At 41.2% G+C, this 55,889-nt stretch overlaps 1 protein-coding gene across 2 annotated transcripts; it reads left to right on the forward strand.

The window, feature by feature from the left end:
- Window positions 1–3,121: 3,121 nt before the first annotated feature.
- Window positions 3,122–30,514, forward strand: LOC117721082 (sterile alpha motif domain-containing protein 9-like). 2 transcript variants are annotated; one of them, XM_076913065.1, is made up of 3 exons: window positions 3,122–3,365; window positions 5,022–5,114; window positions 25,442–30,514. In XM_076913065.1, the coding sequence occupies exon 3, from the start codon at window positions 25,464–25,466 to the stop codon at window positions 30,204–30,206; it is 4,743 nt and encodes a 1,580-aa protein (XP_076769180.1). In that variant the 5' UTR covers window positions 3,122–3,365; window positions 5,022–5,114; window positions 25,442–25,463; the 3' UTR covers window positions 30,207–30,514. The 2 variants fall into 2 exon arrangements, with proteins under 2 accessions (XP_076769180.1, XP_034375667.1); XM_034519776.2 differs by lacking the exon at window positions 3,122–3,365 and having other exon boundaries at window positions 4,943–5,114.
- Window positions 30,515–55,889: the final 25,375 nt, after the last annotated feature.

The following is a 55,889-nucleotide window of genomic DNA, read 5'->3' on the forward strand; positions in this document are numbered from 1 at the left end:
TTGCCCTTCTCCTACTAAGGCATCAAAGGACCAACCATTGCCTGCCTGAATGTTTCTCCTAGCTGTCTCTTTACAATTCTCATGATACTCTGATTTCCAAATAAGATAGTCTCCACCACTAAGAACTGCCCTCACTAACATATTCCAATCACTAGGAGTTAGCCACTCCTCTGCAACAGATTCTAAAATTGCAAGAGTAAAAGGAGCAGTGGCACCATATTGAGATACTGCATTTTTTAATTCTTTAATAATTTGAAAATTAAACCCTGTGTGATGTCTCCAAGCAACCCCTTGAGCGTCTCTGGTCCCTGATACAGGGAAAGCCTTAGCGTCTCCCTCCTCTGGCTGATCTGTAGCTGAACTAAAGCTAGAGGATAGGGACTGCCTTTGGACACCAGGTTGAGAAACATGAAAATCCGGGGGATTTTCACAGTTAGTCTCTTGAGACCTCTTCCCTGTCCTTAATTTCTGTAACTGGTTACTTAATCCCTGATACTCTTTTTCTAACTCTATCAGTTGTTTAAGGGTAGTAATTTTGTCCTGTAACTCCTTTTTAGGATCTACAACCATTGTCTCCATTGGGGGAGCACTTGGAGGTAGAGGCACATAGAAAGAGGGCATTTCAGCGTCATAAAATTTGACTTCCTCTTCCTCTCAGTCAGCACAATCTGGCTCTGACAAATTGTCATCAACCTTTGGCTGTATTTTGGATTCTAACTTACGCCTCTTTTTATTTTGAACCAAAATGACAGCATTCAAGAACAAAAGCAAAAAATTAACACATGTGAGCAGCAAACAAAACAGAAACAGAGAGTTGAATTCAAGCTGACTAATTTTGGATTCAGGTTGACTAATTTCTTGTCCCATTTTCCTTACCTTTCTCAACTCGGCAGATTCGTGATCACCTTCTTCCAGTAACGTCCCTCACTGGGTCTCTCGTTCCCGCTGCCTCTCGTTGAGCGCCAAACTGTCGCGAACCCCCCACGCTTGGGCACCAAACTGTTGCAGCCCGTACTGCCCGTTCCGGTCCGAGGGTCAGGGTCTAGCGAGAGAGAGAGTGGGGATAAAGGGGAAGAGACGCGAAGAATGGAGACAAGACAGAGATTCTGATCAAGTCTCGTTTATTGAAGGGAATTCTGAGCTACTTATAGGCTTTTGCCACGTGCCTTGTAGGCGCGTGGATACCACGTGCCTTGCAGGTGTTGATATGATGTAAGCCTTACAGGCGTCTATAGCGTGGACAGCACGTGCACCGCAATGCCTTGCAGGCGTGGATAGCACGTGTGCCTTACAGGCATGTATGGCGTAGATAGCACGTGGACAGCACGTGAACTGCAATACCTTGCAGGCGTGACTACCACGTGCACCTTGCACCTGGGGCCAGTAAACAGCAACACAAAATATGTGGGATATCAGAGTGTGCTTCAGCTGTTGTAGGCTATTGAAAACCAAATCTTTCGTCAGGGTATATGGTTCCAGATGGCTGCAAAGTTGATCTAGCCGCTTTCTGCTAAAGTCGGCTCCCAACACCAGATCCCCTTTCTACCCACCTTTAACTCCAGAAGATGGCTGCACTACCAGCCTGCTCCCAAGACTATTGAATCCCTGGATAAAAAACACACACATATAGCTTGTGACTCTTGAACTTGCCTTCTAGGCACAACTGCTGAGCACAGATATCTTCTGCTGGAAAAGCATGCCCTCACTTGTTTATTATCTCCATGTCTCTACCTGCCCTAAACTTACTTAGTGGTTAGTCCAACCTAGCCCCTGGCCAAACATCCTTGGCCACCTGCCTGTAGAGGAGGCTGCAGGCTTTAGCTCCTCCAACCCCACCCCAGGCCTTACAGGATTGCTTTGAGCTTCTACCTCTAAAGCAAGGCAGAAAAGCCTCTCTCTCCTTCCCTGCATCTCCTTTTCTACCTGGGACCTGGGAAGTCTCATCTGTACCTTCTGCCTAGCAATTGGCTCCTGGCTTTTTTTATTGACAAATCAAGAACCAATTAGGGAATAGGGGTTTAACATCAGCAACTCCTCTTACACTGGGGGGGGGGGGGAGGAAGATTGAAGCTGCGGAGAACTGGGACATGTGTGCATCTCTAGGATGGGGGAGACTCCCAGGAGTCTGTGTGGTTGACTTTAGCTGAGACTCCTAGCAGGTTTCTGATATGGACCCTCAAGTGGACACTTCCTATAGACTTCTTATAACAAGGCAGGACTCGCGGTGGAGGGATAAGGACACCAACCCACCCACAAAACTTTTGGCTCAAAATTTGTTCTGTCTATAAGAAATGCAGGGAAAAAGATGGAGCAGAAACTAAGGGAATGGCCAACCAATAACTGGCCCAACTTGAGACCCATTCCATGGGGGAGAACCAATCCTTGACACTATTAATGATACTCTGTTATGCTTGCAGACAGGAGTCTAGCATGACTATCCTCTGAGAGGAGAGGCTCCACTCAGCAGCTGACACAAACATGTACAGACACCCACAGCCAAACACTAGATGGAGCTTGGGAAGTCTTATGGAAGACTTGGGGGAAGGATTAGATTAAGGGAGGGGGAGGGGATAGGAACTCTACAGGAAGACCAACAGAGTCAACTAACCTGGACCCCTGGGGGTCTCAGAGCCTGAACCACCAACTACAAAGCATTCATGGACTGGACATACCCCTTACCCCTCCCTATATATAGCACATGTGCAGCTTGGTCTTCATGTGGGTCCCAAACGACTGGTGGGGATTTGGGGGGGTATCCCTAAATCTTGCCTGACAGTGGATCCTATTCCCCTAACTGGGTTGCTTTGTCTGGCTTCAGTGGGAGCTGATGCACCTATCCCTGCAGAGACTTGATGTGCTGGTTGAGGGGATGGGGGTGGAGGGGAGACTCCATCCTCTCAGAGGAAAAGGGGAGGAGAAATGGGGATGGGACTGCGGGGGGTTGGGGGGGAGGACCAGACGATGGACTTGAATGATTGGAATGTAAAGTGAATTAATTAATTAATGAGGGAAAAATCTCAAACTTTAAGTCTTTGGGCTTTACCCAAACAAACCAGAGGGTGGCATAGTTGGTACTAAAGAGCAGCAAAAGAGAAAACAAGCATTTCAGGACTCCTTTTCTGTATCAGAGAATGGAAACCTACCAGCATCAGCCACACCCTGCTGTTTCTCAGCCAATTTGATCTGCTATCAAGGTAGACAAGCAGACTAGTTAAACTTACATGGAGACTAAATGAAGTTGTTTTTCTCTGACATCTCAGGAGGAAGAGAATACAAATATCAGATATTTTCTTCGTCAAAATGGACAGGTTTTTTTTTCTCCTTTTAAAAGTTTTTTTTCATATAGAAGAAGTTTGAAAATTTGGGTAAGTACAAAATGTCTTCTTTCCTATTATTGTGTGGTCCAGAGAGATAGAGAGCCATGGCTGCATCTTAGAGTGGGAGCTGACTCTGGTAATATGTAAGGGTATCATATGTAGTTACTGGTTTGGGCATTATGAAAACCACAGGATTTGATGGGGTCAAGGAAAAAAGCTGAGGCTTGGCATTGTGAGAAGCCACTGATTGAAACCCCAAGATTGAAGAGGCCATGAGGCTATTAGCGCCATGCCCATTCGATAGCATTGCAGTCCCTGTAGAAAGCCCAGGAGGTGGTTGGTGAAAGTGAGCTCTCAGTTGCTGTGGAGATCTCAAGATATTGGTGATTCCAGGACTGTGAGACAATGACAAAGGACAGCAGCAGCTGGTGAAGTGGAGCCAGCCTGAGATCATGAGATGAGCTGTCTGTGGTGACTGGCGAAGCCAGGGGGATGTAACTTGGCCAAAGCCCTTTAATAGTGTGATTCCTTGTGACTTTTTCAGATATTTGTATTGTTATTTTACCCACATCCTTCTTCTTCTATATTTACTTCTATCTTCCTTCCCTGAAGAGACCCCCTTTCCCATTTTCTCTATAGGATCAGTTCTATTTATTCCTACCTTCTTCTCTATCTTCCTCCCTCCTCCTATCAGATCACTTTTATCCTGCCACTACCTCCCTCCTTAAAGAGCACTCCATTCCCAATGGATACCTAAAGCTCACAGAACTGTAGGCAACTGAGGAAGGTGGGAATGGGAGAAGAGGCCTTTCTCAAGGAGGAGCACACCAAACGACTGTCCAGTGCCAAACAGTCAGATCTGCAAACATACATACAGGTAGCACTACATGGGCTGAACAGATCATATTTAGGAATCTTTATGTATACATGTAATAATGATTAGTTTTTAAAAAGAGGCCATAAATTTGAAAGAGAGCAGCAAGAACGTGAATAAGCGGGTATTGGAAGGGGAAGGGAAAATGTAATTAAATTATAAACTCAAAAATTTAAAAAACAAAAGGAGAAAATGAACACAGAGAGACATATCACACACAATCTCCTGGATTATAACCCACAGTGAAAGGCATCTGCTTTGTTTCAGATTCAGTTTGTTTAATAGTCAAGCCCTAAAAGATTATCAATAATTTAATTCAAATTGCTGTCCAAACAAACAAACAAACAAACAAAAAAACTTACATAGTCTTGGAACTTGGTATATGAATTTGGAAAGATATAGTTCAACCCTTAACAGATGCTTAGCTCAGACCTCATCAAAGGATTGAAATTTTTCCTGGAATCTCTGTTTTCTTTGTATTTGTACTCTCTCCAGTGTTTTAGCTCTTGTGATTTAAAAATGTGCCTGGTGAAAAGTTGTTATGCATGGTTCACATTTACTGATAATTTCCTATAATGTATTTATAAATCTATCTATTGTCCACTGCAGCACTGGGGACCAGACACAGAGCCTCATGCATACTAAGCAAGTACTCTACCATTGGGCTATTGTCACCAGCCCTATTAAAAACCCCCTCTTCTAGTTTATGAGCAAAAACAAAACTGAAACTACGTCCTTGTCCTCATTCTGCTCCACAGCCCTCAGAGGCTGAGCATGGAAGGCAGACAATGTGGCAGTTTAACAACCCAGATTTTTTTTTTTTTTTACAGGATCCTGAGAATCATATCTGAAGAAAAATAAGAAAACACAGCTTAAAGTTACTGCTTCCAAGCTTGTGGAATAATAGAGTTTTCAGGAAACTGGTAAGTTTCTGAATTATGACATCTTTTCTCATTATTATGCCCGTGATGAGAAAGCTATTTCTAAAAGTTCTAGTTGCATTTTTCTATCAATCCATACTTTTAAATGAACCATTATGCATAAAATATTAAGTTAGTTAGCAACAGCAGCACATTACACAGGTAGGAGTATATTTAACTGATACTAACATGGAAATGCTTTCCTGGACAGAAATGCTCCAGTAAGTACAATGAGAACTGGTCTGGGTAATGAGTGGGTTCCTCATTGTGCTGAATGGACAGATAAGAAAGATGGGGAAGTAATGCAAAAAGAGTGTGAAATTAAACAACAAGAAGCTGAGGTGGAAGCTGGCGTGGCGTCCTAGTCCTGGGTGTTAATGTCAATTTCTACCCTCTTTTCTATGTAATGTAAGATTTTTTTCCCCCAAGTTTTGTTTGCAAATTCATCAAAAGCAACACCCTCCAGAGCTAGCCGTTTAAATTTTCCCTTTAAATCTATTTCAGACAGCAAGGGGGCTGAGGGAGTGGTGAGGGGTTTGTTGTTGTTGTTTTCTTTTATTGTGTTATGTTGTGTTAGTGTGTTCTTCACAAAACTACCTTACTTGTGTTTAGTTTCAGTTCTTGGGACCATCAGAGTGCATAGCTCTGTGGGGCTGCAGCTAAAACTGGGATGTTTCTGTCCCTTTAAGCAGTTCTCCTTGGGCTTGGAGATCAAGGGTGCTGCTGTCTTGCAGCCCTGAAGTGGAGGGATGCTTGTCCTGTTGCTCAGCACAGGAGAGTTTGAAAGGCCAAGTTTTCTGGAGCTTGGTATCCTGGAGCTGCTTTGAATGTTTAATGTTGGGGACTGTCACTCTACCTCAACGCTTTGGGGCTAAGTGTTCTGGCCAAGAGAGAGAGTGGGGCCTGAGGGGCAAGCGACTCGAAGAATGGAGACAAGACAGGGTGTGTGGTCCGGTCTTAATTCTCGTCCTGTCTCCTTCAGGTCTCTCTCCCATCTCCTCTTATTGAAAGGAAATCTGGGCTATTTATCAACACAAGCAGGAGAACACAGGTGAAAACACTTTACCACATGCATCATACAGCTGAGGTCACTAAACAGCAAAACAAGCTATGTGGGATAAACAGTATATTTATCAGAGTGTGCTTCAGTTGTTATAGGCTTTTGAAAACCAAGTCTTTCATCAGGGTATATGGTTCCAGATGGCTGCAAAGTTGATCTAGCCGCTTTCTACTAAAGTCGGCTCCCAACAGTTTAACATAGTTAATGATAAGACTTTTGTTCACACTTTAAAACAGGAAGCTAAGGGGTTCTAAGGAGCAAAGATTTAATGACTTGATATTCTCAAAAGTTGTTCAAACCTACCATAGCAATTTGATTTACTTCGTTCCAACAGTAAACGTCCAGATGTTCTTAAAATTTGTCAGGTGTCAAGGTTTTTTAAGAGCTTCACTGAACAAATATCATAGATTTGAATTTTGTTCTGGATGGCTAGAGTGTTGGAAGCAGGTTGGGGAATTTTTGACATTTCAGTGTTTCTAAGGGAATTTTTGAAAGAGTTTAGCATATCATATGGAGACAAGGTGTTCCACTTAACAGGATTGAGATTCAGGGGGTCAAGGTGTTTCCTATCTGAGAATCTATCTACCAGTTTGGTGTCTACTGGCAGCCCCTGGTTTTGGATGAGTGAAAACAGCCCAGGTAGTTTCCAAGGTCTTTGGCAGCACTCACTGTCTGAAAGAATGAGGAAATTCCTGATGTGCAGTACTTTCTGGAATACTGAATCTTGTTGGATTTTCTGTTTCCACTTTTGGCTAAATCCAAAGAGGAAATCTGACCCCAGCCTTCTAGATAAGCAGAGGGAGGGTGGCAGGTTAAATATTTAACTGAGTGCTTTCCACTGGCAACTTCCACTGCTTCTGATCCAGCCTGGGTGAGCTTGTGGGAAGGGGCAAGTCTCTGGCAGGGAGGTCAGTTTCTGCTGTGGGCACTGAGGCCCTGAACCAAGGGGCCTCAGCCAGAGCTGCTTTGTAGAAGTAGCCTCTTCTGGGACTGAGTGGCCCAGCAGGAAGTGAGACAATATGTTGTGGAACTGGACGCTTGCAAGGACTGCAGGAAAAAATAAGCTGATTGGTCGTCATCTTGCCTTTTCCTAAACTGTTTTACTGTAACCAGTTGATAGAATCTGCAGCTTGTTCCTAGCCGAATATAATAGATGGAACACTTGTTAGCCTGAAGCCCTGTTCAGGCCCTGCACAAGCTGGGAAACCCAGTCTGCTCTCCTTCCCACAATCGCAACCCCATAAACAAAACTCCCTTACCTGCTTGGTGTGTCCTTCCCCAAGCCTTGAGCAGGCCTGAAAGACCCCTTTTACCACAATAGACCAAGTGATAGGATCTAGGTGGAGTTACCCACCTTGGTTGCATAGGAACTTAGAAAAAACTGCCCGCTGGGCTTGCCTTAAGATAGCTCCCAACTGTGACCAAGGATGGATATCCCCATCCATCTTCAGCTAAAACAAGAAAGGGTTTTGGTGGGGGCTTTCCCTTTAAATTGAGAGCTGAACATTTGATCAGAGAACCTTGTCTTGGCTTCATTTCCTCTCCCCCTCCTTCCATTTCTTCATGTCCAGCTCCCCTTTCAGGTGAACCCAGTTGATCTGTGGCCACAGGCAGCTACAGCGTGGAGAAAATTTCAGGCAAACATGTCATCACTCTCTGTCTTTGAGTTTCCCACAACCCACCCAAGAGTACCATCCAGTGTCTTAGTTCTTGACCATATATGGGCACAGTCCCCACTCCTAGCTCACAAGTCATCACCCCAAGACTTATAAACTCCAGTTAGTTTAGCTTGGATGACTGACTTCCAACTGTGAGGTCACTGAACCCACCTGAGCTGCCTCCTAGATAACCTGCTTTTTAATCTACTTTTAATCTGGTTTAATCTTGCCTATATCTGCATCACTGAGGGAAACAAAAAGCCTATCACCCCTAAAAGGATCCCAGGTAGCTAGCTATTTCCCATCTACCCAAGTAAAATTATTACCCGGTAAGATGAGACACTGAGCGCTGGAGGCCTTTCAAAAGCTGCATGTTTTCATTGCGTGAATGTATTCCAATTGTTCATCATGCTTTGTTAGGAAGCCAGGGTGTGTATGATATGGGATTGAAGATGGTGAACGCAAAACCTCAGTCTTATGTAGAACCTAGAATGAGTGGGGCAAATTAAAGAAGATAAATAAGTAAACACATATAAAACATTTGTTTGTGATAAGTTCTTAATAAAAAAAAAAATAAATCCAGAAAAGGAATGGGAAATGTTGGTAAATGAGGCCGGTAAGGCAGCCAAGCAGTGCCCCATGAGAAGGTAATATTAAAAAAACAAAAAACAGACAAAAAAAAAAAAAAAAAAAAAAAAAAAACCCAAGAACCATGGGTGTGCAAGGGAATTGGAGGGAGAGGAACAGCCCCAAGACAGTTGCAAACAGCTGCACTGTCTGGAACAAGAAGCAACAAGAGGGCCAAGCAACTAGATCTGCTTTAGATGGATGGAAAATCAGAGTAATACTGCAGTGCCAGAGGGTAGCAGCATGCCTCATCATGTAAAGCTTTACCCTGTCAATCAGATGGGGAAAGGGGGCAGAATACTTGCATGATGTCACTGGCATTTGTAAGCCAGTCCCTCTAGGGGTATTTGGAAAAGCCTCTGAAAGGATTAAAAATGACCACAGGGAAACTGAGCTGTTGAGCTTTACCTGAGATTCAGGAGAGACCAGAGCAGTGGTTTGAACAGGCAGGGAGAGGTGGCAAGTGCTGCTGGATGTACATTCACTGAAGATTTACCTCACAGTGCAAGTAGTGTGTAGAAGAGGAGAAAAGCAAGCTTTGCACCATGCTACTGAGTGTTTATTTTATTAATGGTTTAAGCATGGGGAAAGATGCTTAAGGAAAAGGAAAAAATGTATCCCTTTCACTATTCTATAAAGGGTACGCTTAAAAATGCTTGGGGTAGGGCTGGAGAGACGGCTTAGTGGTTAAAAGCACTGACTCCTCCTCCAGAGGTCCTATTCCCAGCAACCACATGATGGCTCACAACCATCTGTAATGGGATCAAATGCCCTCTTCTGCTGTGTCTGAAGAGAGCTATAGTGGAAGGGTCTGCCGACTGGGGATGATCAAGAATCTAAGCATACTAAACGATGTAGAACAGCATAACCAACTACGAACTCGATACTATGTAGAATGACACAAGTTACATTTAAGCAAAGACAGAAACTTGAAAATGTTAGTCACCATTTTCATTGAGTCTTTCCTTTCCAGACAGCACACACCCAGTAAAAATCTGGGGGCGGGGGGGGGGGGGGGCGGGGAAGCATTCTTGTAATATACCCTTCGGGAAATTGAAACTAAGTCTGTGCAACTTCCTGTCTTCTAAAAGTGAAAGCACAAGCAGGGTGTGCCCTGTTGGGGCTCTAGCTCCACCTTAAGGCTGTTGCTGAGGTCTAGCTGCCTTGAAGTCAGCAGCCATGACAACATGCTTCTCTTGCACTGTTGATCCCCAAAGATAACAAAGTAAAAGTTCTTTGGGAACAGATTGCAGAATTGAATACTAATAAGAAAACAGAACCCCAGAATTGCTCAGTCTGCCTAAGTATACAGGGGAAGATTCCCAAGCAGCAGCCAGAATCCCTCTCTCATGTTAACACAGAGGTTTCCTGTGCATTTCCTCTGAAACAGGTGAACAAAAACAGCAGTGCTTTCCCTCATATTGCCCCCTATTATGGAACAGCCTGGCTGGGAAGTACCTACTTTGACCATCAGATATTATTCCTGGTAACAACTTTGTGGCTTTGGTAACAAGGCTTTCTGCTCAGTATCAAAGGCCCAGGGGTTTAAAAAACATTCCTAAAATCCATCCAGGATTTAAAGTTGAAGTCATGAAAAGAGCTAAGGGATTATGTAGAGGTGTTAAGAATACTTCTTTACCCAAACCACTGCCACCTTGAACTAAATAAATATGTAAAGTAGCTTCTGCATTGAGCTACATGGACGTATAAAATGTTTTTTAGACTGAGAGAGAGGGGAAAACCTCAGACAGTATCACAAATGCAATAGCTATAAGGTTAGAATACAGCTCAGTGTAGGGTACATGCCTACCAGATGGCTCTGCTCCCAGTATGAACAAGGGAGAGAAAGGAGGGTGGAGGGAAGGAAGGAGGGAGGAGAGGGGGAGGGTGGGTGAGAGAGGGAAAGAGAGAGAGGACTGTATCCTGCAAAACATTTCATCACTTTTCAACAACCATTGTAGAGCTGGGAGCTGAGGAAGCTGAGATGTTATAAAGGGTTACATCTTTCTTTCTTTCTTAGTGCTTGGGACTGAGTCAGGACCTTGTATCTGCTAGGCAAGGACTCTGTCACAACACTATAGCCAAACTGCTTAAAAAAAAAAAACAAAAACCTAACTTTATAATTTTAGTGAGAGTATCACTACATTACCCAGATCTCCATCCTTAAACAATGAGGAAGCTTCTGTAATAAGGAAGAGATAAAACGATAGCAAGCTTGGGGAGGACAGATGACAGTCACTGTATTTGAGAAGGATGCTTCTATTTCCCTGTAATTCAACCTGTAAAGGACACAATGAAGGGAGACTACCGTTGTGTGAGATAATACAAAAACCGCGGTCTCATCAGTCCCACATCTCACACACACACCCCATATAGGTATGCAGACATATCACATTATAAAGGTATTTTAATACAACAAAAGAACTGCCCTGGCAAGAGATCACATCTAAAGATGGTCTAGGTCTGCATAATCTGACTACAGACATAGCCTTAATATATACCTTTAATCCCTAACGATGAAGGTAGGGTTAGTTTCTAGAAAGAAGCAGCTATGCCTGAAAGTGATGTCCACTTGGGAGGCAGACAGAGTGATAAGTCAGAGAAAGATTTGACAGAATGAGTTAGGTACAGAAGACGCCCAACTCATGAAAACAGCACAGGAAAGAGAAGTCAGGGAGAGTCAATCTGTTGGGAATCAGTTCAGTCGATGAAGTTTGTGCAATGTTGTTGAATTCATTCATGAGTTCTGTTCACTCTCTGTAGTTCATGCAGTACAGGTCAGGAGAGGCAGTTGAAACCAGAGAACAAAAAGGAGTCTGAAGATTAGAATGAATTGCCAATTAGTTTGAGGCTAAGCAGAGCAATTCATTTAGAAGCTGAGAGAAGCCAAATAGAATCAGTTTGGGGAAGAGTTTGTGTGGGGGAAAAAAAAAAAAAAACCTTGCGGGGGGAGGTCCGGTAGCAGGGTCCCACAGAGGTCCAGCAGCGGGGTCCCTGCAGGCTTCCCACAGCGGGCTGGTGGCTACAATCTAAGGTTCCAAAGGCTGGGAATCTGGTGGCAGGCGCAGGAAGGCCCAGGGGACACATGGAGTCTGGTTTCCAAAGCTTCTATTGTTCACTGCATAATGAGTGGGTGTAGATGGTGTGCACTCCCGCCAAAGCCAGGGGAGCCTGACTTTGATAGGAAGGGGGAAAAGGGGAGGGAATAACTTAATTAGCTATGCCCCCGGGTCTTTAGATAACTCATTAATATTTTAATCTCTGGAGGTGGAGACCTGCTAATCATGCCCTCTACCTGTGTGTTACATGACTGATGGTGCAGGTTAAATGGAGTTACCTCCTCTAAGGCCCCGCAAGTTTGAGCTAGAACAGCTGAGTTGAATCACACAGTCGAGAGTTCAGAAAGAGCTAGAAAGGGTGAATTTATTCAGCAGTAAGCTGAGACAACAATCACATCAGGCAAATAAAAGATAGTTTTCTACCATATAAACATATACTACACACAGATACACACACATGCCAAACAAAGGCACCACACACCTATATGCTATACCATATACAAACAACACATGTACACCACACATACCACGTAAACACACACTGTCCTTACCACAAAATGCACACACACACACCACATATATACTCATACAGAGTTGTCACTATGTACACAGTAACCAGTGAACAGGATAGCCTAATGTACTGTCCTTATAGATGTATAGAAATAGCTGTAACTACTGGCCAGTAGAGGACAGGAAGCCCATAGTTGCTTCTTAAAATCTTTGTGATATTGTAAGGAAGCAGTTGGTGGACTGACTTACTGGGGGAAGTCTCTGACCAAGACAACCTAAGACAGACCAGGGCCAGTGTGCCAAGCATGACAGGAGCCTTTCAAACGAGGGTCTGTTTGCCCAGAACTGCAAGGGCTGAGAATCTTGGATAGAAAGGAAAAGGAAAGCTTGTCCTAAAAACATGCTCTTTGGGGAGCCATAATTAGGCAAACCACAGCTGATAAGGAAACTAGGGTTCATGACAAGGCTTCAGGTCCCCCGAAGCGTATAGATTTACCATTTGTTTTTTTAAAAGAATACCTTTCTCTTAGTTACAGTGAATAGTCAACTTAGAAACGACAGTTAGATCTTGTCTCTAGGTAATAAAATGAAGAGGTTTACAAGTATTTTGCAAGATTGCTAAATTATGAATTTCCAAAAATAAAATATAATTTTTTTGATACTTGAAAACTGCAATTTCTTCATTTAACAAATATTGGGCCCTAGGGATTCACCTATGAATGAGAAATAAAAATGGTCATTTTTTTTCTACGGGTTGTATCTTAGGTTCTGACAGGATGACAAAGACAATTAAGTAAAACATTATGTGTAGATCTTAAAAAGGGAAATTGAGGCAGGGAAGACAGGATGAAAGCTCTGGAGGGAGAAGAAGAGAGAGTCTTATTTAACATTAAGTGTTAACAAAGACATGCACAGAGGCCCCAGTGTGTTTAGAAGTGATGTAGGTGTGAGGAGAAGAACAGTGTGAACAGAGGAAATAGCCCGTGGGGCCTATCCTGCAGTAGGCTGAGGCTGATGTGTAGAGAACAGCCAGGCAAGCCCATGGCTGGGACAGTCAGAGCAGAGGCAGGGATATCATATGGGTAGCATACAGACAGAGCCAGTAGAACATTGAGCATTCAGCTTGAATTCAAGTGAAAGGAGAAGGCACTGTAAGCTTTTGAGTCTGGCAATTCAACTTACATTAACCATGTTAATTATCATGCTGTAAACAGAAGAAGGTGGGGAGTTGGGCAAAAACCAGAACATAAAAATAAATGACTGTAAGCTGATTAGAACTCAAAGCAAGGGCATGTGACTCAGAGTGATGGCAGCGGGCAGGAGAGGAATGAAAACAGGATGCACAGGGAAGCTGAGGTTGCAAGCATTAGCTACCATAATAAATGTGAGTTGTGAAAGCAGCCAGAAGTACTGTCATGAGCACTGTGGGCGAGAAACATAGACCAACATCCTTGTGCCTTTCCACAGCATCACAATTTATTGAGTTACAGTAAATTCACAAGGTTCAGAGGCTTTAGTGGCATCAGTTTGCCAGATAATCCTGCCTACCTCAGTAATGTGACCGAGGACAATTCAAGTTCTCAATTACTAACAGTAATAATACACAGCGCTCAGAAAATATATCTCTCAGTATGTATATATGCAGTTTACAGATTGAATACTAGTGATGTAGATTATGGCAGACTTGAGGAAGTTTCAGAACAGAGCTGAGGAAAAACCAAGCAGAATCGACATTGATAAGAATCTGCTTCTTTGGGGAACAGGCTTCGGGTGAAGCATGACTGAGAGCAAAACTGTAGTTAGCTGCAAAGATGAGGGCAGAGCTGGATTGGGTTCCAGTCTCTGCGGCAGTTGTAGCGAGCAAGTGACTGGCACAAGGCAGCTGCATCAACAGTGAGGGACTGAGCAGATCTGAGACCCACGGATAGTTGGGCATTCTCTGCCCATTGGCCCTTATACACTTGTCAGGAATCTGATGATGAGCTGGTGTGGGGCCATTATCATTGCTGTGATCGGTAGGTCTCTGGTCCTCCCAGCTCACACTCCTCTCTTCGTTTCTTAACTCCACCCCTCAATGTCAAAGTGCACTCAAGTTTCTTCTGTGTATGTCTTCACTTTTGATATTTTATGGGAGCCAGACTAGAGTGACACATTTCCCTCATCTAGCATGCCTTCTGTTCCTGGGAAAGCTTTAATATTCCCTTGTGTCCCTACAGTCTCAATTCCTCCCAATAAACTTGTAGGGTGGCACTCTCTCTACTCCCAGGGATAAGCCACTCCTCAGTCTGTGCTGCATAGGTGGTAGTATACAAAATGCATGATTTGCCAATCCACTTGGCCTACAGCCATACTCTTCCCTCAAAATAGAGTTAAAACTGCTTGTAAACTGAAGTGTCTCAGAACAATGCTTAGTCTGAAAAAGACAAAAATGAAAACAAAAAAAACCCCTGTTTTATACAATGTGGAATAACTAAGAACAGGACATAGCCTAATCTCAACAATAATTTTCGTCTATTTTTAGGACTGCCATTAATAAAGTACTCAGACTGGAATCACTTCAACAAAAATGCATCCCCCTTTGGCAATGATATAAAATATAATGGATTAGGCTCTTCCCTAATGACCTCTCATGTTAAGTATTGGCACATAAAGCAACTTTGTCCATGAGTAAGATCATATGCTTAGGTATTGGACACTAGAAATTGTATGCATGGGAAGGCAGAGTTTGGTCTACAAGTCTGTAATAATAATGACAAGGTCAAGCATGTGACCATAGGAGTGGAAGTACGTTGTGGCTGAGATCATTAAACAAGAAGAGGTAGTTAGCAAGGTAAAAGGCCAAGAGATTAGGTGGATTAATTCTCTCTATTAAACTACCAATAATTATAACACAAAGTAGTATCTGTAAACATAAAAGTCCTCTTGAGCTGTCTGTAAAAATATCTTACAGTGTATAAAAACCCATCTGAGCATGGTGGAACACCTAAAGCCCATGGCAGGAAGTACACAGGTTTCAGTCCAGCCACAGCTACATGTAGACTTGCCACAAATTTGAAAATAAAAGAACAAAAATCAGTTATGTAGAAAATTACTGCGTGTACAAGTTTGCATATGTGAGCTTGTCCCTATGTATACACCTGTGTATAGAAGTCAGAAGTCAATATGGGCATCTTCAATAATTTTCCATCCTTACTTTTGAGACAGGGCCTCTCACTGAACCCTTGGCTCACTAAATAAACTAGACTTCCAGGCCAACAAGCTCCAGGAATTATTCTGTCTCCACTCCCCCAGTGCTAGGATTGCAAGAAGGAGCCCAACTATTCATGCAGTTGCTGGGACACTTTATCCCCTAAGCCATTTCTCCAGCCCCACATCAGACTAAAGTTTAATATTAAGAGATTTATGTTTTCAATATCCCATAGGAAAGAGAGGAATTTTAAAAATCACCTTCTTTTCTAAAGTGACTTCAGAAAAATCTTCAAGAATATAATGAATAACTGCTTACACTATCACTTCTGTCTAGAGTTCATAAATAATATGACATGGCAAGGCCACTCTCCTCAGTGAGATGGAATTAGCTATTTCTGTGTTGCTCTGACCAACCAAACAAAAGAGTTCAAAGGAAGAATATGTTGAGGGATATATTAAAAACAGTGGCATGCTATCTGGCTTGTAGTTACTGAGCTGCCATGTTCCCAACTAGCCAAGGCCTGAGGCCACGAGCAGCAGCAGCAGCGGCAGTGGCAGCAGCAGCAGCGGCAGTGGCAGCAGCAGCAGCAGCAGCAGCAGTTGTGTATTCTCAGCCACAGCTCAGCTCAGGGTGCTAGTTACACCAGCCCAGCCACCTACAAGATGCCAGAGTGGGAGACAGCTCTGCCAATCTTCCATGCTGTCTCCACAAGGCATCTCCACAAGATGCCCACATAATTAAAGGTCTATCTCAATAGCTAACCTAGATATATCAACTACCTTTGCTAGAGACACGCACACATCCTCTGCCATGTTCCCCTCTCTCTCATCCACCCCTCTCCCTACCTCCTCCTTCCTCTTCTTACTCCTCCTGCCTTAGCTCCTCCTACAAAAATTGATATTTTTCCTGATAGTTTCAGAGCTTTCTTTGGGTTTGTGTTCTTAGATGGGATCTTGTGGTAGTACGAACCACAGCAGAGGACAGCTGTTCAGATCATGGTAGACCAGAAGGCAGAGATGAAAGCAGGAACTAGGGGCCAGAAGTAAACTTCAAAGGCCTGTTCTTAGTGACTTACTTCTGCCAGATAAGCCCCACACTTACCCTCTAAAGGTTTTACTGCCCTCCCAAGCACTGGAAACACTAGATTCAAACCAGAACATGGGCACATGAGATGTTTGTAGAGAAGTAAGGAATATCAGGGATTGTCCTTCAGTCCCCAAGCTGAAGAAACAGCTACTGGTCTGTATTTCCTTGCCCAGGACAACTACAGAGCAAGCCAATTCCTTGACCCTTGGTTCAAGCAGACCATCTGCTTCCAGAGCACACATACCATATTCCTGAGACCACAAAGCAGGACTGAAGAAGCCTAGGCAGACTGTCACTCAGCTCCTTCAGTTCATCTCCAAGGCATCTTTCTGCTCTTCCCTCCCACCTTTAACTTCACATAAGACAGTCTCCCATATTTCTCCTACTCACAGAGCACCTGTCCTCATATCCCAGCCTAATGCCCCTCTCTGTCTAACACCTACCACAACTTCATTAGTATAACCTTTTATGAATATGCTTGGGTAACTTGTATGAAATTTATCTTTAATCCTTTTAAATGGAGTATAAGGATCATGGAAGAACTTGACAACCGTTTGTGTTACAACTGATTTCCGTGAACATCATGTCTTGTCCATTTTAGACACTAACTTATTCTCGAATGAATAAATGGAGGCTAGCACCTATCTCTGAATACAATAGATGCACTAGTTTTGTGGAACTTCTGAGAATGCCCCAACTGCATTGTAAAGGAACAGAGTTGATCATCTGAAATACATTTATAGGGTTCATTGTCCCTATTGCTCTCACAGTCCCAACTGGCTTGGGACTGCTTGTGATCTTAGATTGAAGCCAAAAGAGAATTTAAGACATGAAGACAAGAAAAAAAGAAATTCAACAAAGTAGAAGCTTCTCAATGGCTGCAGCCTGTGCCAATCAATATACCACCCGTCTCTTTTCCTTCTTGGGCCCATCATGGTCCTGCACTCTCAAGACCCAGTTCTTATTACTTTCCTGTTCAGGCTTTGAGAAGAGCCTCCAGGGGAATTTTTGTAAGAAATGCCAAACATATTTGGGTTGAGTCTATATTTTGTTAGACTTTATAACTAGTAGTTCATACATTGATTTTAAACACACACATTCCTTAAATCTCTTTAAAATGAATCTTGTTAAATCAGCATAGAAATTAATGAGTTTCATCACTACCTTTTCTTACACTTTGGGTTGATTTTCTTCCTTCCCCAATAGCCTCCCTGATCCACCTCATCCTACCCCTGCTGGTTTTCTTGTTCTCCCTGGTAGCACTCTCTCTACTGTTAAGTCACATGTGTTCTATACCTCTCTATTTTGTCCTCTCCCCTCCCATATTTCTCTTTACACACACTTTACAAAAATTAAATTCTAATTTCTCAATATGAGAGAATGTGTGTGGCATTTGTCTTCCTGAGCCTAGATTACCTTATTCACAATTCCATTCATTTCCTGTAAGTATATTTTTTAAATCTTTATCACTAAATAAAATTCATTTGTATATGTGCACTACATTTTTAACTGTTCGTCTGTGGATATACATGTAGGATGACTCCATTTCTTGGCTATTGTTATAGTGAAGCAATAAACAAAGATGTGCAGGTATCACTGTGGAAAGACTTGGAGTCTTCTGGTCATATACCTAGGGGCCATTGAACTCATAAATGGCAACTCTGTTTTTAGTATTTTGATAGACTGTTTTCCGTAGTAGTTATACCACTTCCCATCTCCCTCAGCAGGAAAGAAGGGTTCCTTTTCCCCTACACCCTGATCAGTATTTGTTGTCTTTTTTTCCCCTCAATGATAGCCATTCTAAATGAGGTGAGATAGAATAGCAAAGCAGTTTCAATTTGCATTTCCCTGATGCCTAAAGATGTTGACAGATTTTCTTAATATTTTTGGCCATTTGCATTTCTTCTTTTGAAAACTGCCTAATTCAGTTCATTGGCCCATTTAGTGGATTATTTGTTTTGGCACTTTCGGAGTTGTTTATATATTTTAGATGTTATGTTTTATATAAAAAAAAGAAAGAGCCAGAACATGTTTGGTAAAAGCTCATCTGTATGGTGAAGTGGAGGGGGTGCCTCTATAGTTTTATGCTGAGGCATCACTTCCCCCTGAGGCACCAGCCATATGATGGATACAGTATGGAATAGAGTTTATTTAAGGCATGGGAAGGGGAGTGGGGAAGAGAGTACAGACAGAGAAAAGCAGAGAGAGAGAGAGAGAGAGAGAGAGAGAGAGAGAGAGAGAAAGGAAGAAGAAGGAGGAGGAGGAGGAGGAAGAGGAGGAAGAGGAAGAGGAGGAAGAGGAGGAAGAGGAGGAAGAGGAGGAAGAGGAGGAAGAGGAGGAAGAGGAGGAAGAGGAGGAAGAGGAGGAAGAGGAGGAAGAGGAGGAGAGGCTGGCCAAGAACTTGTGAAGTGGGGAAGAGAAGTGAGATAGGGAGAAGGGACAGGGAAAGAAAGGGGCAGAGAGTAAGACAGTAACAGGATAAGAGTAAGAGAGTGAGGAAGGAGCAAACAGCCCCTTTTATAGTGAGTCAGGCATACCTGGCTATTGCCAGGTAACTGTGGGGAGGAGCCTAGAAGGAATGCTAACATTCCTGTTTTGGTTAAATTAAAAAAGGAATAACTAGACAGAGGCTATGGTGAAGCAAGAATAGGATCTTTGTGATCTTTAGTTACTCCCCGCTGACTTTGGGGAGACATGTCTCTGAGAATCCTAAGAAACTGGTTATGGGGATGTTGGTCTAGTCTTAGAAGAGTTGATTCTTTACTTGCTGTGCAGGGTCTATAGAACCATCTGTGTACAGGAAGGAAAAGATCCAGTAGAAGTGTCTGTATCTGGAAGAGTAGATTGGAGGATCTATGGGTTGCTTCTCTGGAGCTGTCTTGGATGTAGATTTTGAGTAAATGTCTGGAGTTGACAAGATGCTGAAACACACACATGTACATATTAGAGGCAGAGAATAAAGCACATTTGGGGGAAATTTTTTTTTAGGTGTACATTTGAAAGTACATTTGAAACCCTTAAGTTCTGGTGGTTGGAGGTGAGGGAAGTCCCAATCCCAGGACACAGGAGATGAATCCTACTCTCTGGGATAGGTAGCAAATGGGAACTTAGGCTACTGATTGGCAGGTGTACTTATCTGAATAGAGTTTATTTGGTCCATGAGAGGAAGATCTGAGTGAGTTTGCTGTACCTTATAAGTTTACAAAACAGATTTGTTAACAACGTGACAATTTTTAAATAAGAGTTTAAGGAAGACAAAAAAAAAAAAACTTTTGTGTAACAGAAGGAACAAGAAGTGCTTTTTCTGTCTGTCTAGGAGACTGAATATATTACATTTAAATGACAAAAAAAAAACTAAAAAATTTGACAACCTTGTGACTATGATAGTTGATCATATAGTTTAGTATGAGAAACACCTTGAGACCATAGTTAAAAGATAACTAAAAGAAACTTATATTTTTAGCCATGAAAGCTGTAGTATAGATTTAGCATAAGAAACACATTAACTGAACTTGTGATTATATAAGTGGATTGTATAGGGGAATGTTTTATTAGGGCTAGGCTAATTTATAAGAACTCTATTGGTTAATGTTTAGGAGAGTGGCATAGCAAGGAGAAGAAATATGAAGCACTTAGTCACTGGAAACTGAGTTTAGGTAAGGAAGTACATCTGTGAAAGCTTTCATCTGAATGTGTGTATCTTTTTTATGAGGTCTTTGTGCAAGGCAAATTGACCTGACTTGGATGTTAACAAATGTACTAATGAGCTAAGAAGGTGGTAGATTATCTTGGGATAAGGAGCTAGGGGTCTGTTTCTAGCTGTCAAGCTACAATTAGCTTAGCCGTCAATGTAGTCAGAAATCTGGGAAGAATAAATTATAATATAGATGTCATGCATTAATTAAAATGAGAGGTTGATCTATATAGTCCATTACCTAAACAGTTTCCAGGTTGTTGTAGTAATTATTAAAAATGGCCTCCAGTCAAGCTGACTATCTAAGCTGTGGTGGCTCTGCCTAGCTCAGATGACATAGTCAGTGGCCAGAGGCCACGTACGCACCTCAGCTAGAAACAGCCAGTCAGAAACACCAACTCTGCCACCCACGAGACGCTAGCATTGGAGATGGCTCTGCCAATCTCACATGCTGCCTCTGCAAGGCTCGGCATTGCTCAGACCATCCCACCATCCATGTGGGCCCAGTAAGAAAATGAGACTCTTATGCTTAAAGATTAAACAAAAGCTTTATATGTTTGGTAATGCTCACTACAATTTGCCCATACAAAGAGAGTTGTTTCCCACTTAGCTAACCTAAATAAAAGTTGTTACCCGAGACTGCTCTCCATAACTGCATGGATCTCCATCCTGCATGGATCTCCATCTCTGCTCTCCCTCTAGCACCTCCTCTTCCTTTTTCTCTTCCTCTCCTTACTCCTCCCACCATAGCTCCTCCTACATAACACCCTTCCTGTTTAAAAAAAAAAAAAAAACCTTTCTCTCAAAATATAATTAGAACATAACTATACCAATTTGCATCAGTAAGGTACAAGATAGATCTAATACCCAGTCCATCATTTTGTTGACTGAACAGAACCTCTGTCATCTCTCCTAACTAAAAGACTTACTTCTGAACCTGTCTTTTTTCTTGGCTTTAGAATGAATGCTATCTGACAACCATCCTCTCAAAGCAAAGAGCCTGGGTTGGCTATTGAGACTATAAGTCTTCAACTCCATCAGAAATCCACAATGACTGAATTAACTAAAATTATGGGAAGCACAAACTGTGGCTTCTAAAACTTAGCCAATTTATATAGACCGCTGAACACCTGGACAGTCCCTTACTTCCAAACGTTGGAGCATCTGGTCTTCAGCCTTCTGGCCCAGGATCATCTAACAGACCTGGTAATGCAAAATTATTAAGGGCTGATCACTCTGTCTTGGCAGACACAATCAGTCGACTATTCCGCAAGTGTGTCCCTTTTCTGGAAAGTATTTTGTCTGTAGATGAAAAGAGGCAATTCTTGCCTAGTGGCTGTCTCACCACAACTGGAGTAGCTCCAAGATGCTCAATTTCTTCTTAGAATCCAAGACAGGGAAGCTCTCAGGAGCAGACAGGTCTCTAATCAAAATTAACATTAATACAGAAATGTTTGTAACGTCAATTCTGTGGACTTCTGATGTTTTGAAAACCAACTATCGATGTAAGGCAATCTGGTCTGTTGCTCATTGACTCCTCTCCACTATTTCTAATTAAAATCTAGAAAACACCCTAACAAACTCAGAGCCATGCAATTACTATAGTCCCTCAACTCACAGGCTAACCATCTCAAATCAGTTTTAAAAAGTTGAAGAAGGACTGGGTATAAGCCTTGAATTCCTAAATGTGTTATATATAAATTTGAAATCAAAATAAATTTTGTACCATTTAAGAAATTATAACTTTAGCTTAATAACAATTTACAGATTTCTACCAATAGGTTATGGCTATGCAATAAATCCTAGCTATTCCTCCCTGTTCCAACAAAACCACTACTTTCCCCCAGAAAGACAACCCAATATTAACCACCTCAGTCCCCAAGCCCAGGGAATAGGGGCGCTGACTCTTCATTAACTTCTTCAAGCTGAATTTGGGCGTTGAGATATTAGAAGAGGAGTGGGGAGTGGGGGAGGTAAATTGATAAGCCTCTGATGTCTGTGTCTTCACTTCATCCAGCTGGAATTCCAGGACACCAGAGGTTCCAGCAGGTCTGCTCAGCTTGCCTGATGAGTAGATACACCAAGGCCGTGTATTCTGTAATATACAGTTCTCAAAACAAATTTTAGTATCAAGATAATTTTTTGTTTGAGTTCTGGAATCTAGTATTCTGGCAGCCTGCCTCTGTCATGTCTCATCCATATAATTCTAGGAGGTAGAAATACATTAATCATCTCTTCTGAAAAAACACAGCCAAAACCTTTTTCACAAAACTGTGTTTCCTTGAGCCAATAACCAGAAAAACCTTTATCTTGACCTCTTTCCCAAAGGAAAATTATAACCACAAAACTGAAAATCACACCCATCTTCCTTCCCTATTTTACCAAGCAGGAAATGAACCCAGAATTCCCGTGGGGCCCACTTTAGACAGAACCCTAGTCTCCTGTGAGGCAATATAACTTTATATCATCTACATACACCTGATTTACCCTATCTATCTTTGTTCTGAACCGCAGGGGAGATTTCCCACGTGAATTTGGACAAAACTGTTTTTATATCTATCTTAAGACAAATAATCTCAATTTTAATTCACAGACACTGTACTCTCTAGAGTCAGCTATTTTCTTCTTTTCTTAACAAAAAGCAACCTGCATTTCCCCACAGCAGGGGAGTTCAGCTGCAGTTTTTTGTTCAGGGTTTCCTAGCTAGGAGTCACATGACTCCAACAGTGCCAATCACTCACTTTCTCAAAAAAACAAAAACAAAAACACCTTTTACTGTCAGGTGACTAGACTTAAATTTCTAGTAAACTTGTGCCTGAAGTTGGTGCACTACTTTGCTGAAGTGAATATTTAAAACAGCCCCCTGTCAAGCGGACTATCTAAGCTGTGGTGACTCTGCCTAGCTCAGATGACATGTTCAGTGGCTGGAGGCCACATGCCTGCTTCAGCTAGAAATGGCCAGCCAGAAACACCAGCCCTGCCACCCACAAGATACCAGCTTGGAAGATGGCTCTGCCAATCTTCCACGGTGTTTCCTCAAGGCTGGACATTGCTCGGACCATCCCACCATCCATGCAGGCTCAGTAAGAAAATGAGACTCTAATGCTTAAAGATTAAACAAAGGCTTTATATGTTTGGTAATGCTCAATAGCAATTTGCCCATACAAAGAGAGTTGTTTCCCACTTAGCTAACCTAAATAAAAGTTGTTACCCAGGACTGTTCTCCATACCTGCGTGGATCTCCATCCTCCTAAGTCTCTGCTCTCCCTCTAGCACCTCCTCTTCCCTTTTCTCTTCCTCTCCTTACATCTCCCACCCTAGCTCCTCCTACACCAGGTCCCCGTGGTCTCCATTGTAACTTAGGCAGAGTCAGTCTAGCTGTCAGGCCCAAAAGACGAAAAGCTTTTTTCTGTGGAGTAGGTACATTGGAGAAATGACCCACTTTGAGTTAGGCAATATGAGACGGTTAACTCTCTGGGTATCTTTTGTCCACAGTGTAGACTAAGCCCTGGCAGCAGGTAAGGCAATGAAGCAGTGTTTCTCAGTAGTTATCAACCATAATCCAAGTAATCTAGTCTGGTAATCCCATATCTTCCTGGAGACCTTGGGGGATCACTGTTAGGCTTTGGGAGTCTTTGTCTATCATAATAAGTTTAAACAGTTAACATTATGTTTAGCAGATTTCTGACAAGACTGAGATCCAGTATCTAGTAAGCATATCTAAGTTAGACAACCTGTGTTTCTTTAATTATTTGTTTAAGAATGTATCTAGCAAATAGAGAGAGCACACTGTAACTAATGACAGTAGCAAAACCAAGGCTAAATATATATTTAAGGCAGTGATCTTTAACTTTTTACTGTTTAGGAATCATTCTTTACCAAGGATAGAAAGAAAACCTCATCTTAATTGCTAAGTGACTTTGACAGGCTGTACTTGTAAAGGCAGCAAAGTGGGGACTGACCAAAGATGGTGAATTGTCCTGGGACTCTTCTTAGTTAAGATGGCACTGAAGGGGCAGCCAGCCACATGACTACCCTTAGCCATGATGGCACTGAAGATACAGCTCCACCCGGAGGAAAGTCATGTGTTTGTTACATGTTAAAACAGAATGATAGAGGGCTATGGGGACAGAGAGAGAAGGGGCAGGGAGAGAACTAGAGAACAAGAGGATAAGAGAGTAAGAGTGATGAGGAAGGAAACAGTCCCTTTTATAGTGTGTCAGGCATATCTGGTTGTTGCCAGGTAACTGTGGGGCAGAGACTAGAAGGTATGCTAACACTAGATATCAATCCTGGGTCTGAGACTTAGGTGCTAAAGGTTGCCTCTTTCCTCTGGTAATTGCTTCCTTTACTGTGCAGAAGTTTTTTTCAGGAAGCTTTTGTTCATGCCTATTATCAAACTTGGGGATCACAGTCTGTGCTCAAACTCAAGACGCATCACCTGTCCTTAATAAGACAACTAGAAGAGAAAAAACCACGAAAATCAGAAGAATGACATCTATTCAATGTAGCCTCACAATCCTTCTTCTGTGTCCTGAACTAAGATTAAAGTTAAAAGCGAGGACTTTAAAAGCAGTTCTGGTCAAGATGGCAAAATTGAAAGATATTCTTATCTCTTTATCTATCCTCAGGTATCTTCATTTTGACCAAACCTGTTACTTGCCTATATCCTGAAGTATTTTAGCTATGTTTTCCTCAGTTTCAGGTTTTTCATTAAAAGTTTTGACCTCTTTTAAATTGGATTTTATGCTGAGTCAGAAATATTCACCTGGTTTTTTGTTTCTTGCATCAATATCCAGTTTTGCCAGAGACACTTGTTTGTAAGGTTATATTTTTTCAATGTGTGATTTTGACAGTTGGGGAGACATTTAGATTATTGTGGCTATAGGATTCATTTCTGGATTCTCTAGTCTATGAGTCTGTTCTTGTGCTAAATCCATGTTGGTGTTTCACTATGGCTCTGGAGTATAATTTGAGATCAGGTATTATGATACTCTACATCCTTCTTTATGCTTAGAGTTGCTTTGGCTTGTTCAGATCATTTGCTGATCAGTTTGAGTTTAAGAATATTAACTTGTGGATGTTTATATGTTTAAAATTTAACTAAAATATTATTCTATGAAAAGGTAATATTGTTACTGAAGATTCTAGTTTTAAGTTATAAAATCCCAACTTCCAAATAGATAAAGTCTAAGAGAAAACATTATCAAAGACAAGAAGTTTATCACAGGCTAGCAGCTACTGCTTATTTCAGAATCACAACTACAATTGTCTGTGAAATGGAGAGTACTTAGGTTTATATACTGTAGAATGACTCAAGAAGTTTTAAGTTATTTTTTAAAAATATCAAGCATTTGTATATAATTTGTATGAGGTTGTATTCCAAATTGCCTATGCAATTTCCATGATAAAGTATAATGCCATGATATCATATTACTTTTTTCAGGGAACAACTTTGAAGCTTAGACATGAATAGAGAAGACGCTCAACCTAAATCCATCAAAGACTGGACCAAAGAACATGTAAGAAAATGGATAACTGAAGACCTTAACATTGATGAGAAATATGCTCAAATCCTGCACGATGAAGAGGTAACAGGGATGGTCCTGCAGGAACTAACTGAAGAGGATCTCAGAGAAATGGGCTTGCCACGGGGTCCAGCACTTCTGATAAAACGTATGTATAACAAACTAATTAGTTCCCCTGAAAGTCCCAATCAAAATTCCAGACAATTAAATAAGAAAAAGCTCTCTATAAAAGAACAGCAAAAAAAGACCAAAAATGAGGAAGAAAACTCAGTTTCACCCAACAGTGATCTGGGTCTCAGAGAGGCAGGCCAGCATGAAGAACAAGAACCGAGTCTTATGAAACAAAATGTGTTAGGTGACAAAGTGACTAAAGACATGGACGAGAATAAGTCCAAACCAGAACAGATGTCTTGCATGCCTTACCCTTTTAATTCTTTCCATGATGTCAAACATTACATAGAACACGCTATTCTACGAGTGGCTGAGACAGGGCCGCTCAATCTCATCGACCCAGTACATGAATTCAAAGCCTTCACAAACACAGAGACAGCCACAGAAGAGGACATAAAGATGAAATTTAGCAATGAGACTTTCCGATTTGCAGCAGCTTGTATGAATTCACGCACCAACGGCACTATCCATTTTGGAGTAAAGGACAAACCACATGGAGAAATTGTTGGTGTGCAAGTCACCAATAAAGACATCTTTGTTAACCACTTCAACATAATGATCACAAAGTATTTTGAAGAAGGTCAAATCAGAGAAGCCAGAGCATGTATCCGGGAACCAAGGTTTGTGGAAGTCCTTCTGCAGAACACTACACAATCTAATAGATTTGTCATTGAGGTAGATGTTATACCCAATCATTCAATATGTCATGAAAAGTATTTCAACATTATGATGCAAAGTAGCACAGGCAAATCATGGAAACAAAGCAAAGATACTTCATTGTTTATAAGAGAAGGAGCTAGCTCTAGGAATATCCTGGGCAATCCCAACCAACGGGATAGAGAGTTCAAAAAATTTCTAGAGGATTTAAAGACATGGACAGCATCTAGAAAAGCAGCTGAAGAACAACAACTCAGGATGGTAGCTAAGAAAGAGAGTGAAGGACTAAAACTGTCTAAACTGTTGACCGGAAACCAAGGCTCACTTGATAAATCTTACTACGAATGGTACATTCTTGTAACAAATACCTGTGCACCAACTCAAATAGAACACTTAGATTTCATAAAGGAAATTAAAGTGTTTGCTGTGCTAGATTTTGATCCTTACTCTCACATCAAGGGAGTGTTGAAAGCCTACAGAGAAAGCAGAGTTGCAAACCTCCACCTACTTAGTCACTATGAGGAAAAAACTACCACAGAGGAGAAAATTTCTACTCTGAAACTGTATGAGCAGCCCAGCTGGATCTTCTGCAATGGCGGAGTAGACTTGACTTGTCAACCTCTGGAGCCACACTTATGGCAGAGAGATAGAGCTTCTGGGGTTAGAAGACTCATTTCATTCCTCACAGATGAAAATATAATAGAAAGAGGGAAGGTCCTGGTGGTGTTTCTCTTACTTTCTCCAGTAGAAAACCAAAAAGATCCCCTCCTTGAGACTTTCTGTGCTTTCTATCAAGTTTTCAATGGAATGGACAATATGTTGTGCATCTGTGTGAACTCAGCTATCTACCAACAGTGGAGTGATCTACTACAAATAAGACTGGAAATCGAAGATGATTTAGCAAAACATAGCATTTCGACTTTAAACCTAGAACTGGTCAACAGTACCATCCTCAAACTGAAATCAGTGATTCAGTCTTCGAGGAGATTTTTGCACTCCTGTGGCTCCTCCTCAGTTATTCTAGAAAAAATGGATGAAGATATCATGAGTGCACTGGAAATCCTCTGTGAAAATGAGTGTAGAGATACAGACATAGAGAAAGATAAATCTGCATTCCTAGAATTTAAGAAATCAAGAGAAGAACACTTTTATCGAGGAGGCAGAGTATCCTGGTGGAACTTTTATTTTTCTTCTGAAAGCTATTCTTCAGCTTTTGTAAAAAGGGATAGTTTTGAAGAGCTAACAACTTTAATACAGCAGTGCGCAGAATCTCCTAAACCAGTATTTGCCAAAGTCATCAACCTGTACCATCACCCAGGCTGTGGAGGTACTACGTTGGCTATGCATGTTCTCTGGGACTTAAAGCAGACATTCCGGTGTGCTGTCTTGAAAAACAAAGCAACTGACTTTGTGGAGATTGGAGAACAAGTAAGCAAGCTGTTCAGCTACAAGGCTACCTGCCACCAAGACTACATTCCCGTTCTTCTCCTTGTAGATGATTTCGAAGAACAACAAAACACCTATATTCTGCAGAATGCCATCAATGCCTTTATAGCAGAAAAAGGTCTGAGATATGAAAAAACATTAGTAATAATCCTGAACTGCATGAGATCGCAGAATCCAGATGAAAGTGCAAAATTAGCTGATAGCATTTCACTAAAATACCAACTTTCTCCCAAAGAAAAAAGAGCCTTTGAGGCCAAACTTCAGGAAATTGAAAAGGAGTATAAGAACTGTGAAAACTTTTATTCCTTCATGATCTTGAAAGACAATTTTGATACAACTTACATAAAGAATGTCGTGAAGAATACACTGAAGGACCTGGATGCTAAGAGCAAGAAAGCCCAGCTCATTTCTTACCTGGCATTACTCAACTCTTACGTTACAGACTCTACCATTTCAGTATCCCAGTGTGAAATATTTCTGGGAATCACTTACACCATTAAACGTGGGAAACCAGAAACTGTAGAAGACAACATGGGAACATATTCCACACTTCTAATAAGAACCGAAGTTTCAGATTATGGGAGGTACACTGGTATACGTATCATTCACCCCCTAATTGCTGTTCACTGTTTAAAAGAACTGGAAATGAGCTACGGAATGGATAAGTGTCAGATTGCACTGAATATGCTGGAAGAGAACAGATTCTATGATTCTGGACTAGGAAGAGACAAATTTAAGCACGATATGCAAACTCTCTTGCTTACAAGACAACGCAAGGAGCATGGAGCTGAAACAGACACACTGTTTTCTCCATTCATTGAAGAATTGCAGAATGAGCAAACTGAAAAGGTCTTGACTGCAGGAAGTGATCGATTCCCACAAAATGCATTCATTTGTCAAGCTTTAGCAAGACACTTCTATCTTAAAGAGAAGAAGTTTAGCACTGCTCTGTTCTGGGCAAATCTGGCCAAAAAGAAAGCACCTAAGAATTCCTATATTTCAGATACACTTGGTCAAGTTTACAAAAGTGAGATCAGACAGTGGTTGGGTAAAAATAACACATGCAGATGTATTAGTGTGGATGATCTAACACACTTCCTAAAAGTTGCTGAAAAGGCTTCAAAAGCCTTCAAAGAGTCTCAGGAACAGACTGATAGTAAAGACTATGAAACCGAGGTCTGGTCACCACAAAAGTCCCAAAGAAGATATGACACATACAATACAGCCGGCTTCTTTGGGGAAATAGAAGTAGGTCTTGACACTATCCAGCTTCTTCAGCTAACACCCCTTTTCCATAAAGAAAATGAAATGTCAAAAGAATCTATGGCACAGTTTTTATCTGGAAAGGGGACCATTCCTGCAGATTCGAAAGATGAATATTGTGTTGTTCTCAGCAACTTTACATCCCTCCTACAGAATTTACAGTCAGATTTAAAAAGATGCTTTGATTTTTTTGGGGATTATATGGGTCTCCTGAAACCAAGGAACACTCCAAAAGAATTGACAGAACTCTCACTAAGTAAGAAAGTCAGCCGCTGTTTCAAGAAATATGCAGAACTTTTCTGCCCTCTGGATACCAACTTGTTACAGGGCAAAGAAGATCTGTTACTCCAAGAGGAGAAGTGTAGGAATCAGATAAAAGCTTGGCGAGCAGATACATTTTCAGGACTCCTTGAATATCTTAACCCAAACCACAAAGAAGCTAACAACATGGAAAATATAGTGAAATACTACACCTCCTTATTACAGCGCACCCTGAATAATCAAGTGTCAAAGGCACTCACAAAGGACACACAAAATTTCATTTTGGCTAATATTATTCTCAGTTGTCTGAAACCCAGTTCCAAGTACATCCTGCCATTTACCACACTGAAAACAAAGCTCAGGGAAGTCCTGCAGATTGTGGGACTAACTCATTCATATCCAGATCCTTATTTCCTGGCCTGCCTCCTATTCTGGCCAGAAAACAAAGAGCTCGATCAAGATTCCACACTAATAGAAAAGTATGTCTCATCCTTGAATCGATCCTTCAGGAGACAGTACAAGCATATGTGCAGGTCCAGGCAGCCAAGCACACTCTTCTATCTGGGGAAGAAGAAGGGTCTTAACAGTCTTGTTCACAAGGCTGAAATCGAGCGCTACCTCAGTGAAGTACAAGATTCAAATTCCTTCTGGCAGAGTGGAGTAGTGTGGGAAAAAGGAGAGGTCAAAGGCCTCCTACGCCTGCTGGATGGCCAGGCTGAAGGCAAACTAATCTCACTAGAATATGGAACAGAGGCAAAAATAAAAATACCAGTGACTTCTGTGTATTCAGCTCCACTCCGAAGTGGAAGGAACATAGAGAGAGTGTCCTTCTATCTAGGATTTTCCATTGAGGGTCCTCTGGCATATGGCATAAAAGTAATCTAAGGAGGTATATTAGTTCAACAGTGTTAATTTGCATCTGCCATTGTACTTCATTTTTCTAGCCTATAGAATTTGTATGGCATTTTTGGCTTCATTATAATCACACAGTTTGCTTCCTTTTCTCTGAATCAGTTATGGGAAACTTTGTAGGACAGGAAATATGTCCATACCACAGAGCTTGGCCCACAGAAGCATCAGTTATTCCATACCCTCCATTTGAATTCCCAAACAGACATATTCACTTAAGAGGTTTCAGTTGGTTTCTATGAGTCATATTCTAGCTGATCAATAAAATTATGTTGTAAGTTAAATGACTTCTCTGAATTATTTCTTCACTATGACACCAGAGATTTCACTAAGAAGAGGATGAAAGTAGTGCTAGAGAGACAGCTCAGCAGTGAAGAGCACTTGCTACTCTCACAGAGGACCCAAGTTCAGTTCCCAAAACGCACATCAGTGGCTCACAACCTCCTAAATTCAGCACAAGGGAATTTAATGCCCATCTCCACCACCACTGACACCTGTGCTCACATGTGTGCATATGGGTGAGTGTGTTCAAGGGCGGGGAGGCATTGCCTGGGCAGGCTAGTGTGACTTCAAGCACCTGCAGAGTTCTATTGACCTCTTACTAACACTTGGTTTTAGTTAAAGCTTCTGTCTGTGTAAAGTAAATGTATTGCACCTAGCTCTCCATTAAACTCCCCTAGTGCATGCATACATCCACACACAATTCCCTCTCCCACCTTTTCACTATAGGAATGCAAAGGGGAAAGGAACAAACCTGGAAGCAGTTTCTTGTTGAACTCACCACATTCTTAGCCCCATCCTTAGTGAACCTGCTCCATAGTTCCTTCTTGCCTCCTGTGAACATAGATTTTCCCCCACCTAGACTTTACATCCCATCTCTCTTGCCTTTTTCCTCCATTCTTACGTTTTTACTCTCAGTACTTCTCAGCCTGTTCTGGGCGCTTGCTCTTCCCCCTCCAAGACTGTCTTAGTTCCACCCAGCACCCTCCAAAAGGATTTATCCTTCACCATTCCATTCTCCTGTCACCTTCACTAGAAACTCTTTTCTGGTCACCCAAAGTCCCTGCCTGATTGATGGCTTCCCAGTGGCAGTATGTAACCTTTCTAACCTCTGTCTAGTACAGGGAATGGCATTCCAGAAGCTCATTCCTAAATATCTAGTAGCCAGAATAACTTCCAACAACATTCCAGACCTTAAAATTTGAAAAGCTATTTATTACCATGAAAATGAAACACATACTAAAATGATATTTATATATTATATATGCATTTCTGTTTCATCTGTCAAGCTATTCCAGACTCCATGTTTCTTGTCATCAATAATAAGGCTGGACTCTGTCAGGGTTCTTACAGCCACTGAATCTGGAGGTGCTCCATAGTCCATAAAAACATTCCTTTTTCCAGAAGCCACACATGCTACCACTGTCTGTTCCTAACAACAGCTTCCTCCTCTATATCCTACCTCTCTCCCTCTGCTAACAAACCCTTCCAAGTGGCAACATTTCCTGAAGTGCCCCGTGGATCTAGTTTTATCCCTAAGTTCCTCACAAAGCAGCTAAGCTCAGGCTGCAGCATCTATAAATTAGGACCTCCCAGGGTGTGATCTGGATGGGGGAAGTTATAAAGAAAGGATGAAAAACTTTAGATTTCCCTGAGAGCCAAAGCTAACTTCATGTCACTTGGGCACAGAGACCTCTCTGAAGTTTCTTTCTTGGTAAGAAATGAAATTGAAGCCAGACTCAGAATTCATGAACAATTCATCACAAATGTACTGGGAGCAGGAAAGAGAGAACAGGCCAGGGGAGCTAGAGAGCTTGGCAGCTGCCATAATGGGGGAAAGTAGAAGAAAAGGAAATAGAGGGAGATACACCCTGAGAAAAACACTGAGGAATGTTAAAAAAAAAATCCTGGTTTGCATCTGCACCTGGGAGCAGATCCTGTGCTCCAGCTGCCTACCCAACCAACCAAAGACAGCTTGGCTCCCCAGGAGTTCTGACACCTTCAGGCTCACATCTGCATCCCCTCCTGCCCCAATACTAGCCTATCTGGGACCTCTGGGGAACAGAGGACACAGGATCTCCTACTGTGCCAGAGAGACACCTTTCTTCTAATTCACACCCTGTGCACAGGATGTGCTCCAGCCTGCCTCCCCAGCCCCTACTCACCACACAGATACAATTTGATCCTCAGGATTTCTGACACACCCAGGCTGACAGAGCAGGCAAGACACCCTCACATACCCAGACACAGCCTGACTCAAGGAAGGTCACCTTAACCAGGCTCACAGGAGGAACAGACTCCAGTTAGAGAAAGCAAGGCTACTTAACACCAGATGTCCTGGTCCATGGGTCAGTCAACAGGGTCTAGCAAGAGAGAGTGGGGATAGAGGGGCAAGAGATGTGAAGAAGAGAGCCAAAACAGTGAATCTGATCAAGTCTCCTTTAGCGAAAGGAAATCCTGGGTATTTATATTCTTTACCAAGTGCCTTTCATCTGTTGACAAGCAGGAAAACACAGCTGAAGACACTTTACCGCATGCACCTTGCAGATGGAGGCACTAAACAACAAAACAAGATATGTGAAAAAAACAAGCTGTTGTGGGCTGTTGAAAAACAAGTCTTTTGTCAAGGTGTATGGCTCAAGGTAGCTGCTTTCTGCTAGGACTTGGCTCCCAACAACCAGAGTTAACCAGATGTCAAGAGGCAAAGGCAGGAACATAAGCAACAGAAACCAGTGCTACTTGGCAACATCAGAATACAGTTTTCTCACCACAGAAAGCCTTAGATATCCTAACATACATAAAAAAGCAAGATTCTGATCTAAAATCTAATCTCATGAAGATGATAGAAGACCTGAAGGAAGACATAAATAATTCCCTTAAAGAAATACAGGTGAACACAGGTAGAAACCCTTAAAGAGGAACCATATGAATCTCTTAAAGAATTATAGGAAAACACAGTCAAAAAGGTGAAATTAAACAAAATATCCAGACTCTAAAAATTGAAAGAGAAACAATAAAGAAATCACAAAGGAAGACAACCCTAGAGATAGAAAACATAGGAAAGAGACCAGGAGTCAAAGATGCAGAATACAAAGGAGGGAAGAGAGAATCTTAGGCATAGAAGATATCATAGAAGACATTAACACAACAGTCAGAGAATACAAAGTGCAAAAAGCTCCTAACCCCAAACATCCAAGAAATTCAGGACACAATGAGAAGACCAAACTTAAGGGTAATAGGTATAGAAGAAAGCAAAGATTCCTAACTTAAGGGGCCAATAAATATCTTCAACAAAATTATAGAAGAAAACTCTCCTAACCTAAAGAAAGAGATGCCCTTAAACATAAAAGAAGTCTACAGAATGCCAAATAGATTGGCCCAGAAAAAATTTCCTCCATTACAATGTAATCAAAACACCAAATGCACAAGACAACAACAATAAAAAATATAAAAATCAGTAAGGAAATAAGGTCCTCAACATACAAAGGCAGACCTATCAGAATTACACCAGACATCTCATCAGATGTTATAAAAGCCAGAAGATCATGGTCAGATGTCATACAGACCCTAAGAGAACACAAATGCCAGCCCAGGCTACTATACACAGCAAAATTCTCAATTACCATAGACGGAGAAACCAAGATATTTCATAAATGACAAAACAGAATTTATACAATATCTTCCCACATATCCAGCCCTACAAAGGATAATAGATGGAAAACTCCAATACAAGGAGGGAAACTATCCCCTAGAAAAAGTAAGAAATTAATCTATTTTCAACAAATCCAAAAGAAGATAGTCACACAAACACAATTCCACAGCTAACAACAAAAATAAAAAGAAGCAACAATCATTGATCTTTAATACCTCTCAACATCAATGAAGTCAATACCCTAATAAAAAGATATAGACTAACAGACTAGATATGTAAACAGAACCCAGCATTTTTCTGCATACAGGAAAAGCACTTCAGTGACAAAGACAGACACTACCTCAGAGTAAAAGGCTAAAAAACAATTTTTCAAGCAAACGGTCCCAAGAAACAAGCTGGAGTAGCCATTATAATATCCACTAAAATAGACTTTCAACCAAAAATTATCAAAAAAGATGGGGAAGGGCACTTCATTCTCATTAAAGAAAAAAAAACCCACCAAGATGAACTCTCAATTCGGAACATCAATACCCCAAATGCACGGGCACCCACATTTGTAAAAGAGAATGTTGCTAAAGCTCAAATCATTATTGAACCTTGCATAATAATAGTGGGAGACTTCAGCACCCCACTCTCACCAATGGACAGATCATGGAAACAGAAACTAAACAGGCACACTGTGAAACTTACAGAAGATATGAACCAAATGGATTTAACAGTTTTTACAGAAAATTTCACCCTAAAACTAAAGAATACACCTTCTTCTAAGCACCTCATGGTACCTTCTCCAATATTGTTCATAAAATTAGACACAAAACAAGCCTCAAGCAATACAAAAAGATTGAAATAATCTCTTGCATTCTTTCACACTACCATGGCCTAAGGCTGGTCTTCAATAACAACAAAAACAACAGAAAGCCCACATACTCATGGAATCTGAACAACTCTCTACTCAATGATAACTTGGTCAGGGAAGAAATAAAGAAAGAAATTAAAGACTTTTTAGTATTAACGAAAATGAAGACACAGCTTATACAACATTATGGGACACAATGATAGCAGTGCTAAGAGAAAAACTCATAGCTCTGAGTGCCTTCTTAAAGAAATTGGAGAGATCACACACTAGCAGCTTAACAGTACATTTGAAAGCTCTAGAACACAAAGAAGCAAATACATCCAAGAGGAATAGACAACAGGAAATAAACTCAAGGCTGAAATCAACCAAATAGAAACAAAAAGAAGTATACAAAGAATCAACAAAACTAGGGCCTGTTTCTTTGAGAAAATCAATAAGATAGACAAACCCTTAGCCAAACTAACAAGAGGGCACAGAGACATTATCCAAATTAACAAACACAGTAATGAAAAGGGAGACACAACAACAGGAACTGAAGAAATTAAAAAAAAAAAAGTCATCAGATCCTTCTACAAATGGCTATACTCAAGAAAACTGGAAAATCTAGATGAAATGGATGATTGTCTATACAGATACCAGGTAGCAAAGTTAAATCAGGATTAGATAAGCCATCTAAACAGTTTTATAACCCCTCAGGAAATAGAAGTGGTCATTAAAATTCTCCCAACCAAGAAAAGCCCAGGGCCAGTTGGTTTTATTGAAGAACTCTGTCAGATTTTTCAAAGAAGAAAGGTCTAATACCAATACTTCTCGAGCTATTCCACAAAATAGATACAGAAGAAATACTACCTGATTAACTCTATGAAGTCACAGTTACTCTGATACATAAACCACACAGAGACCCAACAAAAAAAAGAGAACTTCAGACCAATTTCCCTTATGAATATTGATAAAAAATACTCAATAAAATTCTTGCAAATCAAATCCAAGAATACAAATCAAAACAATCATTCATCATGATCAAGTAGGCTTCATTCCAGGGATGATTCAATATAGAGAAAACCATCAACATAACCCACTATATAAACAAACTCAAAAGAAAAAAATCACATGATCATCCCAGTAGATGCTGAAAAAGTCTTTAACAAAATACAATACCCCTTCATGTTAAAAGTCTCAGAAAGATCAGGAATTTAAGGCACATACCTAAAGATAATAAAAGCAGTATACAGCAAACCAATAGCCAACATCAAATTAAATGGATAGAAACTTGAAACAATTCCACTTAAATCAGGGACAATACAAGGCCCTGTCCACTCAATACAGTACTTGATGCAATTAGACAACAAAAGGAGGTCAAAGAGATACAAATTGGAAAGGAAGAAGTCAAGATATTACTAAATGTAGATGACATGATAGTATACATAAGTGACCCCAAACATTCTACCAGAGAACTAAAGAAGCAAATGTATCCAAGAGGAATAGACCTAATAATAATTAAGAGATAATAAAACTCAAGGGTGAAATCAACCAATCAATCAATCAGCAACGTGGCTGGATATAAAATTAACTCAAACAAATCAGTAGCCTTCCTCTATCCAAAAGATAAACAGCCTGAGAAAGAAATTAGGGAAACAATACCCTTCACAGTAATCACAAAGAATGTAAAATATCTTGGTGTGACTCTAACGAAGCAAGTGAAAGATCTGTATGACAATAACTTCAAATCTCTGAAGAAAGTAATCAAAGAAGACATCAGAAATAGAAAAATCTTTCATGTTCATGGATTGATAGGATTAACATAGTAAAAATTGACCATCGTACCAAAAGCAATCTACCGACTTTTTGGGAAATTTTCACCTGTGCCAAAGTGTTTGAGGCTCTTTCCTACTTTCTCTTCTATGAGATCTGGTGGGTTTTTTTTTTGTTTTTTTTTTTTAGATATTTTATTTACACTTCAGATGCCATCCCCTTTTCCCATTCCCCCCCCCCCCCTTAGAAAACGCCTATCCCATGCCCCCTTTTCCTTTTTGCATTTATACATTTTTATAAAATAATGTTAATCATAAGCGTTATAAGTTTGGAATTGTTCAATCAGAGGTGTAACCCACTGACCAACCTAGATATAACAACTATCTTTGACTGGTGGAGATACATGAACAAATGCCTCCCTGTCTCCCCCCTCTTTCTCTCTTTCATCACCTAGCTTCTCCTCTCCTTCTTCTCCTCTTGTTATTCCTTTTCTTCCTCTCAGTACTCCTCCCACCTTAGCTCCTCCTACACATCACCCTTCCTGTTAAAGTGAAACGTTTCTCTCAAAATACAAGTAGAGCATAATTATGCCAATTTGTACTAGTGAGGTACAAGATAGTCCTACTACCCAGTCCATCCTTTTGTTGACTAACCAGCACCTCTGTCATCTATCCTGACTAAAACATTTAGTTCTGAACCTGGCTTTAGGATGAATGTCAGCTGATGACCATCCACTCAAATCTTTTCTCTCAAGGTAAATAGCTATAAGTTTTCAACCCCGTCAGAAATCCAGAATGACTGAGTTAACTATAATTGTGGGAAGCACAAAGCATAGCTTCTAAAACTTAGCCAATTTATAGAGACCTCTGAACACCTGAAAACCCCTATACTACCGAACGTTGGAGCATCAAATCTTCAGCCTTCTGGCCCAGAATCATCTGACAGACCTTGGTGATGCAGGATTATTAAGGGCTGATTACTCTGTCTAGGCAGATATAATCAGTCAACTATTCTGCATGTGTGTCCTTTTCTGGACAGTAATTTGTCTGTAGATGGAGAGAGGCAATTCTTGCCTAGTGGCTGTTACCACACAACTGGAGTATCTCTAAGGATGCTCAATTTCTTCTTAGAATCCACGACAGGAAGCTATCAGGAGCAGACAGGTCTCTAATCAGAATGGACATTAATATATAAATATTTGTATCGTCACTTCTATGGACTTCTGATGTTTTGAAAACCAACTATCCATGTAAGGTAACCTGGACTGTTGTCTGTTCACTCCTCTCAGCTATTTCTAAATAAATATGGAAAACACCCTAACAATAAACTCAAAACCATGAATTTGCTATAGTCCCTTAACTCATAGGTTAACCATCCCAAATCAATTAAAAAAGTTAAAAAAAGGGCTGGGTCTAGGCCTTGTATTCCTAAATGTGTTATACAGGCACAATGCCCATGAGAGGATCAATATTCATCTCATTTTTATATTAATAAGAGGCTCATACCAATGAAAACCTTAAATTTGAGATCAAAGTAAATTTTGTACCATTTAAGAAATTATAACTTCATCTTGATAATAATTATACAGATTTCTACCAATAGGTTATGGCTATGCAATAAGTCTTAGCTAATCCTTCCTGTTCCAACAAAACCACTACTTGTCCCTAGAAAGACAGACCATTATTACCAACATTAGTCCCCAAGCTCAGGGAATAGGGGCGCTGACTCTTCTTTAACTTCTTCAAGCTGATTAAGGGCGTTGAGATTTTAGAAGAGGGGTGGGGGGAAGAGTAAGTTGATAAGCCTCTGATGCTGTGTCTTCACTGAATCCAGATGGAATTCCAGGACATCAGAGGTTTGGGCAGGTCTGCTCAGTATGCTTGATGAGTAGATACACCAAGGCTGTTGTGTATTCTGCAATATACAATTCTCAGAACAAGTTTTAGTATCAAGAAAAAAAATTTTTCCCACCCCCAGGGGGCTGACTTTTTTTTTTTAAAGATGTTGGTTCTGAAGACTTTTTTTTCCCCGCTTGTTAAAATTGGTTGTAGTATTTACGTTTCAGATTTTATCCCCTTACCCTACTTCCTCCCACCACCCAGAAACCTCCTATCCCATCCCCCTCCTCATGCTTCTATGAGGCAGTGACTGCATCTATCCCCTCCTCACTATCCCCTCCCCACCCTCACATCCCCCCCCCCACTCTGTGTTCATTTTTTTTTTTTATGGGACCAAGAATCTCCTCTCCCACCTATGTCCGACAAGGCCATCCCCTACATATACCTCTGGAGTCTTGGGTCCCTCCCTATGTGTTCCCAGGCTGGTGGTTTAGACCCTGGGGGGCTCTGGTTGTTTGGTATTGTTGCTTTCCACCTGGGATCAATAACCCCTTCTGCTCCTTCAGTCCTCTCACTAAGTTCTCCATTGGGAAACCCCTGATCATATCAGTGGTTAATTGTGAACATTGTCCTCTTGAGTGTGTTAGTCTTTGGCTGACCTCTAAGGAGACAGCTATATCATGTTCCTCACATTATGCACTTCCAGCCATCCACAACAGTGTTTAGCTTAGGTGGCTGTACATGGGGTGAATACCCAGGTGGAATGGTCTCCTGATGGCCCCTCCTTCAGTTTCTCTCCCATGTTTTGTTTCTATATTTGCTCCCTTGAGAATTTTTGTTACTTGTTTTAAGTAGAACTGAGGCATCCCCTCTTGGTCTTCCTTCTTCATGAGCTTCATGTGGTCTGTGGGTTGAGTCTTCGATAATCCAAGCTTTTGGGCTAACATCCGTGGAGATATGTTTGTATAACTATCTTCTTTTGGGGTTTTTGGAAGATTACTTTCTTGCTTTTTCTAGGTTGTAGTTTCCCTCCTTGTGTTGGAGTTTTCCACCAATTATTCTTTGAAGTGCTGGATTTGTGTTGAGCTACTGTGTAAATTTGGATTTGTCATGGAATATTTTGGTTTCTCCATCAATAATGATTGAGAGTTTTGCTGGGTATAGTAGTCTGGGCTGGCATTTGTGTTCTCTTAGGGTCTGTATGATATCAGTCCATGATCTTCTGGCTTTTATGCTCTCTGGTGAGAAGTCTGGTGTAATTCTTATAGGTCTGCCTTTATATGTTACTTTGCCTTTTTCCCTTACTGCTTTTAGTATTTTTTCTTTGTTTTGTACATTTGATGTTTTGACTACTATATGGCGGGAAGTATTTTTTTTCTGGTCTAAACTATTTGGAGTTCTGTAGGCTTCTTGTATATTTATGGACATCTTTTTCTTTAGGTTAGGGAAGTTTTCCTCTATAATTTTGTTGAGGATATTTACTGGTCCTTTTAGTTGGGAGTCTTCTGTTGGGCACCACCAATGTTGTGACCAGTACTCTTCCTCAACACTTTAGTTGAGCTAAGTGTTCTGGTCAAGAGAGAGAGTGGGGCTGCAGGGGCAGGAGACTCGAAGAATGAAGACAAGACAGGGTGTGATTCAGTCTCTCTTCTATTTTCTCAAGTCTCTCTCCAAGTCTCTTTATCAAGTCTCTCTTATTGAAGGGAATTCTGAGGTATTTATATACACAAGCAGGAGAACACAGGTGAAAACACTTTACCACGTGCACCATACAGCTGAGGTCACTAAACAGCAAAACAAGCTATGTGGGATAAACAATATATTTATCAGAGTGTGCTTCAGCTGTTATAGGCTTTTGACAACCAAGTTTTTCATCAGGGTATATGGTTCCAGATGGCTGCAAAGTTGATCTAGCCGCTTTCTACTAAAATCGGCTCCCAACAGTCTTCCCCCTCATCTATACCTATTATCCTTAGGTTTGGCCTTCTCATTGTGTCTTGGATTTCTTGTATATTTTGGGTTAGTAGCTTTTTGTATTTTGCATTTTCTTTGACAGTTGTGTCAATGTTTTCCATGGTATCTTCTGCACATGAGATTCTCTCTTCCATCTCTTGTATTCTGTTGGTGATACTTGTGTCTATGACTCCTGATCTTTTTTTTAGGTTTTCTATCTCCAGGGTATTGTCTCTTTGTGATTTCTTTATTGTTTCTACTTCCATTTTTAGATCCTGCATGGTTCTGTTTAATTCCTTTTCCCGTTTGGTTGCATTTTCTTGCAATTCCTTAAGGGATTTTTGTGTTTCCTCTTTAAGGGTTTCTATCTGCCTACCAGTGTTCTTCTTAAGTTCTTTGGGAGTGTTATTTATGTCTTTCTTAAAGCCCTCTATCATCATCATGAGAAGTGATTTTAATTCTGATTCCTGCTTTTCTGATGTGATGGGGTGTTCAGGGCTTGCTCTGATGGGGGAGCTGGGTTCTGATGATGCCATGTAACTTTGGTTTCTGTTGCTTACGTTCTTGCTCTTGCCTTTTGCCATCTGGTTAACTCTAGTGCTGCCTGTACTTGCTGTCTCTGACTGAAGCCTGTCTTTTTAGTTATCTAGCTTGTGTCTGATCTCCTAGGGGTCCAGATGTCTCTGTGATCTTTTCCAGCTGCACTGATTACAGTGGTACCTCTAGGATGCCTCAGGATATGGTGCCTCCAAGGTAGTAATCCAGCTAGGTGTCTGCTGTTCTGGGTGCAGTGTCTCCTCTAGAATATCTCAGGATATGTTGTCTGAAGCTCTGAGTTCATTTGTTCCTCTGTGGCTCTGGATTGAGTGGATCTTCCAGTATGTCTCAGGTGGAATCCAGGGTCCACACAACAGCAGACCTGGCAGAGGTCTGGTCCAGGCCTCAGATCTGAGAACTAGTTTCTAAGACACTGTCCAAGTTAGAGCGCCTGGGATCCCTGCTTCCTCTGGGTTCTTGGAGGTTGGGGACAGAGCTGCCACCCAAGATCTGCTCAGTGCTCTGGCCCAGACTGGAAGGAACCAGTGTTCTGGGCTGGGAGTGACTTCCTGGATCCTTTTGGTTCCCAGTTACTCCCTGTTTAGGGCAGGCCCTGCTGTCTGCTTACCTAAGATACTGCCTGAGTTCGAGTGCCTGGGCTCCCTGCTTCCTCTGGGTTCTTGGATGTTGGGGGCAGAGCTGCCACCCAAGATCTGCTCAGTGCTCTGGCCCAGACCCGAGATCTGGTTTTATGTGGAGGTCTCTGATCAACTTGGACTTGAGCTTAATGATGAACTGTTAAGCTGCTAGTGTATGATCTCTCTAATTCCTTTATGGAATCGATGCATTCCCCATCAAAATTCCAACTCAGTTCTTCACAGAGATAGAAAGAGCAATTCTCAAATTCATCTGGAATAAAATAAATCCAGGATAGCAAAAATTATTCTCAACAATAAAAGAACTTCTGGGGAAATCTTGACCTCAAGATGTACTACAGAGCAATAGTGATAAAAACCACATGGTATTGGTACAGAGACAGGCAGGTAGATCAATGGAATGGAATTGAAGACCCAGAAATTAACCTACACACCTATGTTCACTTGATCTTTGACAAAGAAGCCAAAACCATCCAATGAAGAATGCAATTTGTTTCATTTTTATCTCCTTGTACAAAGCTCAAGTCCAAGTGGATCAGGGACCTCCACATAAAACCAGATCTCATAGAAGAGGAAGTAGGAAAGAGCCTCAAAAGCTTTGGCACAGGTAAATATTTCCTGAACAGAACACCAATGGCTCAAGCTCTAAGATCAACACTTGGCAAATGGGATCTTATTAATCTTATTAACCTGAAAAGCTTCTGTAAGGCAAAGGACACATCAGTAGGACAAAATGGCAACCTACATATTGGCAAAATATCATTATCTACATCTGATAGAGCACTAATATCCAAAATATACAAAGAACTCAAGAAGTTCAACTCCAGAGAACCAAATAACCCTATTTTAAAATGGGGTACAGACCTAAACAAAGAATTCTCAACTGAGGAAATTCGAATGGCCGAGAAGCACCTAAAGAAATGTTCAAAGTCCTTAGTCATCAGGGAAATGCAAATCAAAAAAGACCCTGAGATCCCACCTTACACCAGTCAGAATGGCTAAGATCAAAAACTCAGGGGACAGTGGATGCTGTTGAGGATGGGGAGAAAGAGGAACACTCCTCCATTGCTGGTGGGATTGAAAGCTGGTCCAAAGACTCTTGGCAATCAATCTGGTGGTTCCTCAAAAAAGTTCTACTTGAAGACCCAGCAATACCACTATTGGGCATATACCCAAAAGATGCTCCAACATATAACAAGGACAGATGCTCCACTGTATTCATAGCAGCTTTATTTATAATAGCCAAAAGCTAGAAACAACACAGATGTCCCTCAATGGAAAAATGGATACAGAAAATGTGGTACATTTACACAACGGAGTACTACTTAGCTATTAAAAACAATAAATTCATGAAATTTGCTGGCTAATGAATGGAACTAGAAAGTATCATCCTGAGTGAGAAACCCAAAACACAAAGGGGCACACATGGTATGTACTCACTGATAAGTGGATATTAGCCCAATGCTCAGAATACCTCAAGATACAAGTCACAGACCATATGAAGCTTAACAAGAAGGAAAACCAAAGTGTGGATGCTTCAGTCCTACTTAGAAAGGGGAACAAAATAGTCACAGGAGATAGAGGGAGGGAGAGAGGGGCCTGGGAGACAGAGAGGAGGGGGAAATAACAAAAGGAGGGAACAAGATCCAGTATGGGAAGAGACAGGAGAGAAGTCCAGAGGGTCAGGAAAAAATATAGAATATGTATCAGTAGTGGGTGGAGAACTGGGGGGAGGGTGTCACTGGAAAGTCCCAGACACCAGGGAAGCAAGAAGTTACCAGGACCCAACGGGTATGTCTATCCAGTAGATAGACATGGCTCCCAGTTGAGGGATGGGACCACCCACACATCTCAAAAATTTTAAATCAGAATTTTCCTGTCTAAAGGAAATGCAGGGACAAAAACTGGAGCAGGAAAGAAAGGCCATCCAGAGACTGCCCAACCTAGGGATCCATCCCTTCTGCAGACACTATTGCTGATGCCAAGAAGTGCTTGATTACAGGAGCTTGGTCTAGCGGTCTCCTGAGAAGCTCTGCCAGAGTCTGACCAATACAGATGCAGATAATCACAGCCAACCATTGGACTGAGTCTGGGGACCCCAATGAAAAGTTAGGAGAAGGACTGAAAGAGGTGAAAGGGGTTGCAACCCCATAGGAGGAACAACAATATCAACTAACTAGACCCCCCCCACACACACACACACAGCCCCAGAGCTCTCAGGGACAAAACCACCAACCAAAGAGTATACATAGATAGGTCCATGGCTCCAACTACATATGTAGCAGAAGATTGCCTTATCTGGCATCAATGGGAGGGAATCCCTTGATCCTGTGGAGGGGGCTTGATGCCCCAGCATAGGGAGCATCAAGAGTGGTGAGGCAAGGGTGGGCATGTAGCTAAAGAGTACCCTCTTAGAGCTAAAGGGGAGGGGGTGGAATTGGGGCTTGCAGAGGGAAAGCAAGAAAGGGTACACTGTTTGAAATGTAAATAAATAACATAACCAATAAACAAAACAAAACAAAACAAAAACCCAAAACTCATTGCCCAGGACCTTTGCTCCTTGTATCTTTTACTAAAGAGGATAAAATTAGCCTCCTTCTGCACTAACCTAGGTTTTGAGCATAAAAGCAGCACTCCAGTGTAAACAATCAATGAGGAAATATTAAACCTCAATATTATTTATTTCAGCCTCGAAGTGAAAAAACTCAGAGGGGGATTCTCACTCAAGTCTCAGGACGGTGCCCACCCAAAAAACTCATGAGAGACCAGCTTGCTGTAAACACATTAGGCAGTGTAATATCAGATCTCTGGGCCAGTCCATATCTCCATATCTCACATAGGGGATAGAGGGACTGACCTGGAGGCTCTAAAAATCAAGACTTTTATAGCCAAAGGGTGGGGGAATTGGGAGATTTTTACGTGGGTAACATGATTGGTTGTTTTACATCAGCAGACTGTATCGGTCTAAGTTAGCATAGTATCTAGTTAAACTTAAATTGCATTTTCTTGGACCTTGAGAAGACCTCAAGAAAGGGTTTGGAGGAACACCAGATGGCCCATTACTCATTTGGACATATCTCTGTTCTTCTGAGGATATCCTTGTATATTTTTTATCTTTCATGGTCAGTCAGTTTCTTTGGATGATTTAATAGGCCTTTGTCTTGTAACTTCACATTTTCTGTAGCTAATTAACTGGGCCCATGTTGGGAGCCGACTTTAGCAGAAAGCGGCTAGATCAACTTTGCAGCCATCTGGAACCATATACCCTGACGAAAGATTTGGTTTTCAATAGCCTACAACAGCTGAAGCACACTCTGATATCCCACATATTTTGTGTTGCTGTTTACTGGCCCCAGCTGCAAGGTGCACGTGGTGGCCACGCCTGCAAGGTATTGCAGTTCACGTGCTGTCCACGTGCTATCTACGCCATACATGCCTGTAAGGCACACGTGCTATCCACGCCTGCAAGGCATTGCGGTGCACGTGCTGTCCATGCTATAGACGCCTGTAAGGCTTACATCATATCAACACCTGCAAGGCACGTGGTATCCACGCGCCTACAAGGCACGTGGCAAAAGCCTATAAATAGCTCAGAATTCCCTTCAATAAACGAGACTTGATCAGAATCTCTGTCTTGTCTCCATTCTTCGCGTCTCTTGCCCCAAGAGCCCCTTTCTCTCTCTTGACCAGAACACTTAGCTCCAAAAGCGTTGAGGCAAAAGTGTTGAGGCAAAATGTGGGCCTCAACAGGCCCAAACCTGCTGACAGGCATTTTTAACTATTTAGGTTAGGAAAAGGAACCACAGAGCCCAGCTATTTTATTAGTTTGGGCCTATTTCAAAATTTTCTTTCATTAGCAGTTGCTATAGATCACTTAAAATGTTGGATGTGCCTGACATTATAAAAAAAAAAAAAAAAAAAAACAATAGCTGTATTTGTTGCTTTCATTTCCAGCTTGTTACCTTGGAGTTAAACTGTTGACAGATTTGAGCCCAGGTGTTGGTTGATCAGTGGACAGCAGCGTCTCCTTTATAAGTCCAGTCCTGATGTCTTTTTAATCTGGCTACACTAAAAAGCTAGGGTTTGGAAGTGAGTGAAAAACAGTTTGGGGATTTTACATTATAGTGTTTGAAATTTACTTCCTTAAAAAAAAATTTTAGCGCCCAACTGTGGTGATAACTATTGTATTGTCGGCTCAACACCCTGGAGGCAAGCTTCAGTTCACACCTGTGAAGGGTTGTCTAGATTAAAGTTAGCTTCTGGGATTGTCTGTGAGAGATTGTCTTGATGTCCAGGGAAGGGCAAAAGGATCAAAAACCGTATAAAAGGGACAGGGCAAGCTGATCACTTGTATGTATGCATTTGATTTATTGATCTCTGTTTTTAAGTGCATGCTATGTGACCAGTTCTCTCAAACTTCAATGACTGTGACTTCTCTATCATGGTTGACTATGTTCTGGAATTGGAGCCACCTCCTTCTAGCTTAAGGGGTTTTGTTCAGAATGTTTTATCACAGCAACAGGAAAAGAAACTACTCCCTTCCCCCATTTTGCAGAGACTCACTGACCACTGATGACAGCATGTCTCAGCCTAAGACAACTTACTGATATCCAGGTGTCTCAAATGATGCCTGGAAAGCAGATGGCTGTAACTGGTCCTTTTATTCTTTTTCATCCTGCCAGCATCTCCTGTCAATCAGAGGTCATATGGACTAGCCTCTCCTCAGCTCCCATCTCAACAGCAATGTGATAGGCTAATCTTTGTTTACATTTTCGAAGTGAGACAAGACACAGGTCACGATGAAAGAAGAATTTTATACTCATTCAATAAATATTACAGGGAATAACTTTTTCCTTAAAAGAAATGAGCAGAAATATCACTTTACCTCTACTCCTGTCAGTTGTTGCATACAGCCTCTCTGATGGGAATTACACCAGGTTCCAGTCTAGGAATAGAGCAAAGTAGCATTAGGAATCATTTTATTGAATTCTTTCTTTCTTTTTTGCTTCTTGTCTTTTCCTTTCTTTTCTTGTCTTTTCTCTTCTCTTTCTTTCTTTCTTTCTTTCTTTTTTTTTTTTTTTTTTTTTTGCTGGTCATGTTTGGTTTTATGCTAGGTCTCTGAGCTCTCCAGCCTCTGGTTCCTTGCCCTCCAGGTAGTGTCAGGGATGGGTTCCCTCTCAGCAGAGTCTTAAGCTAAATCAGCCATTGATGGGTCCTTGTCACAAGTTCCGTGCCACATTTACTGCAGTACAAGCAGCAAGCAAGCAGACATTGTAGGTCAAAGTTGGTGTTCAATTCCCTCTGCTGGAAGCCTTGCTTAGTTACAGAAGATGGACAGTTCAGGCTCCATATCCCCCAATTCCTTGGAGTCTTAGGTAGAGTCCCCCTTATAGATTCCTGGGAGTTTCTATTACACTAGGTTTTTACCTGGCTCCCCAAGTGCCCACAATTACAGATGTCTCTCTCAGAACCTTCTCCCTCCACTTCCCATATTCACCTATCCCCAGGCCACTGGAAATATCTATTGTATCTTCCCTTCCCAGGAGGATTCATGCTTCCCAGCCTGAGCTCTCCTTGTTAGTCAGCCTCTCTCAGTCTGTGGGTTGTTGAATGAATAGACTTTAGAGTTAATATTCATTTATAAGTGAGTACATACCATGTTTGTTTTCTGGGACTGGATTATTTCATTCAGGCTGATTTTTTTTGTTGTTGTTGTTTGTTTCATCCGTTTGCTGGTAAATTTCATGCTGCCATATTTCTAACAGCTAAGTAATATTCCATTGTGTAGATGTACCACATTTTCTTTATATATTCTTCAGTTGAGGGACAGCTAGGTTGTTTCCAGTTCTGGCTATTATGAACAAAGCTGCTAGGAACACAGTAGAACAAGTGTCCTTGTGGTGTAGTGGAGCATCCTTTGGGTATATGCCCAGGAGCAGTATATCTGGCTCTTTATGGGCCAGCATTCCACCCTGCTACATGGCAGGGAATACAGAGAAGCACAGAGACACCACTACAGGAGTGGAAAATTGCAGTCTGAGATGTGAGAAAGCTGAAGCTGGTATTCCCTGACTTCGGAGCCCCCAGTTGTTGCTGTAGGATGCACAAAGAAGTAAAGAACTAAGTGTCAGGGGTCCACTGGCCAGAGATGAGGCCAGGACCATTGAGGGCCTGTGAGTTCATCATTTTGATGAAAATTTCCTTTGATGACTATTATGTGAGCTTCTCCATCTCCTTTTTAATTTTTGTTGGAAGTCTATTTGGTTAGATATTAGAATGGCTATACCAGCTTGCACCTTGGGTCAATTTGCTTGGAAAATCGATTTCTAACTCTTTACTTTGAGGTAATACTATCATTGATGTTGAGGTGTGTTTCTTGTATGCAGCAGGATGGGTCCTGTTTTCTCATCCATTCTCTTAGCCCAGAGCTTTTTATATTGGCAATTGATTCCATTAATATTAAAAGAGATCAATGACCAGATGTTGTTAATTCCTGTTATTTTGTTGTTGGTGGTGATCGTGTGTGTGTGTGTGTGTGTGTGTGTCCCTTCTTTTGATTTTTTTTCTGGTGTGAGATTATTTTTTCCTGTGTTTTCATGGGTGTAGTTAACCTCCTTGGGTTAGAGTTTTTCTTCTAGTATCTTCTATAGGGCTGGATTTGAAAATAGATATTGTTTCAATTTGATTTTTATCATAGAAGTTCTTGTTTTCTCTATCTATGGTGATTGAAAGTTTTGCTGAAGACAGTAGTTACATCCATAATCTCTTGGAGTCTGCAAGACATCTGTCCAGGACTTTCTGTTGAAAATTTGAGTGTAATTCTAATAGGTTTGTCCCTATGTGTTACTTGTCTTTTTTTTCCCTTGCAGTTTTTAATACTCTTTCTTCTATCTGTATGTTTAGTGTTTTGATCATTATGCAGTGTTTTATGGGGGAGTTTCTATTCCTGTCCAATCTACTTGGTGTTCTATAAGCTTCTAGTACTTTTTATAGGCATGTCCCTCTTAAGGTTAGAAAAAATTATGTGATGTTGTTAAAAATATTTTCTGCTTCTTTGATCCTGGATGTTTTGTGTGAAAACTGTTTTAGATTTAACATTTTCTTTGAATGATATATCAATTTCTTCTAACATATCTTTTATGCCAGAGATTCTCTAGTCCATCTCTTTCATTCTGTTCATGATGTTAGTGTCTATAGTTCCTGTTAGCTTACCTAGCTATTCCATCTCCAGGATTCCTTCATTTTGTATTTTCTTTATTTCTTCTATTTATTTTCAGGACTTGAACAGTTTTATTCATTTCCTTCATCTGTGTGTTTGCTTTCTCAATTTGCTTTAAGATATTTATTCATTTCTCATTGTTTGTTTGTGTTTCAGTGAATTTATTTAAGAGATTCACCTATTTCCTCTTTATAGACCTCTATTATCTTTATAAAGTTGGTTTTAAAGTCACTTTCTTGTGCTTCAGCTATGTTGACATATTCAGGACTTGCTGTAGTAGGATAGCTGGGCTCTGGTAGTGAAATATTACCCTGGATATTTTTGACTGTGTTCTTATGCTGGCCTGTAGGCATCTAGGTTTGGTGTAATTATAGGATTAGGTACGACTTTTAGAGTTTTTCCTTGTTGGATGGATTTTCCCCTTTGGTTTCTATTTCTTCTTTGGTTTTCTGGCCTTAGTGGCTTGTGTTTCTGGTAACCAGTGAATCCTCTTGTCCAGTGGGGAGCTTCCCCTAGGGTTTTGGTTGCCTGAATGAATTCTGGAGTGCTGGGGTTCTGTGTATCTGTGTGGCCTCTGATAGAGCAGGGTCTTTTCCCAGAATTGTGGGCTGCAAAATGGAAATGGGGGGTGGGGGTGTTGTTGAAGAAAGCTGGGCAGGCTCTGAGGAAGCACTGGATGCCTGCAAGCAGGGTCTTCACCTGGGGTTCTGGGTACCTGTGTGGCCTCTGGTATAGCTGATTGAGGCTTTATTGTGTTATGTGGGGAAATTCTACCTACAAAAAAACTTATAGTGGTCTATAACAGCTAATATTTATAAAGTGGCACCTATTCCAGCTTGTTCCCGGACTGCTGCCATTTTCCAGAGTCTCTGGTTCTGGACCCTGGCTCCGGCTATCTTGAAACAGTGGCCCAGGCACCCACCAGATGTCAGCATGAGTGATGGTTCTACCAATCCACCATGCTGTCTCCACAAAGCTCAACTGAACCCCAGACAATATCCGACATCCTCACGGCACCCAGTGGAAATGAAGACTCTTAAGATTATCCAAAGGATTATATATTTGGAAATGCTCAATTAACAAAATACCCACACAATTAGAGTTCTTACCCTATACCTAACCTTTAGATATAAATTGTTACCCAGGATTGCTCTAGACCAATTCGTCCTCCTCCATGGCTGCCAGTCTCCTCCTGTCTCTCTTCCTCTTCCTTCTCCTTCCTACTCTCTGATCCTCCCACATTAGCTCCTCCCAAATTACTGAGCTTTCTTGCAAATGGAGTGGGGAAAATATCCCGCTACAGTGGTCTTATATTCCATCTTATTCCATTTCATGCTATGTCATCAAGGAAATATGATAGAAAAAAAATGTTAGAGTGAATATTTATCTGTTTGTGATACTACTTGTTAACCCTATTTTCTCTTTCCTCAACTCCTCCTTTCTTGGGCTCAGTGCCCTCCTTGTATCTCACCCAGCTCCAAGGAAATGGCAGACTAAAACAACTGAAAACAATACAACAAACCAGCTGCATGTCTTATCATTTGGAAACAGTCGACCAAAACAGTTAGTGAATAAAACCAGCATTAGAAAGGACGCAGAGACTTGTTGTGCAAACTTCTCTCTGTTAGTCATTTGCTGTGTTCTGTTGATTACTAGTTGGTTTGGGTTGCTTGGGTTGGTTTTAAAAGGACAGGATGTAGGACTTACTGGCCTGATACAATGTATCCCATGCAGACTTTTAACTTTCAGCCTGTCTCAGGCTCCCAACAACTGAGATTACAGGTATGTGCCAGCTAGCCTGGCTTCTGAGTTTGCTTTCATGGAAAACATAGTACAGTGATTTCTTCTTGTATAAACTGAGGAGGTAAACTAATTACAAGTACATGATGAGGAATAACTTCTATATAAATGAACTTTTGTAAATGACTTATTTTACTTCCAGAGTGTTTCCGGCTCATCAACGTTACACAGCACAGCAGCACTTCCATTTCTTTTTATACAGAAAAAGAACTCATACCACGGCTGCACAGTTTCACTACTTCTTTGAAATTTTCATACAGTACGTTTTGATCTATTCATTCTCTCTAACTCCTCTCAGATTCATTCTTCCCTCTTACTAAACAAATTTGGGGTCTTTTTTTTTTCCTACCAAATTCAATTTGTAATGTCTGTATGCTCCTGGATGTGTGGCCTTCCAGTGGGGTATAGATGACCAGAGAGTGGGCTATACTCTTAAAGAAAACTGATTCTCCCACTCTTGCTCCCTTGATCTCTTGTTTCTTTCTTGCCCTCTTCGGATCTTCCCAACCCCACCCCCTCCCCTTATGCCTCTCTTTACTTGCTCATGGCCTGCCTCTATTTCTTCTCTCTCTCTCTCTCTCTCTCTCTCTCTCTCTCTCTCTCTCTCTCTCTGCCTCTACTACCCTCTTAACTCCCCTCTCCATGCCCTGAGTAAACTCTATTGTATACTAAAACAAACAAACAAACCAAAACCCCCCAACTGATTCTCCCTACCCACCTCTTGTTTTTCCCAACTAACCCCCCTCCTAATTGAAGTGAATTTAATCAGAGTTGCTTGCATAAACATGGCTAGGGAGTTAAGAGCTACTTCAGTGGCTTCCTCACTGAAAAAAGTGACTTTTCCTACCCTGAGCAATCATTCACTGCCAAAAGCTCAGTCAAGCCTCATGAGTCCCTCCCCATCCATGATAGAATGTGGATGAGCCCACTCTCCTGGTCTTATGCAGGGAAGTAGAGATGCTGTGAGCTTGTGATTGCAGTAGCTATGGCATATCCTCAAGACAGTCTTGCACTCTGTCCTATCTTTTAGTGCTCTCAGTTTTTTACTCCCTCTTCTGTAATGTTTTTTCAGATCCTGGAAAGAGTAAGACACATGTCTCTATTATGACTGAGTGTTCAACAGTCATTTACTCTCAACACGTTGACTAGTTATGAGTCTCTTCATTCATGGATGTCACCTGAAAGAAACACTTGTTGACCAAGGCTTAAAGCCCTGCTAGTCTATGAGCACAAACAAGCATTCAGAAAGCTGTTTGACATGTTCATTTAGCAAAACAGCAACAATTGTGATCCACTGTGACCAGCATAGGCTTTTGACAAAATTTAGAATACCAGACATAAATTTCCTCCTGTGAAGTAGGACTCAAATTCAGTCAGAGTAGAATTGACATCCATGCCACTACTGTACAGTGACATCTTGCTTGGCATATCAGTATATAGAGTTAATAGCTGGATAAGACCATTGATCGATCACCTTTCAACCCCAGCAGCCTGCATGACACTTTACAAAAAGTACCAAAACTTCCTTCCCTTAGCCATCAGTGAAATACAAAAGAAAACTGCTTTGAGATTCTACCTACACCCAGTCAGAATGACTATTACATGGAGAAACTGGCAAGGATGTGGGGGATGAAAAACCCTTACTCATTGTTGGTTGGAATGTAAACTGGTATGAAGGTTTCTCAAAAGGTAAAAATAGAACTAATATTAGGTTAGAACAATAAAGTAACTTCAGTCAGAAATTTTAGGCTAGAATAAAGAAATAGGCTTCAGACATGAACGTGACTTTAGGCTAGGAGAGGGAAATTGGCTCAGATATTTTGGTCATACCAATAAGCCCTTAGAAACAGTGATCATGGGAGTGTTCACGAAATTTTGTTTATTGCCTTGTGCATTCTTTGACTATTTGTGTTTATTGTCTTGCTTGGTCCTTGACTTTTGCATCTATTGTATTGCTAGTCATGCAACCTAGAACAGACCTGAACACTTGCATGTAATTCAAATGTATAAAAGCAAAAAGGAGGAGGGGGGATGGGATAGGAGGTTTTAGGGAGGGGAAATGGGGAAAGGGCATGACATCTGAAATGTAAATAAATAAAATACCCAATAAAAAATAGAACTACCACATGATCTAGCTATTACACTCCTGGTGGTATACCCAAAAGTCTCTGTGGTGGTTTAAATACGTTTGGCCCAAGAAGTGGCACTATTTGGAGGTGTAGTCTTGTTGGAGTAGGTTTGGCCTTGTTGGTGAAAGTGTGTCATTGTGGGTATGGGCTTCAAGACCCAACATCTGCCTGGATGCTGCCATGTTCCTTGATGATAATGGACTGAACCTCTGAACCTGTAAGCCAGCCCCAATGAAATGTTGTTCTTTATAAAAGTTGCCTTGGTCATGGTGTCTGTTCACAGCAGTAAAAGCGTAAATGAGGCAGTTTCTATATCCTACAACTGCATACCCAGCCTATACCCATGGACACCTGTAGCGCACAGCCTCGCTGATAAGGAGAACGCCACACTCAGGATTCTTCTGACAGCATTTATTGAACAGCTCTTCAAGATGGAGAAAAGGGGAAGGACGCCGAGCTCAGAAAGCCTGCTGCTTAAATAGAGCTTTGGGAGACGTGCAGATCCCTCATTGGCTCAAATCTTTCATCCAATTGTCATACTCGGTTTTCGCGCCATGCGCAGGCGCATTCTCAAGTAAAGCTTCCGTGAAGAACCAGGAAGCAGAAGCCAGCGCCATCTTATAATGGCGAATACGGCTCCTCACAGACACCCATCAGCAGATGTCCATCAACTGATGGATAATGAAAATATGGTACATATGCACAATATATAATTGTACTCAGCTTTAAAAATCTGAAACTTTCCGGAAAATGAGTGGGACTGAAAACATTATATTTAGTGATGTAACTTAAATCAAGAAAGACAGATGCTATATATTCTCTGTCATATGGGACTCTAAAGTTCAATACTGAGGTTTCTGAGTTTAAGTTAGGGTATCTAAGGAGGCCAAGAAGCAAGAAACATACCACACTTGGTGATTGAAGGTTTTAAAGTATGTGGGAGAGGGCTAGTACAATAGATGTTATATGGAAGTAGAAAAAAATACAAGAATAGAAAAATTTAAACAATTGTGTTGTAGGGGTGGGGATGGGGATTGGGTGATGGGGAAATGAGGGACTGAGGGAAAGGATTATTCAAAACCACGGGTTTAAAAATACATATGGAAACATTAATTTATAAAATAGCTAAAATAATACAATTGGGGTGGGGATAATGTTGGTCCCAGAAGTCATAGGAAAATTCCAGTGTAAGGTCTGTGACATTTGTCTATAGTCAGAGATGTCCCAGAACCCCAGTACAACCCAGGCTATTGCCATTGCTCCTGGTTGCCCATGGGAACCAGATAGTAAGACCCTATAGCTGAAAATAGCACACATTTGGTTATAGGATGTAGGAAAATCAAACTGGAGTTGATTCAGAGATTATGCATGTGGGCCACTGCAGGCTTATGTTGCCTTACTAAAAATAACAGATGTTTTTTCATTAATAGAATATTTGAATTCTCCAAGGGACACTTTTAGACAATTGAAGATGTCAAAACAATCATTTAATATCTTTCAATCATACATATATATATATGTATATATATATATACACATGTATATATGTTACATGTGCATACATACTTAACAACTTCTTATAGCGCTATTCTTTGAGTGTGTTATTTAGTATAAAAACTTATAAACACTAAGAGCAAAATCCAAGTGATCTTCTGAAGTATTAGCATTTCAATAAAATGTTAGCTTTATGGAACTGACATACATTAAGTGCTATAATCTGTCTGTGTGTAGTTTCTTAAAGCTTGTATTTAAATAGGGATTTAAAGATCACTGGGGTCTTCTGTTAATGGTTTCCTGTGCTGGAGCCTTTAGAGGGAATTAATATCATATGCAATCATGAGGGCACATAACCTCATGATACCCTTAGTGGTGTCATTAGAAAAGGAAGAGAGCCAAGTGAGTTCTGCCTCAGCCTGTGTTGCTCTGACTACCTGGGCGCTCTGCAGGATCCCAGACAGCTGGAATAATCTCTCCATAAGCAACACATTGTTTTACATTATGAATTGCCTAGTCTGTGGTCTTTAGTTATAGCAACAGAACATATGATAAAATAATATTAAATATAGTCAATAAATAAACAACTGGTATTCCCAGAGGGATCAGTTAAACAGACTCATAATTTGCCTTGAACCTGTAGATTGTTTGGGGTAAGATGGCCATTTTTACTATGCTAACCCTACCAATCTATGAGTATGGGAGAGTTTTTCATCTTCTGATATCTTCTGCAGTTTCTTTCTTCAGAGACTTGAACTTCTTGTCGGACAGGTCTTTCACTTGTTTGGCTAGAATTACACCAAGATATTTTATATTACTTGTATCTATTGTGAAGGGTGTTGTTTCCCTGATTTCTTTCTCAGCCCATTTATCATTTGTATAAAGGAGGGATACTGATTTTTTTTTTTTTTTTTTTTAGTTAATTTTGCATCCGGCCACTTTACTGAAGGTGTTTATCGGCCGTAGGAGTTCTTTGGTAGAGTTTTAGGGTATACTATCAAATCATTTGCAAATATTGATACGATTACTTCTTCCTTTCCACTTTGTATCTCCTTGATGTCTTTTAGCTGTCTTATTGCTCTCCTTAGGACTTCAAGTACTATACTGAAGAGATAGAGAGAGAGTTGACAGCGTTGTCTTGTCTCTGATTTTAGTGGAATTGCTTTTAAGTGTCTCTCCATTTAATTTGATGTTGGCTATTGGTTTGCTGTATACAGCCTTTATTATATTTATCCTTGTATCCCTAATCTCTCCAAGACTTTTAACATAAAGGGGTGTTAGATTTTGTCAAAGCATTTTTCAGTACAAATGCCCATGCTACACTCCAGAGACCCAAAGAAGCCAAACAAGGGAGGAAGAAGGACAACTCAAGTGTTAAGTGTAGTTTTAAAACTACTCCCACTTTTTTCTGAGAAGGGAAGAGCTACCAGCCTCTCTCAGATTCCCTTTCTACCCACCTTTAACTCCAGAAGATGGCTGCACTACCAGCCTGCTCCCGAGACTATTGAATCCCTGGATAAAAAACACACATATATAGCTTGTGACTCTTGAACTTGCCTTCTAGGCACAACTGCTGAGCACAGATATCTTCTGCTGGAAAAGCATGCCCTCACTTGTTTATTATCTCCATGTCTCTACCTGCCCTAAACTTACTTAGTGGTTAGTCCAACCTAGCCCCTGGCCAAACATCCTTGGCCACCTGCCTGTAGAGGAGGCTGCAGGCTTTAGCTCCTCCAACCCACCCCAGGCCTTACAGGATTGCTTTGAGCTTCT

The sequence above is a fragment of the Arvicanthis niloticus genome, chromosome 15 (genome assembly GCF_011762505.2).
Source record: "Arvicanthis niloticus isolate mArvNil1 chromosome 15, mArvNil1.pat.X, whole genome shotgun sequence".
Classification (NCBI taxonomy): Eukaryota; Metazoa; Chordata; class Mammalia; order Rodentia; family Muridae; genus Arvicanthis; species Arvicanthis niloticus.

Coding starts and splice junctions, on each gene's coding strand:
- LOC117721082 (XM_076913065.1), top strand. CDS start 25,464: ATGAATAGAGAAGACGCTCAACCTAAATCCATCAAAGACTGGACCAAA.